The 72,089-nt window shown below is 38.4% G+C and overlaps 2 long non-coding RNA genes across 3 annotated transcripts; both read right to left on the reverse strand.

The window, feature by feature from the left end:
• Nucleotides 1-9,300: 9,300 nt before the first annotated feature.
• On the reverse strand, nt 9,301-31,792 carry LOC135295200 (uncharacterized). Of its 2 annotated transcripts, XR_010357226.1 has the most exons (5): nt 31,718-31,776; nt 18,086-18,190; nt 16,066-16,160; nt 14,080-14,225; nt 9,301-10,955 (listed from the first exon to the last, which is right to left on the reverse strand). It is a non-coding gene; the product is annotated as an uncharacterized LOC135295200 (long non-coding RNA). The 2 variants fall into 2 exon arrangements; XR_010357225.1 differs by lacking the exon at nt 18,086-18,190 and having other exon boundaries at nt 31,718-31,792.
• A 30,869-nt stretch (nt 31,793-62,661) lies between these two features.
• Nucleotides 62,662-63,591, reverse strand: LOC135295201 (uncharacterized). Its single transcript, XR_010357227.1, has 2 exons — nt 63,023-63,591; nt 62,662-62,763 (listed from the first exon to the last, which is right to left on the reverse strand). It is a non-coding gene; the product is annotated as an uncharacterized LOC135295201 (long non-coding RNA).
• Nucleotides 63,592-72,089: the final 8,498 nt, after the last annotated feature.

Here is a 72,089-nt window from a genome sequence, read left to right on the forward strand (position 1 = left end):
AAATATCATCTTCTGTAACTATTGTATTAAAAATTGAAGCAATTCCTAAATTTTTTCAGTAGGGTCAAAAGAATCATGCAGTGAAAATAGAGCCTTGCAGAATCATAATTCTCATTAATATTTTTTCTGTGGTCCTGGCATTTGTATCTCCCTTTTTCCAACAATATCCATTATTTTGCTAATAAATTGAGAAGGATTCCTCATTTATTAATCATAAACTCATAATGAAGGCATCAGTCATGTCTTCTCTCAAAATTAGATGGAAACAAATTAGAACAATTAAAAGAGCAAGTGCATTTCTTAATTAAAAGGCCATTTGCTTATTTGCACCATTTTTATCTAATATGTTAACCACACTTAAGAAGTGGAGCTGTGTTAAAAGGTTCCCTCATTCTTCTTCATTTATTTTACTGTTTTTTGACAAGCTGAGAATAGCATCTGTGTTTGAAACAAAGTGGTGCAAAAGTATTGCTATGAATACTAATTAACCTTTGCCTAAAATTCTGGGGCCAAGGTGCTGGAAAATGGGTGAGTGGGACCATGTATGACTTGCATCTGGTCTCAGAATCTGATAGTGGTACACCTGGAGCTCCACAGCAGCATCACAGGCCTCCTGCTTGTCCTTAGAAATTCACCTGTCTTAAGGAGATGAATATTGTAGCAGTGCATGGAAGTGTTGATTTATAACACTTTTAGAAGTGCACAATTCCTGTTTATATATTAGACCCCTGAAGAACACTGGAGATAGTTTTCTATTCCAAAAACATAGAACTAACCTAGATTCTGAACTGTCTTGATGAATTTTTAATAAATTCATATTGCATTTTGAATTGTCCAATGTTAATGGATGAGCTCATTAAAGGAGACAGGATTGGTGGCCTGGTTGAGTTTGTGATCTCAAGGGCCAAATGCCTGTGAGGCTAAAGGGAATTCCATAGCATATATTTCAGTCCTAAGAATTAGTTCATGTATGATTTTGAATGTGAAAACTGAAAGGATAGCAGCAGAGAATAGAGTCAACCACACTATGCAGTTTTATGCCTGAAAGATAATAAGCTTTATCTTGTTTCATAATTCAGCAGAACATACCTTAAAAAGCAGCTGTAGACCCACCACTCCTTGCTTGGGGAAAAAAAAAAAAATACTTGTCACTCTTCTTGTTTTCTTAGATTTTCCTGGATCTCTTGATGGCTTTTCATATGTAGAAATCTGAACATATTTATGAACATCATCAGAAAAGTACCTGTACAAACCTAGCATTTCATTACTTAACTTCACTCTGTGTAAACTAAAAAAACAAACAAAACAAAACACACAAAAAGCAAAGCCCCTCACTTGGACTAATCTATCTGTAGCTGCTGCACTGTCAGTGCCATCAGACACAGCGACTCTGCATATGAAAGGAAAGAGTTGTCACCTGGGCTTTAGCTGCTCATTTACTCTTGTTGATCAGGAAGGTAGTGGTAGTAAGCTTAGAAATATTGTCCTTTGCTTTCAAATCTCTTGTTCTTTGTTCATTCTGCTGCTCAGGAAGCTCATCTTCCTCCTTCTGCACTTCTGGCTACCAGATTGCAGTATGTTAGATCCTCAGTGAATAAATACTGAGGTGACTGAGAGAAAGAATTTATTCCATAGCTCCAGTTGTTTAAAACACATCTTTTTCAAGTCACAGCAAGCTCAATATTACCATACCTTTCAAGAGAAAATTGTGAGGAGCCCTGTCCCTTGACTCACAAAGTTTTTTAGATACCCACATTGATGTATAGATAGCAGATATCTAGAGAAGTGTGTTCTAAAAAAAATTCAACATACAATAACCTTCAAACCAGCAGATTTACCTCTCCTGGTGAAGCCACAGTGTCTTTGCATTTATGTCAAGCTACAAGTTATGGCCAGCAGGACGTGAAGCAAAGCACAGGAAATCTACCAGCCACAGAAGTTTTGCAGGCACTTTGTCCTCAACAGGAACCTCTGACTGTGTTCAACTGCTTAAACTATTATGCATGTAGAGGTAAACTGGCTTAGAGCTCAGCCAATTTAGCACTTCAGCACTTCAAATTTTATATGCAGAAGAAGGTTTAAAGGCTGTAGCAGAGCTGTAAGTCACTTTGCCTCTGCAACCGTGAAACCTTAAGAAGCTCAAGAGGGCAAAGCCCTATCACTCCTTGCTAGCTTAAGCCTTCTAGCAGAGAGGACCCAGGAAAAGTTTCTCTGGGCTTAAGGCAGCCAGGATTCCCCTCATACCACTGAATTCTTCAAATACAGAAGCAGAGTTGGTGGAAACAGTTGCTCCATTAAATGCTGGTGTACTTTTAACCACACCATCATTTTCACAAGTGCCAAGTGCTGCACTGTAAGATGCATGAAAATGCTTCTCTCCCACACATTTCCTAAAGGGCAATAAAATGCAATGCCTCTAGAATCTGGCTGACCACTTCAGATTTCCATTTCCATCTTATCATGTTTTCTATGAAAATTAATACAAAATTCACTTTTCCTCTGGCTGGCACACATGAGTTTTCTAAACCATATTCTCAGTGATTGTTAGTGATTGAAATGCATTTTTATGCATTTCATATTCCCTCTATGCATAAAAATCTCATTTCTATGTCCAGAATTAAATCTGCCATCTTTACAAATTTCATTTCATCAAAAGTGTTTGATGTCAGCATGGCCTAACGTGTTTATAACAGTGTAAGTGGAAGAAGGTTACAAGCAAGCCACCACACACACAGCTCATCCACCCCTCTGCCCAGACACTTGGGTAAGATTGTAATCCAAAAAGTGCAAGCTTTTACCAGGGACAAACAAGAACTGGCACTCAGGCCAGCTCATCTAAGCATCCCCTGGCACAGTCCCTCCACTGCCTCCAGCTCTGTCTACAAACCTTTCCCAAATAGGGAATATAATCCTCTGATATAAATTATCCTAATCATATATAAAAGCACTTTTGATGGCTGAAGTCACTTTATTGTATGATTACTTTGATGTGTTTTGACTCATAGGCAACACTATAGCCATAACTACCAGGCCTTATTCTGTATACGATTCCACTGATTAATCCAGCAACAGCTATTTATTCTGGTCTTGTTTTGATCTCATTGACTGCCACCAGAGCATGGTTGCAGTTCCTAATGGTTGTAAGTGATACAGCTGTGGTACCTCAATGCAAAGTGAACCCTCATTCCAGCAGCGTTTGTAAAGCCTCCTTTCCCTCCTCACACAAATATTAAAAATCTATCAGAACTATTTAACACTAGGTTATTTGCAGTTAAGCAGCTATGTAGTAGCAAATTACATTGTTTAGAAGTCCCATGAATAGCATGAAAGAGGGATGTCCTCTGGAGGAAGCAGCCAGCAGAGTGCCTTGCAGATAGGCAGCAGCATCAGCTCCAGGACTGAGCATGGGCGCAGCTGAGGAGCTCACAGAGGGTGAGCACAGCCACACAAGCATTCCAGACTGAGGATAATATATACTCATCCTTCTCAGAGTTCTGCCTAGAAGGCACTCTTCTCAAGCACATTATAAGGGATGAAGAATACATTGCTGCAGCCTGTCTTGAAGATTTATTCTCTGTACACACAGTTGTGCACATCTGGTGCATTGTGCGTGGGCTTTTCTTTTCCTCCTGGCATGCTGCATCATGAGACACGCTGCTGGAAAAATCCAAGTATTGCCTATATTAGCCTTTTTTCCTTGTGCAAACTGAAATTATTACAGAGCTAGAATGCATTCATTGTCTCCAAAAATCTCATCACTTTCTATATTATTCCAAAGGTATTCATTTTGCAGTGCACATACCATTGAAAGTCTGAACTGTTAAACTGAAGATAAGAATAAAATGTCTCCAAAGACCTTTGTAATGAGGTAAAAGACTCTTCCAGATTTTTATCAACATTTCCAGCTCAAAGCAGCTCAACCCTCTGTTTTTCTGTACTAAAACAAATTGTGTACAATTAAAGTGAAAGATCTGGCAAAGAACCATGTTTTAGAGCAAAACACTGGTATCCAAACTGTTGTACAGCCAAATAATGTAGAGTATGGCCCAAACCCATAAAGCAATAGTCCATCACAGAAAGAAAGCAAGGAAATGGCTTCCTGCAGATGCAGCATGGGGAAGGCATGCCAGGTGTCTGATACATGCTTGAAGCCTCCAGAGAATTGTGCATGTCATCTTGTGGTACCAGCACATGCCACCTCGGTATCAAGCCCTTTGCTTGCAATAGCTGCTATCTCAGAGCAGGCTGCCAGTGACAATGATCATTTTGGCTTATTTTAGCAGGCTAGTTGCAATTACTGGCATCAGAGGTATCAGACTATTTCCAGCAAAGGTGTTTGGCTTCTGCGCTCTAATTTAGTTCCTGTCACTGAGACTAGAAAATACATTTTTTGTTTCCCACAGCTTCTGGTGTGTATCAGACCCTAGCTTCAGTCAGGTATTTTAGGAATTCTAGGAGTTGTGTAGAACTGCACATTTAATCACAGCCTCCTGCTATGACTTTGGTGAATGATTTGTCCAAACATTAAAAAGAGGATTATAGCTTATTGAATCAGAAGAGGACCCTCAGCAAAAGAAGCTGGCCAGCTATTTACACACCGAAATGCTCCAAATAGCAGTACTGGCCAAGTACCATCTGGTTTAGGGTTTTGGATGAAACATTAATTTTCAACTGGATTTCCAAACATCAGGCCTTTGAGGGTTCATTTATAAAGCACATGTGAAACAAGCTGTCAGCAGACAATGAGCTGTCCTGGGTGAGTGTGCAGCAGCAAACTCCCACTGCCACCAGAGTCTGCTCCCTCTTCTAGGACAATTTGTTTCAGAGCTGACACAGAGACATTTAAAGACCATCAAGCTAGAAAAGGCACAGAGCTTAAGCACATCTCATTTTAGTCAACCTGTTAGAGATCATCTTGTATTACCATCTATTGCTCCTTTTCTTCCTTCTAGTTTATTCCTTAACTGTTTTATTATCAATACTAATGTCTGGGTGATCAATCTCGTCACATTTCCAGACAGTATTCCTAATGTGAAAGACAAGAAGGAATGTCCTACTATCCTGAGGAGGCTCCACCCTTTATTTCAGAGGGTCAAGAACTATGTGAAAAAAAATATTAAAGAAAATCCAGGGTCAACACAGTATCCAGCTGAAGTGAGTTTTGCTACCTCCCAAATGAATGTGTACTGGTTTAAATCAATGACCTCAGATTCTCCAACATCCTGCATAGGTTTAACTTCATGAAATTTGAGCATTCCCATTGTATTACACAATGTTAACTACTTATTTAACATTTTTCAGATCACTTCCATGTATAAATACACCATTATAGGCTGCATAAATTAGCTCTGTTGAGAATTCTAATCCAAGAAATTTCTGCAAACATTAGAAGCAAAGAAACAAGAATTTTGTTGCAACTAAGCATGTTTCCAGGTAATATAGACAGATATTCATCATGGGAAAAGTGCAGCAGCTCAGACCCTAAGAAGAGCAGATGATGGGTCAGATGTATACAGGAACTAGAAAAGCGATCAAGCAGGATGGCACAGACAAAATCTAAGTATGGAATACAGGGGGAAGGAGAGGGGAGTGGAGGGAGGTATCAAGCATCACATGCATGTGGTGGGTATAGTAATGAAATTTAAGCATCTCATTCTTCCACAACAGATTTTGGGGATTTTTGGTTTAAAAAATTAAGCCGAAGGCTGTTATTTTCTGTTATTTCTATATTTATTTTATGGATGAGGAAATCAAGGCACAGTGGGATGCTCAGGAATATTCAAAGTGGCAGCCAAAGTGCACTACCCCTACACCATGTCTGAAATTGATCCGCTCATGTTTAAAATCAAACTACGTTGTATTTTGTGATGCTAATCTAAGACATCTAGGAGGCTAAGCACTAGCATCCTCCAATAGGAGTAAATCATGAGGAGGAAAAAGAAACATCCTTGGGGTTGAATAGAAGAAATCCAATAGACTGCAACAAAGGAAGAACTAGGTCTAAAATTCTGGGAAAATGATCTTTACAAAACATTCTGTCATTTCTCATTAAAAGTGATAATAAATATAACACCTTCTGTGAGGAATATAATTTCAGGCAAAGTCTACATAATGCAGACATATTATGTAATATCTACTTCTTATGCTTAATGCTTATGAGTCATTCATTTCTAAAAAGATCCCCAGCCCTAATTCCTGTCCAACCTGGAGGAAGTTCTCAATCTGCTTTCTTCCTTCTGTGCTTGCATTTATTTTCCATGACCTTTTGAGCCTAGTAAAAAGCATTTTGTTAAAATTACATAATCAGTTATTCCACCTTTAAAAGCTGATGGTCAGGAATGGGTTTTATGATTCCAGTGATTGTAAAACACCACAGCCTCTTTCATCCCTAGCCTGTCACACATTACCATTTCCATCATGGCACTGGAAAGCAAGGAGCATCTAGGGATCATCACCAAGGTCATCCAGGAAACAAAAGACAGAAGTATGTCCAGGGTCAATTATGTAAAACATTGTTTAAATTATCTTACATAATGTAAAATGCTGTAAAAGACTTTTGTTCTGCTTCCAGAAGCTCAGATAAGGTTTGAGACAGTTAACACTGCTTCCATACTCATATGCTTGGACACTCAGCCCAGATTGTGTGACAGATTTTAGCAGGGACTCACACAGTGCAGGAGCTGGGGGAACTCTGTTCCAGCCTTTGGTTAAATCTTTCATGATCCAAGCTATGCATGATAAGCTATGGATTGTTTACTAAGTTTCTTTTTTTAGTTATTTCTTCATAACTTGTCTTTGTTACTCATCAGGGAACCATTTCGCACAGGCTAAACCTCACTCTGTACTATAATGAATCCTAAATAGTTCAGGGATGGGGGGGTCTTCAATAAAAAAGTAGCATGATATATATTCAATCATAGCGAAGAACTACAATTTATATATATATATATATATATATACACACACATAACTTTAGTGGTGGCTTCTGCTCTTATGCTTCCAGGAGGAATAAATGACTGACTATATTTTTGCCACAGAGAGAGGAACATTAGTCAGTCCTAATTGGAAAATATGAGCTGATGCTTGAGGGTTCCACACTATGGAAACCTGGGGCTTGTGCAGTACAGCCTTTGTAGTGCATTTGGCTCCACTGCAGTACTACCTTTTATCCTAATCATCATTCAGCACTCCAAGGCAAAAGCCAGAGATCCCTCTCAAATGAGCATATAAATTTTCCACTGAAGCTAATTTATAATTAGTTTTTAACGGGAGTAATTTTTTTCAGCTACATTCTTTCTAATTTCTACTATAAATGGAAGTACTTTCCCATGTAAATTAACTTAACCTACCCAGAAATACCCTTCTATTGACACTGTGCCATAGACTTTCCTTCTTAAATTGTTTGGAAAATTTAAAACAAAAAAATGTTTAAATCAACAAACAACAGATAAATGAGCAAATTAAGAGCATCTAAAACATGGAACTAACTCCTCAGCCAACTTTTTTGCTCAATTTTCCTGACTCATTCCCTTGTTTTCATCCTTCATAGGCTTATTCCACAAGCCTAATTGCTTAGCTCTTACTTTCACACCCAAAAGAGGAGAAATGGCAATAAATGTGCCTTGGAAAGAGCATAGCACTGCCTAAAACCATGCAAACTGATCCTTCCTAATAATCAAAATATGGACCAGCATTAAACTATTCTTGTTCAGATAGTGTAACATTTATTTACTAAATATTCCTGAACTGAGTTATTTATTGAAGCAATTCTCAAACAAGCAGAAAATCCAAGCTGGCTTCCTTCTGCATCCTGCTTATTGTCATATAAATTCCTCTCACAGGAGGGAGATGATCTGCATGTCTATTTTGCTCTCCTAAATAACCTAAATACCATGATAAAGATTTCAAATGTTCAGATGCTTCAGGTACTTATACACACCAATTCTTCAAGGAGAGAAAAACTACAAGCTAGTACAGAATTCATAGTAGGTCTACATATGTTCATTTATAACCTCTTCAAAAAAACAAATCATTTCATAATTAGACATTAGCAGTACACTAAATACCAAGACTGTGTTTCTGTGCAGTCCAATCTGCATGTGATAGCCTGGCAAACTACTGTCCCAGACCATTACATGGAAATATCAAAATAATCTCCTTATGCCTATTAATAACTATTTTTGTGTTTCACTCATATTTTAATACAACACAGAATATCTGCATGGTATTCACTTTAAAAGAAACAAAATGAAAATGGTGTTGTTTACCAAAATTACACCTCTTCAGAAGCTTATGATTTTGGTCAAGGCATGTAAGGGGCCTCTGAGAAGGTCACACTCTGTCTTCACTACAGTATAAAGCAGCAAATCAGTAAAAAAAGCCCAGTAAATGCATAAACATTTCATATTCTTATTGTGTACATAGGGTGGAACTGTTACTGTGGTCTTTTAGGGCTAATAAAAATTCTCTAGTATGACACTCATTTATGAATAATTAGCCTCTCTACTATTGTTTTTTTGCTTGGTTTCCAGGACACAGCATTCAGTAGGAAATGGATGACTAGCTGCAAATATTGCAAATGTGTGCTGGGGGAATATTTGAACATTTGTTCAAATTTGTTTGAAGATTTTTATGCTGCTACCCCTCTCCATACTGTCTGAGCACAAAATTCTCTAAAGAGAATTTTCATTTTACTGTGTTCTCAATTCTTCCCAAGTTTGTTTTCCATACAGATGAGCCACTTTAATTTCATTAATGCAAAAACTTGCAAAAAGTCAGTATTTAGCTTAAGCTAGCTAAAAACTACGTCAACTGCAAACTTTTAATTTTATATTAGTTACTAACTCTGCAGTCAGCACAGAGCTGAGTATTTGTAGTTCATACAGTAGTGTCATGATTCCCAAACAGCCAGCACAGTGGAACCTGAATATTAGTCTAAATCATGTTTATTGTTTATGCTTTTTAAAAATTATATATTTGTGAGATAGGTTATTAGGAACTAATCAATAGAACCATTTACATAGCTGACAAACCAGTAATTTATAACAAACCACCAATGATACCTTGTCTAGTTTTTGAGTCCTGATTGGATAATTCCTTCTTTAACCAACACCTCAAAATTGTATGTCACTTCTGGGTTACAGTGCATTTAATAATGTTCAATCTCAAATTATTAAGCAGGGAAAATATTAATATAAGAGGTCAGTTACAAGGCACACGTAACAGTTTCCAGTTATAAAGCAATAAACTGAATGCCCATATTGAACCACTCAGGAAAAATCAATAGCTTTTGGGAATATGTAAAAGTAACTTCAAATTAGAATTTTAAAGTCAGCTAAAATGGGTTTCAGCTGGCTCAGCACAAACCTCCAGTGCCATTCTGGATCCTCTCAGGTATCTGAGGCATCCATGAATGTTGGCAGATATAACCTGGGACCCAAAGGAACTTGCATCCTTTTGATAGAGGCCAGTGGGAACACCCCTTGAAGGTCTAAATTAGTAAAAATGGTCTGTGTTAAGGAAACTGAAGTCTATTCATTATCTTAGATAACAAGCAGCAGCAAAAAAAGTCAGTTTTTCAAATCATTAATGAGAAACAAAAACAATCTTTACCATAATAAAAATTCTTTTGGCAAATTCTAAATACAAAGTCTTGACACAGTCAAAAATGCATCACTATGAGGAGAGTGTTACCTCTATTAATTTTTTTCTTCCTTTCATTGCCACCTGAAATAGAATCATACCTGAATTGCTCAGACTACAAGTTGAGAGGGTATAATGTGTTGAGTAGTCACATTTTTAGAAACCAGTTTTGAAAATGTGTATGCACATTAAATGACTGAAGAACATCTTTCTTAACACTTCAATATATGCAAATATCTGAAATTATTCTTCACAAGATCCTTTCAGGTTGGTACATTAGATCATGTCTTTTCTTTATGCAAATTAGTTATCACATCTGAAGTGCATTTTCAAATAATTTGAAAGTTGACAGAGCAACTGCACAGAGGAGCAGCTCCAGGATGTGATACCACAAGAAACCACCGACCTAAGCAAATGCTCTGTGATGCAAAGATCGGTGTATTAAATATGTCCTTCCATTGGTGTGTAAAGGAAAGTGAAAGGAAATAGAGATGAGTTCTGGGAGACCTTTCAGAAATCTGGAGCTGTTTAAAGCATAAGCGTTCAGGAGGGGAATTGCTACAGTAAGCCACTGTCTACAAAATGTACCAAATGTTATTGAGTAGCGTATATCACAAACAGTATAAATGTGAGACATACCCTGATGTGTGTAGGGGAATCTTTTCCAACCAATTCAAAGCCAAAGTCAATTATTTATTTATTTAGACTTGTTGGTTTAATGTGTCTACTAAACCAAGACAGTACCCAGAGCTGGATTGGAACTCACCTCCCAAAAAACTCAGTGCACAAAGAGCTTAAGGTTGCTCAAGTTCATTCATCCCTAAATGAAGAGAAATACCTCAGCGTTAATTTATAAAGGGAAAAGATCTCCTGCTCATTTACACAAGGGCTCTATTGCATTGACTAACTGTCACAGTAATTAAATTGCTACAGTACATAAAAACTGCCCCTCTGAAGATGGTGAGTTATATTCCCACTCCCTGGTTATTTTCAGGAGTAAAGCACCTTTGCCAGCATCCTTTTGTTACAGCCTGAGTTAAATAGACCTGCAGAAGGGGTCCCATAAGAAAGGCTGTGGAGGGGAAGCAAGTCTTACAGAGGTCCTAATCATGGGCGCTCCAAGTCAGGGGTGGATGCTGCTCCATTTTGCCTCCTTCTGCTGCCCTGCCCTTTGACCATCGGGAACAGAGGGATTTCCTGCCTCTGAAGTAACATGCAGTGCATCCTCTTCTGCAGCTTTCCTTGGATCTACTCTCCTGACAAATGATAGGTCTCTTTTTCCAGTCAACTCCTGCTATTGGCTCTGCAACATCCTGTGGGAAGAAGTGAAGTATTTTTAACAAACTTGCACAACAGCTACAAAGGACAGCCAGGAAACAGAAAATTATAATTTGCTCTTGTAAGGAATTGTAAGCACTTTGATGATCTTGCTGCCCTGATTTAAGCTCATTGCCACAAAGACAGAATCCTGCCAGCTATAAAGGGCTTTAATTTCATTTTTTTCATGCACTTATCATGACCTCATTTTGTAAAGTGCCAAGTGGATTTGTTCATTCATAACCCATCTTGATGCAGTGGATGGCAGCAGGAGGTGGTTTTGGGGTGGAGGGGTTAGTTTTAGTACATTTGATTAGTATAATAGGACATAATGTTCCATTCTATCCTTTTCTACTTTCAATATTTTAATTCATTCTATGAGAAAAAATTCAATGGCAATCTGTCAAGGACTGCAATTATGTTTTAAATCAGGATGAAAAAAGTGTGTGTGTATTTGTGAGCAAGGGGAATCATTTACATAATAATCATGTAATAATAACCCTCAGATATAGTCTTTATACCCCATACTCTATCCCTTGGTTTTAATTTTAAGATGGCTGCTTCTTTCAGTGCAGTACACCTAAAAATATAGAAATTTTAGTCCTGCATTTTTGGGCAGTTATCAGACAGCAAATGCTGGTACCAGTTTGTGCTTAAAAATTTGCACTGCTATCAGCTGCCATCTGGCAAGGTCTCCCAAACAGAGGGTGGTTGAAATCCTCCAGAGAAAACCCATGCTTATGACTAATGGTGGTATTTCTAGGCTTATGTTGTCTTCATCAATTGGAACCATTGGTCTGTGGTGGATTCTGATAGTGAACACAAAAATTTGAGTGTTTGGGGGTTTTTTTCTACCTACTAATAATCTTATCCAAGTATTAAACTTTTAAAGGCATAAATAAAAAATGCATTTTAATATGAAAAATGCAAATGTTTCAAAATCATTTTAATATGAAAAATCCAAATGTTTCAAAATCATATGTTTTACTTTAATAAGACAAAAATATTTTATTTGTAAACCAAAATATGTTTTAAACTAGATTTTCTCTTTTTAGATTTGGCAATTGTATCAGGTGTCAAATGAGAAAAATGAAAGAGAAATTAAGAATAATTTTTAAAATTTAAAGAAATGTAAAAAATAGTGCATCAAGATCAACAAGTTCTAGCTGCAACTGAAAATGAAAGTTTTTTATAGTTTTCCATTTTTTGAAAGATCCACTTAAAAGCATTTTTTGGGCCTACCTTAAAAACAATTTATCTCACAAAGTTAAAATGTTTTTTTTCCTCCTTTTTAGTGCATCATATCTGTTTTGACAGGAGGAAAATAAGAAATTAGATGTCATTCATTCCTTTGCCTTTCCAAATACTCAAGACACGATGGTCCTTAGTAGCCCTTTCAATGGTACGAATGCATCCACGTGGGAAAAAAAGGGAAAGTATAATGTTAGTGATTTATGCAAATGCTTTCCTTAAAATGAGGATGCCTTTTATTTCATAAAAATCACCACAAATACTTTTTTGTGTGCCTCAAAATTTCATCCTATTTTCCGAGTCCACCTATTCAGGGTCCACCACATCCATCATCCTTCACCTTCATGCAAGGTTGGACTCCATGAGCTCACAGGTCTCTTCCAACACGAAGGATTCTATGGTTCTGTGATCCAAAGGATCATGTCTGGCTCACTCTGAACATGAGTGAAGAGAAAATTTTCCCTATGCAGTGGCTCGGAATCAGAGGATGTCAAATATGGTAGTTATAAAGCCCATTTGACCTGGAATAGCTGTTGTCTTTAAAGAAAAGACAACTAGAAATTATGGTCTTAGTGACGTAGAAATTTTTCTTTTTCAGCTGGGCAGACTATTTGCCTCTCTAGGATAAATTGGACTCTAGACTTCAGCTTGGATTTTGACAGGTAGTGTTATTTTATGGGACTTTCCACAGCTCTACTGAAAAGGCTGCTCAATATTCTGAATAACCAACCCTGCCTTCTGACAGCTCAAAAATTCACCACTTCAGTTTACTTTAAAATAATTTTTGCAATGGTAATCATGAGCACTGAGGAAAATTAGTTTTATCATTAAATAATCACACCCTTGAGAGGCTGTGGGCACACAGCTGGCGCTCAGCTGGCTTCAAATACCTGAAATGTAACTCTTGCAGAGAAACCATACCTCTTGTCTTTGAGAATAAATTAAAACTAAAATAATAACAATTTATTTTCAAATTTGTTTTTTTATATGTGCAAAGCTACATGCTCATACTAACTAAACATGGAAGAAATTACTATATCCCTGTATTGATACATCATGCCAATAACACAAGAACAGATATGTCATAAAAATGTTTTGGGGTTTGCTTTTCTCTGTTTAGCGAGAAGAGAGAAGAACTGATGTCTGCAATATTCTTACAAAAAAAAAAAAAACCACAACAACAACAAAAAAAAAAAACCAAACAAACAAAAAAAAAAAAAACACATGTCTTTTGTATCAGGATTAAATGTTCAGCAGAGCACCACAGGTGACACCCCGAGCTTTGCACAGCAGTGAGAGCTGTACCTGCTGGCATCTGTACCTGAGACAGCTCAGCAGTCCCAGTGCTCAGTCAAAGGGAGACTTCCCAGAGCATCTCCCTCTAGCCAGGATGGGGAGTGAGAAATGGCTGTGCCATAGAAGCTGTGCTGCCCCTCTGAAGCTCCATCACAGCCCTGGGGGAAGCAGGCACATTTCTCTGAACACTCCTGTGTCCTGCAAGAAACCTCCTCCTGTCTCTGTCCCCTGCAAGATTTCTCCATTCAACAGGATCTTCCCAGCTACAGGGTCAGGTGTCCAACAGGAGCAGAGGGCTCTGGAGATTTGTCAGGCTAAAAATGTCTGTTCTGCCTCCTCAGGTGTAGGTACTGGGGCAGTCTCTTTCCCCTGGAATCTGTACCCTACACAGGGCACTCTTTGCTTCATGGACCTCCTGGTTTGTCCTGGGGAGCCCAATTTACTACTGTGTTTAAAGAGAGACCAGTGTGGGCCACCAGGGGTGGGTAATGATGAGGAGAAGGTGACTATTCTTAGCTTCATAGTAATTTTAGTTTCTTAAACTTAACTAAATTTTCAGGAGGGTTTACGCACCAGAATATACATTGAAGATGAACACTGGAAGTTCACATTCCAGAAGCAAATAGGCAATGAGAAAGTCCTGGTTACCAGTCCAAATGATCCATGGGATTAATGCAGCTCTGCTGGTGGTCCTGTTCAGCCTGTTGAAGTCTATTTTTCTAATATAGAACAAGACAGCATTGTTAATAATATGCCTGTTTTGAAGTTGCAATAAGACCGCTGAGGGGAATCCGATTTATCAAGAGATAATAATCTGGAGAGGAATAAAGACACCTGTCTGCCCTCTGCTGTCAAAATTTAATATAATCATTAACAGTATTCTCCCCCCACCTGACATAATGCTTACTTAGTAATTTAATTACCCAGATAAGCTTCACACAGAGTTTATGTTTTTACCTCTAACTGGATGCCTAATAGAGCTTGCACCACTGTTTTTCATAAACACCCCAAAGCAGCACTGTAAAGTTCCTGCAGAAGCACAGTGCCATGTTTTGTTTAACTGTGGAAGCAGCTATCTGACCCCAAAAGGGCTTTGTTCAAGAAGTACTGCCTAGCTATTCATTTGAGTTGTGTTCAGCAAGATATTTAGACTCATGCCCAGTGTCCAAGCCTTTGAAAAGTCCTACAGATCCTCCCCTAGTGGGTTAATAAAGATTAACTCAGTGCTTCAAAGATACACTCGGAGCTCTCTGCTGCTGAATTAGGACTTTTTTTTCTTAAGGTTCTGCCTTTAGGATGAGTAACATTACATGTTGTTGTTGGGTGAGGGTGTTCCTCTGGCTATGCATCGGTGAAATGAGGACCTGCAGATGTTTCTTGAGCTAGGCATATACATCTTAATATTTTGTCATTGAAAATAATGAAAACAAATAATCAACTGCAGCATTGAGACCTTGATCTTCTTATACTCTCAATTCTGCCAGTCTGTCAAAATCTGACCTTTCAAGAGGAACAAATGCCTTAACAGGAAACAGCGTTTGACTGATGAACAAAGAAATTGTATTCAAAAATTTCCCAAATCAACATAAAGATTGCTTACAAACTGATAATTTTTCCAGTCACATTTCTGGAACAGCAAGATTTTACAGTGTAAATTGCTTATTTGCTTCCTCTGCTACATTAGAACATAAGCTTCTCTTTTTTTGCAGTGTTGTGGCCATTACCTTCAGACAAAAGACTGCTTTTGCACAATATCAATTTGTATGCTAATAATATTGCTTGCAATTGTACCTATGCTAACACACAAGACCAGGTTATAGCCAATTCCCATTTCTTCTCTTCTAAGGTACTTGAAGAGTGATAGTTTTAAAGATTATGGACTCTCTTCTCATTTCCTCTTCTCAGCATTACCAAAGTCTATTACCTAGCTGCTTCATCTCATATTAGAAACTGTTCAAAAACCTCAGGGACTCCTTGCACATACTCATGACTTTTGCATGAGCAAAAATTGTGTTTGCTTTTAGGCAAACATATGTTTCCTGTTTATTAGTGTAAGCTTTTAGCACATTTGCTTCATCCTGAATGAAATGCTGACACACTTTTTTTTACAGTTCAACACATTAGCAAACCAGTGTTGGGGCTTCTTTCTTTGGTTGTGGCAGAATAGCCCAGACAATACCTTGGATGCTTTCATGGATAAACCATGGGAAGCTGTCCAAACTTTTCTCTGGGTACAATTATCCCAGCACTGTCCTGGAAATTGCAGCACTTTTTCTGTTCTTTACAGGAAAAATCTATTTCAGAAGATGAAGAGCTACTGAAAGGATTTGTTTAAATAGAAACTTGAATTATAATTCATTTGAACATGAGATGTAAAGCTGGAAAGTGTTGTGGAGCTAGAATTAACCTTTGGAGCAGAGTTCCTAGTAGTGCAATACTAGCGAAAATTCACCTGTGGAAGCTTAGAAAACAGTCATAGAGAATACAATTTTCTCAGGAAGGTGAAATGTGGTGACTTTGTACAAGCTTTGAACAGCCTATAAATTAGTAAGAACTCACATTATCCTTTTTCTGGATTATATTCCTCAGTTTCTACAGCACCAGTCTTCCAGGTGGAACTCCTCTGACTCCCTCTCATTCATCTGGCTTCACTTCTGTGGCAAAATCATGCCTGTTAGCCAAATTCCATATTTAAAATATGTCTACTTTCATAATAAAAAGTATTTATACACACATATATATATGTATATAATTGAAGATTTCTCTCTTTCCTATTTCCACCAAGTTGTTGACACAGAGCATTGACTTTGGCTGAATCTTCAGTTGTAAAATGTAAGAAACATCCACAGTAAAAGACACAATGAGGATCCAACATTCATATTACACTTGTTCTGCAACTTCTGCTTCAGAATATCTGTAACCCATGCCCACAGCCTGGATGTGTGTTAGCTGAAGGAGCACACAAGTGCATCACCTGCTCTGCTTTGTCTGAAAGAAACCCATTTCTCTGAACCTGCTCTTAAATATGTGAACAAAACCACACTAAATAAACCTGATCAGATTTGTTTCAAAAGCATACTCCAGATCCAAGTTAATAACATGGATGTAGATTTTGTAACTAAGATGTGGTTGGGTTTGGAGAGCTGGGCAGAATTCAAACGCTGTCCCTCTCATTTTCTAGCCAGCAATCAGTCATACATACTCCATGTCTGCTCCACTTATTTCATTTATCAGCCCTCCACTCAGCACAGTCTGCACACTGAAATGAGTGAAATCTCATTTAATTGCTGAAGGAATTCACCATTTGATTTGGGGGAAAAAAGCATATTAGTACCAATCCATTACTTTAAAAGGAGGAATGTGATACAAAGAAACTAGCAACAGAAAGCACAACTAGGAACATACAGAAAAAATGAAAATGTATAATATTTACGTAGATTCCACTGCTGACCAGACAATCATAAACAATTCTCCTCTTGACAAAACTGACAAAAATTTGGATTAATTTCTTCTAAGTTAAAAAAACTGACTGAAAATACATTTTATCAGGAAACTTTTCATTCTTATCTAACACATCCCTGAAAAGCATAAAAATAAAAATTGTAGCGATCAAAGTCAAGCAAAAATTCTCATCTTTAAAATTCCCCCTAAATCCATTTGTAGTTAGCTGAGAAAAAATGAAAGCAAGAAAAAAAAAAAACTTTTTAAAAAGAGCCTCTGGGGGTTTTGCAGCTGTAATCACATAAAAAACTGTGATTAAGAAATTACATGTTTGAGGCAGAAAATGCAAATGCTTCATATTTGTCTAAATCATAACTTCAAATGACATTGCAGTGTTCTTGCTATTTTATGCAGTACTTATGTTACTGAGTCAGTTTTTCCTGTCTTTTTTCTTTCTCTATTTTTTAACAGCCTTTTATTTCCTGCTCTTGCTTTGTAAGGTAAAACTTTCATTGCTTTCTCCTGAAAGGAGACTGCAAGATGTTCTTAGTAATCAAGTGTAATGGGCCATGTTCTTTGAACACTTAGAGATAGAACTAGCACAAAAAGAAATAAAAAACAATGGCAGCAGAGGCTGCTCAGCCTCTGCCAAACAGTGGCTGAGTCAGCTGTGACTGTGAAATACTCTCCAAAGCCACAACTAGCTATGTCCAAAGGAGGGCACACCAAGAACCAAAGTAAAGGGAGAACCGACTTCCTCGGGTGGTCAAATATATTCAGGTGACTCCTTTCATTTTCAGGAAATTTGAACTACTGTAAAATAACACCGTCAGAATTTTAACTTTTTTCCTCTGCTTTTGTCCCACAGTAGCACAAATACATTCCCCAACTTATAACAGCCACCATGCTTGAAATCTAACCTCTAAGGTTTTTGCCCATGTTTTAAGATTCTTGACTCAGTAGGTCTCAAGATTCTCAGTGTCTGTTTTCTTTGAGGAAAGTGATCCCTGGTCCTAAAATGAAGGTTTGTTTAGGAAACTTACTGTGCAAACATCTGACAAACAGAGTGGAAAAAACAAAAGCAGTAACTGCTAAATGCAGTCCTGCTTTCTGGTGAACAGCAGAGCTCTTCCCTTACTCTTTCTGTGCTTGCCACTCCTTCCGCATGCACTCCAGGTGAGAGCCATGGAGATCTGGTCCTTGAAGTCACCTAGAATTTTGTTGACCCCTTGTTTCTGTCCTCCTGCAACAGAAATCTAACTAGTACTCTTGTTCCACACTTAACGTTTGGATACAAACTCACATTTCTGGGAGGACTCTTTGGTGTGAGATATCTTTTAGGCTCTGAATTCATTTTGATCAGATGTTACAAAGCAATCTCAGTGTTTTGTCAACTGTAGATGGCATAAAACAAGCTCAGTAAAATATTGCTTTACTCAGGCATGATGAAAGATTCTGGTCCTCCACTTTTCCATTTACTGTCACAGACATCACATAAATGAGCAGTTAAAGGACATTCTAATCAAGCCTGTCTTTGGACTTCAGATATCATAAAAGTGACACAGACTTCTTTAAGCATGGCCTTTTTTGCTTAATAACCTTTTCTTTTTCAATTTATAGATAATATAGATGCCAAGTTTTAAAAAACAAGGCTGATAAGAATTTTTATAGTAATATTTATTTATACATACACTCTGCAAACATAGATAAGGAGCACCCTGCAAGCATACCATTAAATTGGTGGGTCTTAGTCTACATTCTGGATCTATTTTAAATGCTGTCATGGAAGTTCGGTGCTTGTGAGCACATTGGCAGGCAAAAGGTTTTGTTGCTTTGGGTTTTTTTTTTAATTCTTATCACCTACAGCACTGATGTCTTTGTTGTGTTACTCAGGGACATAAGTAAGAATTAAAACATGCTTCCTTGTTTTCATGTCAAGTGTGAAATCATAACTCACCTCAGGGCCTGGCAAGGTCACGGAGCAGATTCCCCTGGAAGCCATGCCACGGCACACAAAAATAAAGAGGTGATTGATGACAGCAAACATGGCTTCACTAAGGGCAAATCTTGCCTAAAAAATTTGGTGAGCCTGTATGACATGGTTACAACAGTGGTGGGTGAGGGAAGAGTAACTGACATCATCTACCTGGACTTGTGCAAAGCATTTGACACTGTCCCACACATCATCCTTGTCTCTAAACTGGAGACATGCATCTGATGGAGCACTGGGTGGAGCACTCAGTGGACGAAGAATGGATGGATGATCACACTCAGAGTTGTGACAGCATATTGAGGTCCAGATAGACACCAATGACATGTGGTGTTCCCCAGAGGTCAGCATTAGGACCAGCAATTTTTAACATTTTTGTCGGGGACATGGAGAGTGGGCCAAGGGCACCCTCAGCAAGTTTGCCAAGGACAACAAGCTGTGGGCTTTGGTTGGCATGCTGGAGGGCAGGGATGCCAGCCAGAGTGACCGTGGCAGCCTGGAGAGGTGGCTCTGTGCAAACCCACTGAAGTTCAACAAGGCCAGGTGGGAGATCCTGTGGGAATGGAGGTCAGGGATCAGGCAGTGCAGCACAGCACTGGCTGCACTTGCCTGTCAAGGCAAAAGATGCTCTTTGCAGGGTGCTGTGCTTGGAGTAGAGCTCCTTCCTTGGAGCACATCTCCCTGTGAACACAATGAGTCTTTATTGGGAGCAGCACTGGCTTATGTCCTATCACCTGGAGTGAGTGACCCCCACACCTCTCCAGTTCTCCCAGTCATAGCTGAATTCCTACCATTCTTGCTAGCACAGGTTTCTCTGTGCACACCATCCCACTGGTGACCAGAATTAGAGAGCACATATTCCCTGTAGGGATAGGAAGGTGCACATGATTAGAAGTGCTGAGAACCTCTGTGTCCCATGTCTCCAGCAGAGACAGTGCAGTGAGTGAAAGTTTTTAACAGGCTGGGCCTGAAATATAACAATTTCTAGAATATCAAGCTTAAAACTAGTTTATTCATTGGGGTTAGCATCTGCAGGACCCTTTTACTCTGTCTCTCTCAAGTTCTCTCTTCTAGCCCTGAGCTTTTTGTTGTAATACTGAAGGATCATGATTACAGTCTCTGACACAGCCTTAGCCTCTAATCACCACCTAAAATGCTGTGTGGTTGAAGAGGTGCAGGGTCAGTACAGTAAGCACAGACCTCACTGAAAGAACAAGATGATACAGAAAATATTGCTTTTATTATACCTCTTATTAACTTGACTCAGCCACCTCCAGCTCCATTTCCAAGACAAAATTTCCCATAGTTACAAGTTCCTCAAGTAATGTCAAACGGATGGCAAATTGTGTAAATACATGTTGGTGATTGAAACCTGTGAAAATTGGTCCTTAATATGAAAATTTCACATCATAGGAAAAAAAAAATCCAGTCAAAGAATTCACAGAATCAGAATCTAATAATTTCTTTCACTGAGTTTGTAGCTAATTAAGTGAATATCAGGCATACATGGATCTTTGGTCTGAGGGCTAAAGAAATGTTCAATGCAGACTTTCTCTTTGAAAAATCATTTTAATCACTTTCATATTTAACACTGTCTTTTTGAGGGCCATGTATGCCATGCAGTCAGGCTCAATGATAAAGAATGAAGGTCAAGAAAGTAACTTTCTCACTAAATATCAAAAAGAACTATATTAAAAGAGAAAGGTGGGGGAAAAAAAAGGAGTTTATAACTCTGAAAAGAGAAGAAAAGAAAGAGGCTAAAAGAGCAACAGACTTTTCCCTTTTTTTGCAACCTTTGTGTGTGTGTCTTTGTGTGTGTGCATATCTACCAAAAGACTTGTGAGGAAGCCACTGACACTTTTGAGACCATGGGATGAGTCCAGCGACAGAGGGGACAGAAAGATAAAACACACTAAAAAAATTGCATTGAAACTATCCTAGAGGACTGGGATATAAGCCAGAAACAGACATAAATGACCTGAGAGAATGGATAAATATTGAAGAAAATATGATAATGTAAAAACAGGTTAGCATCAAATTTATTTGAAAAAGTTTCAGAAGTAGAAAGGAGTTATTCCAGACCTCTAAAATCAGTGGAAAAGTGATGGAGGCTCAAAGAAAGAAGAGAAAAGGATTTAGGAATCATTCCATCTCAGGAGATTTTCTCAGGTCATTCTGCTTACTATTTTGTTCTGTCTTACAGGTTAATGGTTTTTGTTGGAGTTTTTCTTTTTCCGAAAGTCTCTGTCCTGTTCTGTTTTCTGTTACTAACTTAGGCAAAGTTGTCTAACAGCAAGGCCATCCCAGTGGACAGCACACACAAGTGCTGTGTGTCTATGAGGGTGCAAGTCTTGTACAGAACTGTGCTGTACTGTCCTTCCTCTGCAGAGACATGCAGGACACAGCACCAAAAGAAAGAGAAAAAGAAAGAGTCAATGCTAACCTTTCTGTCAGAAGTCCTTTGTGTCACCTGCAGTTTTATTAATGAGTGTAACTGGCTGTATTCAAACACAATGCTGTAAAATTTAATTGGGCAAACATAGTGAGCGTTAGCTGGAGCTGTTTCCAGTCATGTATAATTACATGAAGCTCATACTTCAATAATTAGTGTGGCAAAATGAAATTATTTTGCAATTAGAGAAACTCTCATTTCACCTTTCCTGTCATGGATCTTCATTTAATTTAGATTTTTATTTACTGACAGTCCCACTCCATTAGATAAGGCATTCCCTCACCCACCAGGACATTTTAAAATGAGACAATATATCCAAGAAGACCTAAGAAAATGTGGGTTGTCCTGGGAATTTTGGCTCCAGTTTTTCTAATCAGTAGAAGAGCCAAGTGATAGAAGCAGCTGCTATTGGTGAAAAGCAGAATCTTTCTTAAGGCTGTCAAGGCCCACAGCACTCCCTGGCACTCACCAAGCTCCCATCAGAATCTATTGCCTCCTTCTCAGACCACAGCCAGGAACTCCTCACTAATTTCTATCCTATGTCTTCACTTAAACCTTTTTCCAAGGCTTTAAGTGAAGACATAGGATAGAAATTAACACTTCCTCAGACACCAGGAGCAGATACCTGCAGCACCATATTGAAAACCATGGAAAATTTGCTCTCTGCAGCTGCACTGTGTCTCCCATTCGGTGGTCATTGGCTCCCTCTGGCTGAGCAGAAGCACACGGTGACTGTGGCACAGGGAGCACACGGTGACAGCTGCCACCCCACGGGCTCCTCCTCACCCCAGCTCTCAGGAGCATCTTCATCACCAGCATCCCTTCCACTGCCATATGTCATGTCACCAATGGGCCAATGTCACCACATTCAGGGACATTCTCCTGCCTTCCCAGCACTGCCACTGCTCTTCTGCCACACTGGGAACTTCTTTTCCAGCTTTTTCTGACCTTTCCAACCAGTACCTATTTTCCTAACCTATCTCTACAAAGTAACACAAGGCAAATTACTGTTATATTTCATGCCACCTAACATTTAACATTCTTCTTTCCTTCTCCAAGACATTAAACATAGAATTAGCAAGTCCAAATAACACTTGAAATATTTCCCCAGCAGGAGTAGAATTAGAACTTTGGAACTGGGATAAGACTGCGCTCAGAATCTTTGAGAAAATAAAGATACTTAAAATCACATAAACACTAAGTGATTTACTGCTCCATAACTTAAAACCATTCTGGAAACGCAGAAGGATAGTTGGTTATATTTTATTTTATCTGTCCATGTATAAAAGCTTCAGTGGACAAGCCTGGATGACGTCAGCTGTTGACAAGTAAAATCTTCCCTCCAAGCTCACACTACTCAAACCATGGAAATCAGCAACAGAGAAGGCAATATTCCTTCATTCCTCTGATCATAGAGCTTAATTTTAAAAACTCTTGGTAGTGAGTGACCAAATTAAGGACATTTACTCTCCTAGTACTCCCCTCAATCTTTATTGCTAAGGGGAGTGATAAAGCATATAGAGGTGTGGGGCTGGTTTTTTGCTTGTAAAGAGAGTTAAAATCACAAATACATATATTAGTCCCCTCAATTAGACAGACACCAATTTGTTATTTCATTCCTTCATGAACTTTTTGAAATGAGGTTACCACTGCATTGAGGGTGCCTGCAACGGGAGATTTAGGGAAACAGTGCTGCCAGACTTTGCAAAGGCATTTTACTGAAGGAGAGCTCAGTGCAGAAGGAATTATCTCATCACCTCAAATGTCTGTATTGGATGTATTCTCAATGGGTAATATGTGATTAATAGGTATTATTTCCTTATTTCAGACAGTAGTATTTCATGGATAGTGACTGCACATCAATAGAGGTCTATAAAACATGATTATAGACAGTCTATCACCCAGAAGGCATTAGAAACTGATAAAGCACTAATTGAAAGGTCTATTTATTATTAATTTGTACAACACTTACAAATGAAACCTTGAAATAAAGCATGACTTCCATCACAAGATGTTAATCACCATCAGAGTTAAGGCCCAACAGAGATCTTCATGGCTCATAGTGCTTTGGTATTTTTATCTGCTGAAAGTCCTGAGTTTAATTTTAGTCTTGTCACAGAAAAGATACTACCAGTAACTATTGCATGTTCATGGTGAATAAATCACATTATGCCTGGCAGAACTTCTGTAATTTCTTTGTCATAGAGTTTAATACTGAGTATAAAACACAGTTCTGTTGAGCTATCAAGTATGACTTAATAGAACATTACTTCCTTTATTGAAAATTATTTCTTTTTCTAATTGCTTTTCATTAAATTTTTATTATCAGTAAGGGAACATTACACTTTTCTAATAAAACAAAAGAAATCTTATTTTCCTGTCTTGCTTTTTACTATCATTTTGGATGAATTCAAAGAAGTTCCCTTTTCCTCTGACAAAGATAGAGTTGCATCTTCAGAACCAGTTGTGTAATGAGCCAATGAATAAACTGATGCAAGTCATGAGCAGATCAATGAGATTCTGATTCACAATAAATGCCAAGTTAAAATCAGGAAGATTTTTTTTTAAAGAAGAAAAAATCTTCCCAATATGATGTACAAGTTTGCTGCAGCAGTTCTGAAGTCAGCAAGCAATTGGCAATCAGCAGGCCAAGAACAGTTTTCAAAAATTGCTGCGCTCCAGAAACAATACTTCATTTCCTCCTATATTGGTCATGTCTCTGTTCCTGGTATTAGAAGATGGATTTTTTCATTTCAGTGCTTCATACAAGGAAGCACTTGGTGTATGGCTATACTAAAGGGCACTGAACAGAAAACTAACTGGCATCATTAGAAAGCAGGGCTAGCAGAAAATGTTTAGACTTAAATTACATTTGCAATTTGTCCAGTGTACCCTTGAATCTTCAGAACTGCATATATTGTTGTGAATTGAGAGAAAGTGACAGGCTACAGAAATGGGATTCAGCCAGCCAGCTTTAAGACATGGGGTTTAGATGTTCTCAGCTACAGAAGTATGAGGAGAGGTAACACACTAGCCGATCCACAGAAGACATGCATTCCCAGTGAGGTAAGTCATGGCTGGGGCAAGTCATGGCCAGAAGAGTGGATCTCACTTATATCAAGAAGTGATGAGAACTGGGATCTTCAGACTTGCTGCCTGGAGTATGTAGGCTTTTTTGTGACACTAACTGTGGGAAATAGGCAAGGACAGCCTTTTTTGTGGGACCACACTTGGGTATCCTTCCTCTGAGCAACAGATAACCTCCTTTAACTTTTTCTTCTCTCATTTTCAGCTTATGTAAAGGCCTAATTCCAGCTGCTAGATGGAGAGCTGGTTTTACTCCCACTGCTCTTCACCTGACTCTTCAGGACATACGCATGTATTTTGGCAGAATTGAACTCCAGTTCACTTGTCCTCAGAAGGAAAAATGTCAATTTACACCATTCCACCTTCTGAGATTCAATTGCAAAAAAAGTCCATATGTCAGGAATGCTCTTCCCCAGCATGGGCATTTCTGCATGTGCATTGGCTACCCATGATTGCCAACCAAAGTTTTCAAGAGAAACTCTCTGTGCCTGAAGGGAAGACAGAAAAGACAAGTTTCTCTGGAACTTCTGTGTGTTTTAAATGTGTAAATCCCAATCTAGCAGGCTGAAATAATTTAGCAAATTTGTGAATGATCATGGTACTGTTGTGGTTTTTCTCTGAATCTGTCTGTGATTTACTCCAAAACTGAAGTCTCTGAATTCCTTGGACTTTGCTCTAAGCCAGCCTTCATTAATTAAGCAGCAGATGTGGTTGTGCTGCATGCTAAAGGTAGACAAGAGAAGTGTATTTTAACAATTAGACTTGTCTGCTCTTCAAACAGAATTATCTCTGAAGGGGATTTACCAGTGAATTTGATTGCTTTCTATGTAAAATCAATAACCACAATCTAGTCCCTAATAGGCTTTCTGAAGTCTCTACTACTTCTCTCTTTGAGGGTACAAGCATGGGGATTTTTCCCCTGTAATTGTATGGTAGTAGCTTGCTAACTCCACAGTCCAGTTATTTTTTTGCAATTTCTAATTCATTTGACTCAAATTGGAGATGGAGATGTCATTAAGGTTGAGTGAAGGTTTCTTAAGAACTACATAAACAATTGCAGACTGATGAATAATTTCTGAGAAAAGTAAATAAAGTGTGTTGTGAGAAAGAGATTGTTTCTTTCATTTCTATTCACGTTAACAATTTAAAGTTTGCAAGTGATTAATGTTCCAGGAGATTAGTGAAAGCTCAGTAGTGTTCAGCAGTCTGTGGGTAAGGGCATTTTGATTTCTTCTGTGGTAGAAAGAAATCAAATGTGAGAATGTGAGAACATTCAACAGTTCATTGTCCATTTATATACTTACTACTGTTCTCACCAACTGTGCTCATAGCTCTTATTCTCTTTGTCATTTGGGTTTATGGCTCCTTTTTTACCATTTCCTCTTTTATGGTGTTTTAGATGTGGTTTCTCAGGTGCATAAATATCTTAAAAGTAAATAGTAAAAATGTGCCTTAATATGTAATATGTAACAATTGCCTTGAACTTTCAGAGCAATTACACTTTAATGTGCTTTACATCTGTGGGTTTTTAACAACAAACTTAGTTGAATACATTATCAATGAAAAGTCTGCTAGCATGTTTTAAACTGTTCTCTTTTATGGTTTCTATTATAGCTCAGTGTACTCTAACTAGACTAACCATTCAGGTGGATGTTGCTAGTTTGAATGTGAATTTTCCTAATACTTCATAATTATAGAACCACTAAACAATGTTTTGATCACCCACTGTGAAAATAATATACAGTATTCCTGATTTCTTGTTTCTTACACATTTAGTCACAATATATAATTAGATTGAAAAAAATAGAGACACATCTATTTCTGTTTATTATATTTTAACTGAAAACTTGTGAGAGGACTATGTTTGAACGCTGCATGCAATGGCATATCTAAAGTAAGGCAACTTTTTCTAATAGCAGTGGTAGTAAGATGGTATTAAACCATAAGCAATGTTAAGAGAAGGAAAAGACAGCTGGATCAAAAGTTAATGAAATTTTTTGCATTATTCTAGCAGTATCCCGGTTTCCAAGATTTTCACATGCACAATACCCTGTTTCAGAACATTTATCTTCAGTGTTGTGTCCCTTGAACAAAAATGCATTATTTATTAAAACCACTTTTCCCAATAATATATCCCACAGGGTTAATATCACTAACAGGTTGTAATTCTAGATGATTTTCCTACAGAGTTCCATTTCAGAAAACCAGTCACCCTTATCATGTGACTAATTTTGAGCAAAATGTGCCCTACTGAATCCTCATTCCTGTGGTTTGAATCATTCTCCAAGGTGAACAAATTTAGTATTCTATATCACAAAAGCCTGATACAATCCCTTTTTTAACTTCTGAAAACTTCTATAGAGGACATTTGAATTGATTCCTTTTTATTTTTTAATTAACTACTGTAACACCAGGCCTCCTGAATGTTACACACAGCTGTGCCAACTTGATTTCTTTATCTGTTTTATTGTCTGTTTTTCCTACATCAACATGAAAGTCCATTTATATATTTAAATGGATATAAATCAGTGTATTTATTAGAATCAAATTACAGTGTTTATTTATTTCCTTGTCCTTATCTATGTCAAGAATATATTTCCATTCACATTTTTAGTATCCTGTATTTGAATGTAACAAATTCATTCCTTCTCAAAACTTTTTTAAATGGAGAAAACAACCTTGTTTGATCACTTAGTCATTTTCTCCATGCTTTATATAGCTTTGTTCTTCATAAAGAATTTCAAAATCCTATGCTGCACCATGGAGCAGATTTTATGTGCTTCTTGTTTTCCATTTTAAACAATTACTTTCTTATCTAATCAGCACTTATTCTCATAGAAAATGTTCTTTCATAGAAGAAAAGCCATCAAATTTGAACAATTACTGGGATTATTTTTCTTTCTAGGGAGATGTGTATAAATGTACAAATATACATATATATATATGTATTCATGTTTATCTGTGTGTGTGTGTGTGTATGTATGCATATGCACATAAAATAACTCAATAACTCAATCAGTTTCTAATGTTTTCTTTATTTAAGATATTTTGTTTCAGGAGTATTCAGGTAAATATCACAGAATCACAGAATAAATTGAGTTGAAAAGGACCCATCAGGATCATCAAGTCCAAATCCCAGCCATGCACAAGACCATCCCCAAGAGTCACTCCATGTGCCCAAGAGCATTGTCCAAACACTTCTTGACCTCTGTCAGGCTTGGAGCTGTGACCACTCTCCTGGGGAGCCTGTTCCAGTGCCCAACCACCCTCTGTATTTCTAACTTTGGGACAGAAAGTTTAGATCACAAATGAACTCTTGTCCCAACACAGAAATTCCATGAGGGAGTCTGGAGAGGCCTATGGCCACAGAGAAAAGCAGAATCTCTGCATATATGGTGAGTGGTAATGTTGTGTGATGAATTTGCACATTATTCCATTTAGCTGAAATCATGAGGAAACAACATCCTTTTGGCATAAACAAAGACTCCTTGAAGAGATTGCCAAGCCTCCAGTGCTTCAACTGAGACCCAAGTAAAGATTCTTTAACTGAAGCAACAGCAGTAATTTTTTTAAGGTAGCTGAGAAGCCAGAGGTAGGAGTCTGCAGCTCTAAAAATATGTTTTACAGCTCTTGAAATATTCTTTAAAAGTATATTTAACTATAACTTTATATATAAATATGTGTGAGTCTCTTACTGACAAATATTATTTCTGAAGTCAAAATTTTTTTTCATGAAGACGTGAAGTGGGTTTGCTTCATCTGCGCTTGTCATAGGAGAGATTGGACTACCAGAATGTCAAATGGAAAAACAGGAAGACCTGTTGAGAGCTAATTTAAAATACATACAATTAAATGGAAATCAAGAAGGCTTGAAGAGATGTAGAGATGAGTTAAACCTGACCTTGAGAACCAAGCAATAATAGCTATTAAGACAGCATTGGTGGCCAGAAGCAGCAAAGTCAGCAGATAAAATATGTGAAGTTAAACATTTGGTCTGATATTTTTTAAGTAAAAAGTAACCAGAACTTTCCTTATTTTGTGTATAAAAATAGTTGTCCTCTATTTTTTTCTTTTAATTGATTTTCTAAGAGTTTAATCTGCAAGACTTCAAACTGAATCAAAGAAAATATATATTGATATTAATATGGATAAAGATACAGATAATGTGGCAGATACAGATGATGTGTTAGAAAAACAGAGAGAGGTTTAGGGATAGATAAAGGTAAAATCCGAATATAAAATGTCATCACCAGCAGAGGCAAAGAAATCCTTATCCCACCCTAATGATCAGATCACTGCCTTAATACCATGTTCAGTTTTGGTCCTTGCTGCACAAAAAAGATGTGGACACAGCAGAGAGATTCCAGTGAAAGGCCACAAAGACAATCAAAGGACAAGCAATTTTGTATGAGCTGGGTTGAGAGACCAGGGTTTGCTCAGCCCTGAGAAAAGAAGGCCTAGGGGAAACCTTGTCACCATGCTCTCGTACTCACAGGGTGGCCACAAAGCTGGAAACTTCCTCTTTTTCATGGAATTCCAGGGAAAAGGCAAAGGGTAATGGGTACCAGTCATTCCTGGGGTGATTTCTACTGGACATAAGAAAAAAAAATTTCCCAGTGAAAAAAATCAGCCATTGGAATAACCTCCCCAAGGAAGTGGCAGATTCCACAACAATCCTCCCAAGGTGGAGGATTCTTTTACAGTTCAGCTAGATAGGGTGCTTACCCATCTTTCTAAACCATTCTTTTGATGAGAAATGTTGGACCAGAGGATCCTTGAGGTATCTTCCAGCTTGGTACTCTGATTCCATGATCCTATGACACATTTGTCCCAAGAAGCACTAAGGTCAAGAGAGGGAAGCCCAGCATGGTGCCACACAAAAGCATAAGACTGGATTAATTAATGCTTCCACCATGGGAAAGCCCAAATTCTGCTTCCCAAATGAAATTGCTTCCTGATAGCGCTATAGGTCAGACTGTGAGCCAGTTCCTGTTTTTTACTTATGGGGAACTGAAAAGGAATAAGTATTTCATTATTTACTGCATTACAGTGAATGTTTTTCTTTTCCCTACTTTTTGAATGATTCTCATTGGAGTGAACAAGGGAGACCCACACGTTTTGAACTGTAAATAAAAAGTGGCACTGTCTTTTGTGCAATTAATGATTGAAGACAAGGAAGGAAAAAAAAAAAAAAAAGAAAAGAAAGAGAAAAAAGAATTGAAAGAAATTCAGGTATAGAGTGCCCTCTTTTGGGCAAAAGGGGGCAAGGACGCGAAAGAAACCAAAGATGTTTTCTTAAATATTGCAGTCACAATTTCACAGAACCTTGAAGGCAAATTCATGCTTTATTCATCTAAAAGCTAAAATGCTGACTAGGATGAGCACCCCAGTTAGTTAGAGATCAGCCACTCACCAAATATCATCTTGTAAATTCAAACACAGTCATGCTACAGTACAGGAGGGGAATTATAAAAACAAGACCTGAGCAAGCACTGCAAAAATGAGAGATAGGAAGGTCAGCAAAAGCAGCAGCAAAGAAACTGCCCTCAGCAGAGAATGGAGTAACAGTGTCTTAAAGGTGTTAAAGAATTTCGTACTTAGATATATGCCACTATAACCTGTAAACAGTTTTTCAAAGGTTTTAGACTTCAACATTACCGATTAGTTTGAGCTCTCCAGGATCTTGTCAAGCTTAAAGATAGGAGTTATGTTTCATTGTGAAGACTGTCAAGGAAAGATTAAGCACTATGATCAAGATATTTGTCAAGGCAGCTGTCACATGTCCAATTTTTCTGCTGTCAGGATTAATTGAGAAAAGGCAGCCATTCCTCCCCATGGAGAGCTGAGCAAAAGTTGTGGAGATTCACAGCTGTCATGAACTTATTTCCATGTACTCTGTTCCTGGTCAGTGGCTCATGAGATAAGAAAAAGTTTCAATTTCTTGATACCACATGGGTCTATCCCAGCATCCATGTGCTCCAGCAGGATGGGCTTTAAATAATTACTTCTAATGGCATGGTTTCAGAAAGAGATATGTGTTTCTAAAATACAGCACTAGCACTACTGTAAGACATTTGCTGCACTTGAAAGCTGTCCTTTTAACACTGGGCTTTTAACATGACTGATGAGCGAGGAAACAAACAGTTGAATAAACATAATACAGAATGAATTTGTTAGAGTAAAATATATCAAGTTGGATTCAGAACACTGACAGGGATAAGGCTGCTCCATGTCCCATGGCTCAATTTAAAGTGAGGCTAAAGATGTATTACCAGCAGGGACATGCACACACTGAACACACACACACCACATACACTACATGCACAGTTATATGCACATAAATATATACATATACACCTGTGTGTTTCTGTGTGTCAGTGGCTGGTCTTAGACAGCCTGACAAGTAGCTATCCCTCAATCTCAGCTTCCTCAGCTGCTGGAACCTGGATATATGAAACCCCAAAGCTGTGATCCCACTGCACTTCCTAGTGCAAATCACCATGCACACATGTACAAACACATATATAAACAAACACACAGAGCAGCACTTCCCAGGTCCCAGTTGCCATCCTCCTGTGCCCTAAGCCTCAGCTTTTAGAGGTACAGAGGTGCTCTTGCACCCATAGTTGCCCTTAGAGACCTCCTTGCTCCCAGGCCTCTCCACCTGCTCAGCAGCTTGCTCGTCACTACTGATGCCCCACCACGCTTGTACAGCCATGGCACCAGGGACACAGAGCTGCTCCAGCCCCTGGTGTGTCTGCAGCTGCTGCACTCACACCCCCGTGCATGAACAAATGCATGCACACATGTATGTACACAGAACAAAGGGTCACTGACCCAGGAAACAGTTAGGAAGGAATTTAATAACACAGGACAAACTGCTGAGCAGGCATGGGGTGTGGCCAGACATACAGGCCAACTATAATTCACATATAACAAGCCCTTTTGTGTTGCATGCACCTCAAATTTCCCAATCTTGTTCCTCCCTGAATCATCTAAACATTTCCTTTTTCACACCTTTGATTCCTCCCCGCAGGTGTTCTGAGATGCCAAATTGCCTCTCCCCTGCACCACACAAGTGATCTTGTCCCTAGGCAGTCACCCTCTTAGTCCAAAAGGTGATTCAGAGTGCTGCTCCATGGTAACAGACTTCACACCTGGACACTGGGGCTGAGCTTTGCTGGGAGAGGGCCAGACAGGTGGTGGTTCCTAAGGAATCCTCAGCTCAGGTCCACTCCTACCTGCCATTGTGCCCCTGTGCTCCTCTGGGTTTGTGCAAGTGGGCCTGAGGTGGGCTGATGGCTCCTGGGCTGAGCCTGGCAGCAGCTGAGGAGGATGCTATTTGGGCTTCCCACACTGATTTTCTCTCTAAACCTTTATCACATCCCTGACAGCACACAGACATGCTGCTCTTCAGAAACTGCAGTTGCTATTTTAGCTAGCACTAGCACTGAAGCCAGTGAAGTATTTGAGTGTGGACAGTTCCTTATGTGAATCCTGGCAGGGACCCAAAATATCCTCTTACTGCTCCCAAATTCAGAATGTGAATAGACACAGTAAAAGCCAGTTAACAAGAAGGCAGAGACCTGTCTGAGTCCTTGCTATATCCTCAGAAATCTCTGTCTTGTCCTCTACAGCTCTCTGTCCCTCTCCCACTCCTCCACAGAGATGTCACCAAATATTGACAGTGTACAAAGTCACCAGTTTGCCAGGTGCCTGGGGCACACTGGTTCACCATCACCCAGTACAGAGCACCAACTGTGCTGTGCACCAGATTCAGAGCACCATGCTAAAACAGCTCCAGTTTTGCCCCAGTGAAGTAAACAAGAAAGGCTGAGTAGCCTGGTTTAGCCTGCACTTAGCACCATTCATGTCTTGATTTACTCATGTGAGATATATGGGATGAAATGGGAAAATGCATCTGACAAAAAAGGGGCTGTTTCTCTTGCTCCACTCTGACTGACAGCCTGATCACTCCTCATTCAAAAAGGTGGCACTGAAACATTAAAATGCCACCTGCAGTATAACAAATGTATTTATGTGATCTCCTCTGACAAGCAAGTTTGTGCAGAGTCTCATGCACACCGAGCCAGCTCCTTCACTCTCTAAAGTGATTAGGAGTCGATAGATTTTAAATGCTCATTCCTGGTAGTAGCTGTTCTGCATAATAATCTACTGCAGAAGAAAAAAATTAGGGACTGTTTGTAGCTTTCGAATGTTATTTACTAACAAAACAGTCATATTTTCTATAACAACTGCCACTTCATTGGGTGCATATGTTCTTGATTCAAAACTATGAAGCAGATTTAACTCAACACCATATGGTGCTATGTGAACTTATGTGGTTTTTTACCATTTTAAAACAGCAGTTATATTGCAGAGAGTGGGTTTTATTCTCTGATGTGTCTTCTGTTCAGAGAACATTCCACCCAACAGTTTTGAATCCCCTTCTTTCTCTTAGTTTGACTTCCAGATATAAACTTATGCCTTTGCTGTGCCAGGCAAACCCTGTCAGAGGAATACTATTTGGAGGAGGAAAGAAGGGTACGGTTACCAAAACAACTGGTATGCACAGAACTGGAGCAGCTTGTTTTGTAGACATTCCTTTCCTGGTTTGTGCCCACAGCAAAGTGACATCTGCACAAATGTACTAAGCAGTCCCGATTTTCAGGATGTGCTAAACTAATAATTCAGTCCTAATGAATATGTCATTGGAATCTAGCAGCCTATTTAGATTGCTGCTTCCGCTATTACAGAGGAATTGAAAGCAGAAGTGATAAGACTTTAATTTGCAATGAATAAATATCATGTTAAGGGCATGGAAATGGCACTGGGTTGGGGAGTATAGTGTGAATGTATAGATTTCCTCTGTTCTCTGAGAGCTCTGAAAACACAGACATAAATATCCTTTCTTCATTTATCATAAGGTTTATACTTAGTGTTGGCAAAAAAATTAAATGTATTTTTAACATTTTCAATTAATGCTATGCTAGATTAATCTTGAGTATTATGCAGTGTGCCTGAAAAACTGCTGCTTTTGAAAGAATGAGCAAGCCAAGCAAACTGGAATAGCCAGAATGAAAATTAGTTGAGACTGGGAATCAGTACCTGCAGTCTTCATTCACCGCATCTGCACTAATGGCAGAATGTATCACACTCCAATGTGGTAATAAGGAGCAAGCCATTGTTTGCTCTCTTCATTTTTTGTAGATAGTCATGCACCCTTTATGTTTCAAATTCTAGCTGTTATTGAAAACACAGTTTAATTAACCCAGAAAACAATTTCCACAGCTTTGCAATCCCCTAGTCATTCTCAGACCACAATTTGGATTTTTTTTTAATCATTTATGATTAACTAAATAGTAAAGAGAAGAATAAGACAAATCTCTGGAGATCTGTGACTTAGGCACAGAAGTACATTTCCTGAGTAAATACAATGTAAATATACATAAATATGAGACATATTTATGGGACATATGAGACATAACCTCTCCCCAGGAGAGACTCCCTTCCCCTTCACACAGGCAATGAGTGTGGTGGTACAAAATAACCTGCATGTCTTGGCCATGCCCCTCTCTCTCCCCAAAAATTAACTCTCTCCCTATCCTGTCAGAACCAGGACACTGGCTTAGTCTATCCTATGGCCCCCAGACAAAAAATTACAGTTATTCAGAAATATTTATTCCATGGACACATGTTCTTGGTCACTTCTGTTATGCCCAGTCCAAGCACATTTTGGTCATAACTACAATGTTGGAATACAGTCTTTGTTGCTTTTACTGTGAGTATGAAAGGCTGAGGTACTGGAAAAAAGAGAAATTAACTTAGATCTGTAAAGAAATTAACTTATATCTATTAAAAAATGTCCCATGTTGAAATGTCACAGAATTATGGCACTAAAGTCACTCATAAACAGAACAGAGAGTGTCATCCATCAGCACAAGGCATTTAAGGTGCTTTATTTTTACTTCACTGCCCAAGCATCAAATCCAGGGTTTGTTCAGTCATTTCTAACAAGAATTTTACAAGATCTTATAGCTTTAGCAAACATTGCCAATAAATACCAAACTCATTTATGCAGAATTCATATTTTCAATGTTTTTTAATTTTTAAAAGGTCTCTTAACAAATTTCATTCTAAATTAAATTTCTGTAAAGCCATATATGAAAGATTATCTTCATGGGCATTTGTGCTAGAGAAGCAAAATGTAAGTACAGCACAGGCATCTGTCATTCAGACAGGGGTTACTTTCAGCTTGCCTCTGATCTAACCTCACATTGTTTTTAATGTTCAACTGTCACATCATAAAGGACTTGTATATAAGAGAGGGATTAGAAAGAAAGGGCAAGTAGGACACAGGTAATTGACCAGATGTGAGAAGCTTGTCTGCTGAATTTAAAAAACTAAGAATAAAACATCACTGTTCTTCAGTGGAAATCTGGAAGGGGAGAAGCAATAGACTGTGGTTTGAACAAAACAATCAGATTCCAGTGAAGGACACAGGACTACTTTTTACTGATAAACCTTAAGGGGATTTGTAAGACAATAGGCCTGACTGTGCCCTGTGTTTAAGAAAAAAAAACCCAAAAAACTACAGGTATTCAAAATCAAGGGAGTTAAACCAAGGTATATTTCTAGTTAGTATGCTGTTGCACTACTTATGATAGCATATAGTAATAGTAGTAGTACTGATAGGACAAATACTGGCTGAAATTAAGAATAATTTTGCACACTATGGAAAGAATAAATAGATTTCCTAATTAATTTCCTAAGGAAATTTTTTAACTATTTTGGAATTTCAAAATTCCTTTGAAATAATTTGCTACCCAGGATTTTTCTCATCACTTTGAGCTTTTTTTTTTTACTGGTTGCTCATTTCTTAATTTTGGTTGCGATTTTTGACTGCATCAATATCTGCCTCACATACAGCTATAGCTGAATGTGATGGAAGCTCTGTATGCAGAACTTTGGTATAAGCAAGCATGAAAACTTCCCTTGAGGGCCAGTAAGCCTTATCCCTTACTGGTTTTAGCACCATCATATATCTGCATTGACTCCTAACTCAGGCAGAAAATAGGTCTTACAGTCACTGACCAAAATTTATCTGCTTTTTTGAGTATTTTGGTATTTTGAGAGACAAGGTCCTGCTTCACATATAGAACCATAGCTCACAGGTAAAGCTGTAATTATCTTGGAGACTGAGAGATGCTTCAGTAACCAGGGACATATCTGCAGAGATGTTACACTTTTATTTCTGAAATGTCATTCTGTGGGTGGTTGACTGAGTGGGGAGGCCTTGATTTAGAAGCAAATTTAAAAATGTCAATCAAGTAGGCACTAGGTCTTTATAAAATGCCAGGCCCTCAGCTACTGAGATAAAGACCAAGTTCTATTTGCTGGGCTGTGTAAGTAGAAAAGGAATAAACAAGCAGGAGAGGGGTCTTTACCTCTGGAGGCAAATGCACACACAGTGCTGTACAGCTGAGCATGTTCTGGCTTTGGAATATCTGTATTGTTGCCAAGACCTGTGCCAATGCCTTTCCATGAAACAGGTCCCTGCATATGGAGATCTTTAAAGCTACATGTAAATACAAGACATCAGTCAAACCGGAAATTTCAACTACTGTGACAATAAATGGGAAGTGTTGTGTTTCCACTAAGCCTCTGCTACAGCAAAAGTAATTAGCAAAGCTGATTCCAATTTCTTTTCCCTCAGTACCATACCTGGACAGTTGAAGGAAACCACAAAGGAAATTAAGGCATGATTCACATCCCAAGCACAGATTGCTAATGCCATTTGAGATGTTCTAGGATATTCTGGCTGGCCTTCAGCTGCTCAACCAGCAGTACATCTAGTTCCCTTCTTCCTTGAGTAATCTGTCAGCCCTGTTCAGATGTCAGGGATGCTCTCTGGCATCTCAGATGAAACTAAATGCCAATGTTTTGGCAACTCAGCTGAGTCCTTCAGATTAAAATTTGGCAGCCATGATGCATTTCAAAAGATCACATATTTCCTCAAAGAAGAGAAACAAGAAGAAACCAACATAAACACTTATTCATGAAGAGAAACAGCTCACACTAAAAATAGTGTTCCTAAAGCACTCAGTGCCAATCCAGCTCTCTTATAATGAAATTGAACAGGTTTTCAATGGTCGTACCCACTTCTGAAAATCCCATATTATATATATTCAAAACACCTCCCACAAAAATTTTACATGTATAAGCTGAAAAGTCATGCCAATCCCAAAAAAAGTTTAATCCAGTCAGCCATGATCATAATCATGTCATCATGCCACATTTTTCACTATTTCACTATGAACATTCCTGTGCTGCTGAGAGCAACTGAGCGTCTTGGAGTCAGATTAATTTCACTGACTATTTTTCACCATAGACTATAAAGGAATTCAAGATCTAAAGTTTATCTGAAGAAACAAAATAGCTGCTCCTTTGCTGAGAATATTCATGTGTTTGTTCAGTATAATCACATCTGAAATCACTCAAAAACAGAAAAGCAAAGAAAAATATCATCAGCTGAGTTAAAGCTATGCTGCTTTTCATAATCGTTTTCAGAGAATGATTTTATCAGTAACAAAAAATTGAATCAAGGGATTGGTACCATAAAACCTGTCAAATAATTGTAAAAAGGACATAAACCCCCAAAATAGCTTTCACATAAAATCTCACCAGAAGATAAAATACAGCTTTTGGGCAAAAGGAGAGTCATATCTCCAGCAACTTCCATAAATAATTCACTGCTAGCTTGTAAACAATAGAAAAGCACAGTATGAATGCCAAAGAGGGTCTTTATATGTCATAAAGCCACTCAAAAGTGCACTTGCTGCAGCAAGTCTGACTGTGAGCTTTGATGTGCTGGAAAAGAAACTGCTATGCTGAGGTCATCAGTTAGTAGAAAACAATTTCCCTCATACAGAGAAGCAGACTTACTGCTGTGCTTCTGACACAGACAGATTGGATTCAAAAAAAACCCAGGACTGCATAATGTGGGCTTGCAGGGTGACGGAAATCTTCTATATACCTTCTAAATGACCAAAGCTGAAAGAAAACATGTCATCTTCCTTTAATGGCTATCCAAGTTAACGTGATAGTGTGGTGAGGTTTACAAACTGGTGCAGTCACACTTAAATATGCAACTAGTTTGATTTGTGTCCTCTTTCTTAAGTAAACTGCTTCCACGGATAACTTAAGCTGCTCTGTTATGTGTCAGGCTAAATTATTCAAGTGGCACAAACCTGGAGTTCATTTCTTATCAAGGGTATGTTTTAAAAAGTAACTCTGTTTTCCATTTGAAAAATCTTAACACAAGAAGAAAGCCAATGCCCCTGTAATAATACTCTTTTCATTTCTAGACTGATACAGAAAGTGAATGAATAAATTCAGTATCCTGCTAAAAGGCTATATAAATATTGAATGTATGTACCCACACTTTTAAGACCAGCCCTCTGAAGGGATCAGCACAGCTGGCACAATAACAATTGCAGTAAAAATATCAGAGGAGAGAGCATGGGCACTAAGTGCCCATGAAATGTAAGCTTTAAAATTCTAGTGAAGAAGACAACAATGTGAGGACATATAGCAATTCAAGGAGCATTTGATTCAAGGAGCACAATTATGTGACAGGAAAGGAATAGGTAGAAGATTATTTCTATGTTATAACTCCTGACTTCTTTCAAAGTCCTCTGCAATTCTTTGAATTTCATCTGCAATTGCTCTGACCTATTCCACCCCTCAAAATCTTGTGACTTGTACTTTTTTGATATGGAAAGTCCTTCCAAAGTGAGTTTGGGGCGGAGGGGGGTTCTGTGTGTAACTTTTAAATGTATTCAGAGCTAGTGGAGATTTTTGTTTGTCCATAATTGAGAAACATTCTTTGGCAAAGGAATTACCTTTACAAAGGAAAGAAAGAAAGAAATATTCCAATTTTGAGCAGTACAGGCAAATGTGTGGGCCTCAGAGGAAGAGACACAAACAAAATTTGCTTAGTGTCCTTTGGATCAATCACCCAGTTGATGTTTTGATAGACTGATTGCAGGCATAGCTGCAAACTCAAGGACCTTTTAAAAGGATGTATCGTATGAATGGATTTTAATAATGAACACTCTTCCAAGGGTCTCTTGTTTAAGTCATTTATTGCAACCCAGAAAAAAAATATGAAAGTAAATTTTTGATGCTGTCACAGGACTGAATGTGACTAGGAAAGATCTCAGTCCAGAACTACCACCATTTTAAATTCAAATCAAACTACACCTAAATCTTTCTAGAATCTCAAACTTTTCTGTTGTCAGCTTGCATACCTTATTTCTGACATGAAAAGTAATTAAGCCATAAAGAAAATGCAAAAATAACAAAAACCACAACAAAGTTTTACAGTTCTTATTTGAGCCAAGCAAAATGTGAAAATCTCTTGTCAAAACATACAACCAGTACTGAGTTGCCCACCTATAATCACTGCATTTTGTGTTTATAGCTTGTAGTCCCCTCATTAATCTGATCCATCTCCAACTATAATACCTCCCTCATAAAAAAATTTGTGTTCATTTGAAAAGGAAAGGTTCTTTGTTGCAGACAAGACATAGACAGAGCTGGCTGTCTGGTCTCTTAGTTTCCCTTGGATTCCCAAACTAGGTGGATCTACTTTTCCCAGCTCAGACCTTGCAAGGAAAAAGAATGTGCCAATTGACAGGAGGGTGTTTGCTCAGCTGTGATGTCAACAGGACCACAAAAAATAAATAAGGAAACTTTTACATTTTAAGAGAAGCCACATTAAGCCAGTTTCTGGAAAGTCCCATTCCCTATGTATCATTCTTCTGTAGCTGCACATCTGAGGTCAGTGATGCTGCATGTGAACTGGTGAGCACTGGAAGGGAACCTGGGGCTCATTCCTTCTGGATTCTGTTGCTCACTAGCTGGTGTGCTCAGTCTCACTTTTGCCTTACACTGAAGAGAACAAGGAAGCCAAAACTGTCAGACTTCCTGTGGTCACAAGGAAAAACCTGTGTCTTTTGTTCTGAAGTCTCTGCTCCGAGATCTGGTATGTCATCTACAAGGGAACCATGACATATGATATTCTCCAAAATTTTCTCTTTCCCAGTCCCCCTCCAAAAATTACATGCCTAAATGGCAGTAAATTTCTTTTAAAGAGCACTGTTTATTGTGTTCATTGTTTGCTGCCACTGAAGCAGCCTGCACTGTAGCACTTGATGGCAAGAGGTCCCTCCTGACAGTCTTCAGATAGGAAAGGTTTTAGCTGCCCTTGCCAATGGGACATCTAAGCTCCACCTCTGCTTTACAGATATCCTTCAGGCTATCCATATCTACCCAGGCCTATCCATAGGACAGATCCCAAACACATTCCTGTGAGATTAATGCCTGTAAGGTACTGCAGCCTCTTCTGAGATAACAGAAATTCCTTGGACTTCTCTGTGCCAGTGTGAATAGACTTGCAGCCCAATAGAGCTGTAGTGTCAATCTTTCTAGCAAAAAGGGTTTAACATTCACACAGTCTAGTTCAGCTTGGTTCCTGGAATTTATTCACTGAGATATTTCCTTCTAGAGTTCAATTAGTAGAAAGCAGGGTCTCAAGAAGACTTGAAGAAGACTCATAGAAGATTTCACCCTGTTTGGTGAAATGTAAGAGGAAAAATAGGTAACAATCCACACTTTTAACAGCATCCCCTCTAATTTATTCAGTTCCATCCCAATTTAAAGGGAGCCCTGCCTCTCTGCATATCCACTCACACCTACCACATCTCACACCACATTCCCATCTGCAGAGCCCAAAACCAACTAGTCCAGCAAAAGTTAACAGCCCCCAGGAACAGGCCTGGCTCCACCCCTCAGTGCAAGATAGGAAGCCAAACACAGCTAAAAACAGACTGGAAATAAGTTATTTCATGGCTGAAGGGTCAATTAAGGAAAGTGATCGAGTTTGCATTTCTCTGAGAAAGTGCCTCTTCTGGAGCATGCAGTGTGGGTAAACCTATGAATTCCCTCTCTTGCACCTTCTCTACCTTCCACTCATTATTTTCTTGGTGCCTCACCGTAACTCAAAGAGCAAAGCTCCAGATTTTTAACTTACAGAGGTCAGCCAGTCAGTTATAATCAGTGTAAGCTTTGCTACAAAGTGTTGTCTGCAACTAGTCCCATCTGTGTCTGGCATCAAAGGACAAAAAAAAAAACAGAACAGCTGAATTAACTCTTTATTAAATCTAGCCTCTTAAAAATCCATTACCTCCTCAATATTGCAAATTTACTAACATTTGCATTTGCTGATTGAATCGGTCGTAACATTACTACTTCTGTAACATAGGCAAGAAAAAAGGCAAAAGTGATCCTCTGATGAGGTTCAGGTGAATACTTCAGCAACAGGGCTCTGCCTTGGCTTCATTTGCAATACTGTGAATCTTAATACTCAAAGATGAACACAGGCTTCAAATTGCTATGAAGTTATTTGGGGGAAATAAAACCCTACTTTATTAGATGAGAATTTGAAAAAAAAAATGTGGTGTTTTAGTCAATTTTATAAAGTTTGGAAGTATATTTGTTTTGTGCTTTTTAAGTACATGATTTAAGGTGAACCATAAGTGGAACTCTTTAAAACAAAGGTCACCGTAGGTGCATGAATTAATGAGTATAAATTGACATTTATCCAACTCCATGCAGATAAGGGTCTATTCTTCAGCCAAGTGAGACAATTTCTTGAAGAATAATGAGTTTCAGCAAAACTGGAGTTTTCACCTGGGGAATGATGACGTGGAGGAAAGATGTTACCTAGTGTGGCTACCTGCAGTGATAAAATTCTGAACTCTGAGACACAGGAGGCCGTTTCCCACCATAACTCACTTCTTTCTCTGGATAATCAACCACTTCCAAAATATTAACAGGCATTGGGGGTGAACTTACAGGGGTGCCTACAGGGTGGCTAGCAATATCAGAGAAGCTCTGTATTACTGATGGCTTCATATAAACCATGAGTAATTATCACCTTTAACTGAGAGAAAAACAATAAGCCATTATTTTGCTTGACAAATATCTCTTTAACACAGCTCTATATTCTCATTCAGAGTCAAAGATGCCAGTAAAATAGGTATATATATATCCTCATCCTAAAATGAATGCTTTATGTGACCTAGTTTTAGGAAAAATAAATCAAAGGCTTTTACTGATATATGTTGAATGCTGTGTGCCTTACTATATACAAGGCATATACATAAATTCAAATGTGTAGTAGGAAATGCCACCTCGTGAAAATTTCAGTTTGCACTGGGGAGTAATGCAGTTTAGAGGCAAGATATAGTGGCTTAATATCTGGAACAGATCTATATAAGAAAGCTTCATAATAAGGATTTATTTTTGCATTTATTCATCAGACAGATAATAGGTGGATTCCTTTTCCCCTGTCAAATGTACTAGGTGCAGAAAAGGAGAAGACATTCTAGTAGTTTGTTTTACATTCATTTTGATAATGTAGTTTAAATAAAGATGTAAAACTCTAAATAACCCTGGCAGCAGGCAGCCCTTCTCAATGGTTACCCCATATACTGTAATAGTTTCAAGGGCATGTTCCTCCAACACTTTGAGAACTTCCACCATATGATTTCTGAAGAAGCTTCCTCCTCCTTGCATGTCTGCTCTGTGCATCACTGAAACCTCTCCTCAGTAGCACCATCAGAAGTAAATGTTTCGGGATAAGGACCTGCTGTGGGCAAAGCAGTTTCAGCTTGGGAAATTGTACTTAATGTAATTTATTGCCAATTAACATCAAATTTTAATTACTGTTTCAAGTATTAAGAAAAACAATTAAACAAACACTGAGGAAAAAATCTCTCATTCCCTTCTCTGCTTTCAGTTTCATTCCAATGGCTCTTTTCCTGCCTTCCCTGTTCTCACCCATAGTGCTGGCCCCGTTGATGCCTTTGGAGAGACAGTGGGTTGTCCAGGAAACTGCTGTCCCTACACAGACATTTCCTGCTGCTCCTTCCTCCTCTTTCCTCCTAGAATCATTGTAGAATCACAGAATGGTTTGGGTCGGAGGGGACCTTAAAGATCACCTAGCTCCAACCTCCCTGTCGTGAGCTGGAAGAGCTTCCACTGGATCAGGGTGCTCAGAGCCCCACCCAACCTGGCCTTGAACATCCAGGGATGGGACATCCACAAGTGCTCTGGGCAACCTGTTCCAGTGTCTCACCACGCTCACATTAAAGAATTTCTTCCCAATATCTAATCTAAACCCGCCTTCTTTCAGTTTAAAACATTTCTCCTTGTCCCATCCCTACTTACCCTTGTAAAAATTCCCTCTCCATCATTTTTGTAACCCTCTTCAGCTACTGAAAGGCCTCACTAAAGTCTCCCCTGAGTTTTTTCTTCTCCAGGCTGAACAACCCCAAATCCCCTGCTCTGGTTTCTCACTGCCCTTCTGCTCCAGCACGGGTCCCATTGGGCTGCAGTCCCTCAGGGATGTCCCTGACCCTGTGTGCTCACAGCCACATCCCCCAGAGTGTCCCAGCTCCAGCGAGGGTTTCTCGGGGGACTCTCCTCCTTCCAGAGATGTCTCCAGCCATGTTCCCAGAACTAGTCCCTCCACCCACCTGCCCCATTTGTCCTTCCCAACTCATGCCTGTCTGTCACTCCCAGACATGATCCTGTGGGCTCTTTGGCAGGCACAGACCACCCCCACCCCAACACTCCTCTGCTTAGGGATGCTCTGTCTCACACAGCTGGCTCTGAGAATGAGGTTCTAAAAGTGCCTTACTCAAAGTTTTGGTTTTCCACTCAACAGGCTAAGCATACTTTTGAAATAGTTTTGCCCAGCTCAGAATCTTCAGGCAAGAAGTGTTTTGATAATCCTGCTCTTCTTTTCATCATTCCATTTGCTATTCTTTGCATATGGCCTTCAGCAAAGTACATACATTTCCTAGCTATTCCTCAGAACTGTTCTTCTGTATTCCAGTTCATAAAATTTGATAGGTTGAGATGTTTTGTTTTGCATTTTTTATAGGTAGTCTAGATACCATTTTATAAACAGATGTTTCAATGACAATGAGAAATATCTGCAAACACACCAAGAATGCAATCAAAGAAATTGCATCCTTGTTGCATTCCAGTGTGTTACAACAGGTTAAATATCATCACATTAATTTTGACTCTTTCAGATGATAAATTCTTGCTTCAGCCATGTCTTTACATATTGTTTATTCCCTGGTATATTTGCTTAATTTATATAGTGAACTGGGAATGTGTAAAACCTCATACTGACATATAATGTGAGGAAAGGTCACTTGTGTGCTTAGGGGACAGGGGGCTTGTGTTGTCACCTGTCATTTCTTCACACAGCAAGGAGCAAAACCAGCACAACTAGATTCAGATTACAGAGAGGAATCTGTACACAACTTGCAGCCTGAAAGTTATTTTGTAAAGACTGTTAAATAAATAATTGACATTCACAGAAATAGAGATCAATCCACTAACTCAATTTTCAACTGAATATTTTTCAGGGTTTTTTCACAGCAAACAATTTTAAAATGCACCTACTGGAATTTAATAAGGAATAGTGAATGTAGCTTTCAGAAATGTTTCCTAATTTTAAATTTTTTGAGTAACTTGTAGAAGAGATGCTAACATTTTTAAATCTTGGTCTCTGTTACAGAGGCTATCTCAAGGAGGACATACTTACTTTTCCTCTATTGTTGCCAGCCACTAAAACCTGGTAATTTTCTTACATGATATGACACAAAAAGACAGCAACAGAAAATGTTTAGATTTTATCTTTTTATGGCTTGATTTTTTTCAATCTGGGATGTAAGTCTTTCCAAAAAATACAATTGCCCTTTAATTTCTCCTCTGCCTAAATGACCAGGAACTGTGCTTGATGATTTTGGTGAAAGACAGCTCCAGCAGTGCTAACACTACAACATTTCTAGTACTCATAAAGAGAAAATAGTTTACCACAAAACATTCAAAATTAACTAAGGAAATAATGTGCATATGTTCCTTTTCTTTGTGCCTCAATTGCTTTTCTGCAGAAGCCTTGAAAGGATTATCATTTCATTCACCTCTCTGCAGAGCAGAAAGCTCAGTTCTACACTGCACAACAATTGTGTTTGCACAAAGGTAAGAAGGGTGTCTCCTTTATTCTGAATAGCTGCTTATGTTTCCTTACAGTGATAAATAAGTTTCATGCTGCCACTACAATATAGCAGGGAGTGGTGAGAAGGACAAGCGGTGGAGGATTTAATTTATTTCTAATTTTGTTCATTGTGTAGGCACATTAGCTGGCCTCTTTAAACTTGAGAAATGATCATATCAAAATTTTAAGATCCATACAAATAACAGACAAGGATGGAACAAATTGCACGTAAAAATATGATTTATGCCAGGAAAGGAGCATCATGCTTCTATGTATGCATAAAAATAAGTGCTATTAAAATCATACTTGAATAATAGCATAACTCATGAAATAATGTTATATTAATGTAATACAATTAATACAACATATTTTATTTAGATACATATTTTAAATTTATGTCATTCAGAACTCCTGCAAAAAGTGTCAGTTTCACATTTTCATTGTTACTAACAATTATTCTGTGTGAAAAGAGGTATCTGTGCTTCAAGTTTAATGCTTAAAAGAAATTGTGGTTTCAGACTCTAGTATGGGAATAACTCACCCTTTCCTGAGCAGTTGTGCCCTTCAGTGGATTCTCAAACAAGGGAAGAGTTGTTTTGCTGAGTTGGGGTTAATGAAGAGGGTCCCTATTTACAGTTTGATTGACTTGCAGTGAAGAGAATCTCTGACTTTTTTCTGCAACTTCATTTTTTTGAAAGACAAAAGCCTGTTCAGCTAAAACTTCAGTAGATGTGCTTAGAGCAGTAAAATTAACTCTTACAAGGCCATTTACAGGGATCAGTCTAAGAACCAGACCTGGGACTAATTCCAGAAGAGTCCAGAGTTTTCTTTGCCTTAACTCTCTCAAACCTGCCACCTTGCCAACAAAGCCAGACCAAGGAGGTTGCCCTTGGAGCTCAGCAATCCCTGTTGATTCTGCTGATGGGCTGCCAGCAGAACTGCTTCAAATCACAGCAGAGCATATAAGAAACTGTGTGAGCCTGCAGAGTTTTGCAGCCAAAACTCAAAAGTGACATTAGCAAAAAAAAAAATTGAGGAATGACAAAGAATGTGAGACAACTGTTTCAGAGAGCACCATTCACCTCTGGAGCGTGGGATTTGTCACAACCCCTTATTGTCCATTGAGTGAATATGGGTTGGATTACAGACAGCTCTTTTATGATCTTTTTTGAGTTCTTTGGCTGCTCTCCTACATTTCTTAGTGTGTTTCAATATACACTTCTTTAATTTTCCATAACCCATCACAAATGGGTAAAATGTCATCCTCCAACTACTATTTTACACATGTATCATCATATTAGTAGCTGGCTTCTGACTTTTCAACTTGGTTACTGTAATACTTCATAGTTACAAATCAAAACTCGGCCCTAAGTTATAACTGATTTGAAATCAAGTAGTGCTTTTCTGAGCATGAAAATAGATGAGCTGTTGAATCCTGAACCAGGACCAAAACTTGAGTCCATTCTTTATGAGCATTAATCAGTGCAACAAAGACATCTCTTACAGTAGGATCCCTCACAACATGAATGGACAACAGGAAAAGTTCACTCCTTAGATCTCAACCTGGTTTTCAGCCCACAGTCAAGAAGCCTCTCCTCAAGGAGACTCCACACTGAAGCAAGAGAAGAGTATGAGGAGTCTTCTTCCTGAGGAGGAAGCAGCAGCACAAACAACAGTAATAAACTGACCACAGTCCCCATTCCCCATCCCCAATTCCTCTCGGAAGGAGGAGGTACACAAAAAAGAAGTGAAGTCTGGGAAGAAGTGAAGAGGTGAGAGAAGGTGTCTTTAGGATTTGGTTTTAGTTCTCATTATCCTACTCTTACTGAATTGACAGTAAATTAAATTAATTTCCCCAAGTCAAGTCTGTTCTGCCCATGACAGTAACTGGTGACTGATCTCTCCCCATCCTTATTTCAATCCACAAGCCTTGCATTATATTTTCTGTCATGTGTCCTCCTGAGGAAGGGAGTGAAAGAGCAGCTTTGGCAGCAACCTGCCACCCCTCCAAGGGCAACACTCCATATTCAGGAACCAAAAGAAGTAAAATATGGTTTGTGATTGGAATTACTGTAATTTCATGAAGGGCTTCTGTCAGGATTTTTTTTGGGAAGAGAATAATTTGGCTTCAAAACCTGCCTCGGGAGTGTTTCAACATACTGTTGATCTGCATCATTAATTTCAGGGGAACTGTATATGCAATCATATTATACACATCAATTGTTTAATAAAATGGCATACTGTGCTATCTGCTCCCTTCAGTCAAGTTCTCCTGGCCTGTTTTGGATCACTGAGGTTCAAGGGGCAAAGGTACCATGCAGCGGTTGCTGAATCACTCAAAGGCAACCAAATGGAGAGGAGAGAAAGAAAGACTGTGGCAGCATGGAATGACTGAACACTCTGCTCCCATAGCATCTGGACAAAGGTAAAAATGATAGGAGACAGCAGGGGTGAGAAAGAACCTCACAGTGTGTGTGCTACAGAAAAAGGAAAAAGGCAAGAAGAAAAGGGAAAAAAAAAATAAGTTAGACTGGTTTTGACAATGGCATATTCAAGGAAAGGGACTAGAAAGGAGATAAAGACAGGAAAAAAAATTTATGTTGTTCCATCATGAGAAACATCTTCAGGAAATTTCAAGACTATAACACTATCCTAGAAAAGCCTTAGAAACTGTAGAAAGGAAAAGGTCAAAAATTCACACAGTTTGTTTATTGAAGAAAGTGTGGGATATTACAAGATCCCAACCATGCTGTGCTGAGTAGAAGAAAAAAGGAATGTAAAAGAGACTGAAGATACATTTTTAACAGCACAGCCTGCCTACTGAATGATGTAAAATTAAAACGCTGATATTAATGAAATAATTTCTCTAAGAGCTGAAGTGCCATCAAACACAGTACAGAGATTAAATGACTGGAAATCATGATTCTTCTTTTCAGTTTGGAACTAGGTTGGACAGACGAGAACCTGGAAAGGGTTGCCATGCCTGTCACGTCCATTTTGGACATGTGGCTACCTCAACAGCATCAGAACTATATTCCCACTAGTGTACACTTATAAGTTTTCCAAGACCCCCACCCTCAGACAGCCTATGAAAAGCCTTAGTTCATTTGTCTACACTTATTCCAGTTAAGGGAAAATGCTTTCCATTTCATTTAATTAATAATCAATCTTTAATTTGATTAAAAGCTTAAGGATTCAATTATGTTTATTAAATAATTCTTTATTTTGGTCAGTTTTGTTGTCTTTAATGAGGTAATATTCTATAATTAAATCACTTAATGCAGAAAGCTGCCATTTAATTAATAAGACCACGGTCCTAAATGACTCAGAATAATGAATCCAAGCAAGGCCCAGATAATTAAAAACGCTCATGACTAAAATCTGTGACATATTTCCTAACCACGTTTGGAGGACAAGGATGATCTTTCCAGCTACACACTGCAACAGGCTCTCTGTGTGACCTTGGGCAAGGTGTAGAATCTTGCTGAGACAAACTTCCTTATCTTTTTTTTAACGAGGTCTTCAAGTCAGCACTTAGGGGCAAGGAGAAGCACTCACTCTTTACATGCATAGTGCTTAGTAAGGACGGATTTTCTTGGTACTGTTAGAAGATAAATAATAAGAGTTAGGGCACAAAAGAAGTAAACTACACCTTCCTCACTATCCTTCAAGGATGGCTGGTTAAGGAAGTATGAAAAGACCAGGCAAGGACTGTGTGGTCTTTCTGCCTCTGTCTCACCCCAACAAAGAGCAGTTGATGGAATTCATGAGATGCATCCTGGTGTTTAATAGCTCACATTCTCAGTGGGTTTTGAACCCAACTTTACGTGTGATCATCACAACTTCCCCTGCAAGGACTGCTGCAATTTAATTACACACAGTGTAAAAAGGTACTTCCATTTGCTTATTTTCTGTCTCTAGCTGCTATTTTTTATTCATGTGCATCATATGAAGGCAAAGTATGCAGTTTGAACTATGAAGGCAAAGAAATAAACTTGCTCCATTCTTGTACATTACATTTATTATTTAACATATATATATATATATATATATATATATATATATATATATATATATATATTTCATTACTCATCCTGAGTCATCTCCTTCTCAACATGTTTAAGTTTTTCCTGGAAAGAAACCATTCCACCATAGTGATTAAATTCCCTTGACCTTTTTTATTACACTTTCCTTTTTTCAAGAACATAAACACAAACTATACACAGTGCTTAAGATATGGTACACCATGCATTTATCAAATGACTTAATCATATTTTATATTTTGTTCTCATTTCATTTTCTAACCATTCTAATCAAACTTTATGCTCCTTTGACCACTGTTGAAAATATAACTGATGTTTTAATAGCACCAGCTACAGTAATTTCAATATCTCTCTCCTGAGAGGCAATAGCTAATTTAGAAACCATCATTCTGTATGTACAATTAAAGATGTGTTTCTCCATGTGCATCTCTTTGCATATATTGACCTTGAATTTCATCTGCTGTTTTACTGTCCAGTCATTCAGTATCATGAAATCCTCCTGTAATTCTTTGCAGTCAATTTGAGAGTTGAATGCCTTAAGTAATATCTCATCAGCAGCAAATTTTTTCACCCTGTATTTACTTTCTTTTCTAGGTCACTTATGAATATATGGAACAGCTAAACTTCCTGAAATGCAGCATCCATTGTAATTCCCCTCCTTATCTGTACCTTTTGTTTCCCTTGACGTAATCATATAACCACATTTTCCCATCTCTGCTTTTTCTATCAATTTTGCTTTTATTAAGCCAGAAGAGAAAATTATCTTTAATCTCAAGACAGCTTAGTTTTCTTAAACCTTTTTGATGAAGGATCATGTCAAAAGCTATTTGGAAATCCAAGCAGACCAGCCTGGTAATTATATTCATATATCACTGACTCCTTCAAAGAGCTCTGGGTTATTTGTGAGGCATTTCTCCCCTGTATGAAACTTTGCTAATTCTTTGCCATGTGTCATATTCTTGTATCTATTCAAGAAAGGCTACATTCTTGAATTCTATTTACTCAAGTCAGATGTTTATTATGGTTTTTATATCAAAGTCTAGTCTGTAGTCCTCTGCATTGCCTTTGTCATTTGCTACTTTACAGCCCTTTAAAGTAGGAAATTATTTAGTCAAATATACTACTGTTGTCTATTATTGTGATTGATTCTCTATTTAATTTCAAATTTCTGTTCAAATGCTTGAAAGAATATCATCTGGGTTTTTTTATTTATTCCTGATCATTTTACCAATTTGTCTAAGACCTTTTCAGTTTGAGAAATTCAACTTGACACTTCATTTTGAGCAGGTTTCTCCTACTCTTTCTTTGCAAGAAATTCCCTGTGTATTCTTGCAGTAAACATAAAGGCAAAAAAGTAATTTGGCTTTTTTGCTATAGGCTGACCATTTATGCCCTGAGGATCTGTCTGTCCTACAAGTGCTCTGATAAGTTTCATTTTGATCAATTTGAAGAGGGGGGGAAAAAATAACTGTATATTTTACCCTGGGCATCACATTCAAAATTTTCTTCTTTATTCCACTTTTGCTTTTTTTGCTTTTGCTTTTAATCTGGTCTAATTCCTGCTGTTTTCTAGCCACCTCTGCTGTTCAACTGTATTTGGGGAGTTTTTGGCCTTTCAAATACTTTTTGATACACACATAATACAGTTGGTATCTCTGATTTTCTTTTAGAAGTCACCATACCAACTGCAAGTATTTTAACCTTTTGCCTGTGGCTTTTCATCTCCTCTTAACAGGCTATTTCCATTTGCAGTAATATTCATTATTATATAAATTATAATTCCTCTCATTCCTCAGCGGGTGTTGAAAATTGAGAAATTATTGTGAGTACCTTATTTTGACTTGCTGAATCTGGAAGAGGCCCAACAGGGTGGGGTGGAGAGGAGTATCTCAGCCATGCAGTGACACCTCTCCTGAACAAGTGCTACTGGCCAGGCTGCCATGCAAGATGCCTGGAAGGAGATGGCAGAAGTGACCCAGTAGTTAAGGAGAGCAGTGCTTTTCTGAATGAGCAGCTGCAGGCCTGGCAAGATATATCAGATCATATCAAACTCTGTCTAAGTACCCAAATCTCACAACCTGGGATTCATCTCCTTGGAAATTACTTGGCAGTCTGAAAGATCTAAGTGCCTAAGAGGCATTTGACAATACCTGGTTTTCCTGTCTACCTGGCAATGACACAACAAGATGCAACAGTTGGAAATTAAAGCAAACAATACATTATGGGAAAATTTCTGAGCTGTACTCAGAAATATAGTGTTGCAGTGAATATGTTGGCTTTGGACAATTTTAAGGCTAAGTGGGATTGTTACAGGCTATTGCCCTCAGATCCACAGCCCTGCTTTTGTCCCTGACAGACCCTGCACCACCTCCAGAGGGGCACCAGTGTCCCACTGTCCCAGGCTCTCAGTGAGCTGCTGCTCACATCATGAAGCCTTGAGCACTGTGGCAAGTCAGGAAAGTTCTTGGCTGTCTGGGATAGTCAATACCTCTTACAGCTCATCCCAAATTGCCCAAAAGTGAGGGTGATTGCCCAAAAATGAGGCCTATCATCAGGCTGAGCATACACTACTTGCAAGGAAGAGTCCTCCCTTCAGTGTAGTCTGAGGGCAGTGTGATGTGCCCTGGATCATCTGTTAAGATCTGATAGTTACTGAGTCTATCAATATTATGTATTGAAGCTATGGCAGTGGACAATTCTTATTAAATTATCTCTTTAGTAGTCTGAAAAAACATCTTTCTAATACTTTGTTGCACAGGTCACTAAGGAAATAACCGCTATCAAGATGATCACAATTAAAGCAATAAAATTACTGATGAGACAAAGAAACCATGGCAGTTATTTTTATATGGCATATAAAAATATCAGCTGCTACAGAATTTTCTGTAGTGCTGACAAACTGATTCTTACCTTCTGTGGTGCGAGAGCATCAGCACATTTTATTTCTATCTTTGAGGTCATTCTCCCTTCCAGAGGAGCTATTTATTGGCAGCAGTTATTCAAAATATTTTTCTCACACCATTTATGTTGGAGTTTTACTTTTGTATGACTTTCTAGATGCCCAGAATGTGTTAGATAATGCCCACAGAGTGCTGTATTGTGGGCAGTCATAGGCTAAAAGCTTCTTTAAAAACTTCTCATTACTCTAGTTGAATGAGTGTTTAGTGTACTAGATAATTTCTGATGATTTCTAAATAATCTCTGATGCCAGAACTCACTGAAAATTCCTTGTCTCAAACTAAAAGTTTGAGAGAAGGTTTCTTCAAGGAAAAGAGAAATCCAAGGAAAGGACCCAGAAAGTTTTTAGAAAATGAGACTTTGGGCTGCTATAGGAAAAAGAAGTGGATGCCCAAGTACTGGCTTGAAGTCAAAGACTCTTTGCTTCATAGTGAGAAAGTGGAATTTCAGATGACACAAATTTACATTAGTGCTTGGGTTGTATGAGCATTTCAGTCCCATCTCTATCAGGTTAAAATTTCTAATTTTTTTTAAATCTAGAGATAAAGAATAAATGAGCAAACCACTGCACGAGCTTTACATTTCAGTCATTTTGAAGATCATTTGAACTGTAGGATTGAGGCCATGACAGATGGTGGGTTTGTCTGTGTGTTACAAAGACTCTTAGTATTTTGAGAAGGAGGAGATTATTTTCTCTCTTAACAAAAACAAAATTAAAATACATCTCTGCAGACTGTTGCACTTGCAGGGGAGGTATGTGCTTTGAAGTGCCATACTTTTGCATAGTCTTGATAATCAGTAATGAAGAGAGTGCAGAAGATTACAAAACAACATAATCAAGTGATATTAATGAATATTTCAACCAACAGACATTTCAAAGTTTTAATTAAAATTAGTAGTTATTGGTATTGTACTATGTTCAAGAACATACAGGCAAGTAATCACAGACCTCCCAAATGGGCTACATTACACATGCAATTAATTATGGAAGATGTTGATGCTCAAACCACCCCAGGATCTCTGAGATTTAAAGCAAGTGCTCAAGCATTTCAGTACAGAAGGCAGCTCCACTAACACAGCCAGCATATTAACTATAATACTTTAACCAGATGCTGCATTGCTGTGATATGGCTCAGATCTGTTCCGCTAGCAACAATTTTTACTCATCTTTTTAATAGCACAAATACTTCTTCTTTTGCCTAAAGTAAAAGCTGGTATTTTTAAACACAGGCTGTGAGAGCTTGCAGGACAAGAAAAAAACCACCTACAGAGATGTTCTTTTCACAATATGCCCTCCACACTGCAGGGGAAGAAAAGTTTAATCAAAGTACAATGCTCGTTCTTACTTTTCTTTCTCTTTGACACTGCCTCCACCCAGTGCTCCCACTCTGATGTCCTTTCATGATTCTTCAGGGTTTCTGAAGTTAATTTTTTCACTAGGGAGCAGATCTGAAGGCTTCTCTACCTTAATATGAGGGTTTGTAACAGTACCTCCTATTCACAGTAAAATGGTTTAATTTAAACCATGGAGGGATTGTTTAGAAACTGCCCTGAGTACACTTTGACCTACTGCTACCTGTGAGACTAAATGCACATTTCAAAAGATCTTCCACGTCCCTCAGTGAAATTAAATCATTAATCTGAGAACTGAATCTCATACTGAGCTATTCTAAATAAACCTCTCTGTCAATTCCAGTCACCCAAAGCTTACTGTTAGGAAAAGTGAGATTCTAAGAGCATTCAATCTTGTTTATAGATTTGAGGCTTCATGCACAGCAGGATCAAATATACTTAAAAATAAATGGGAGTGGGGAGGAAGAATGGAGCTTTGCTGTGACCTTTTCAAACTCTTTTCCAGAAGGCAAGTGCTCCACTCTTAACTTGGCAGGTGCCTATCTCCAAATGGGCCCCTAAACAGTTTCCAGATTCCTTGCTGGATAAAAAAATTCAAAGTGATTTCTAAGCCTATTGCTATTGATAGGAGTTCTGCTGCAGTAAGGGAAGGGGAACATTAGACCTAAGACCTTTCCTCTACTCACAGACTGAAAATGCTACTCATGTAAACCTGATAGTGCTGGGGGGTTGTTATTTCCTCAGCCCCATAAGAAATGGAATGGATATAGGTGTGACTTTGCAAAAAGCAGCAATATCCCATAAGCCTATCCAGGTTAATTTTCTGCTACAGGATTGTGGCCACCACTGATCTCAGCAACTGTTTTGCAGGACAAGGTAACTTTTCTATGAGTGTCATGAAGGAAGCAATAACCCAGTTTAGAACATTTATCAAGGCTGTTAATATGGTATTAAAACTGAATTGTAAGACATTTAAAGTCTTGTTCAAGTAGATGTCTGAGCTATTAGCTGTTGCAAATAATGGGATAAAAATCCAAAGAGCCAATACAGTAAAAAGAGATGTGACCTACTAAAAATAATGTTCCACTTCTTTGCCAGCTTGAGAAACATACAAAATTTGAGGTGAAGCAGTGTAAGACATACAGTATACCAGCACTTTTTATTCTGTGCACTCCTTTGGGGTGAGATGCTGCAGTTATGCTTTGCAGAAAATCTGGGTTTTAGCTCAGATTTTTCTTCCAAAAATGCAAGATACCTCTAAGCAAGAGAGAGAGGCAAATTCTCCAGTGTTCTGAACCCTGAATCATAAGCCCGCTGTTTTTTCCTCTAACTCCTGAGAATACAAAAGTTAACATTATCCGCAAAAATATATGTCAGACTCATCCTATTGAGACTCAGACCGCCTGTGAATTCTGGGTTGCTTAAGGAAATACCACGGAGGGAAATGGCAGAGTGCCACTGCAACTGAGCTTCTGCTGTCTGCAGCAGAGTAGAGCTGTCCATACTTTGAAGTGCAGGCTGAAGGCAATAGTGCTCTGAACAGAGCTGCATGGACCATGGGGGACACTGTTCAAAAATTGATGGCCAAGCTTCTGCTCCTAAGCATGTTTGTTTTCCTAAATAAACAAATTGATATTTCCATAAAAGCTTTTTATTTCTCAAGAATGGTTGACATTGTCAGTGACTCTGCACTTGTGAAAACCACATGTTCTCTTTCAGTTTGTGTTTCTCACTCCCCCTTTACTTTCAGATTTTTATCCTGCAATTGACTCAATAGAGGTACAAAAATATGAGTATTTGCAGTCACTTGCAGTTTCAGGAACTATATTTTTTTATACACACTGATATTCACTCTTTTTGCAGCTCACTGCACCACCTCCTTCCTATCTCACTTTCAAAAGACAAAGATAAGATTCCAGCTACAGGGTTATGAGGCCAAATAGGAAAAAGTAATTTCAGCTTTGGTCTAAAGTTCAGCTGGAACAATTTTTATCCTTTTTTTTTTTCATAATTACTACTATTACACCATGTATTAATGAAGAAACATATAAAGTGCACAATTACCCTTCATCTCATGTAAGAAATTGAAATTTAAATGAAAAATAGGCACAAAAATAGACACCCAGGCAGTATCTGGCTTACTTGCTCCCTCTTAAACACAATGGACTAGTGGTTCTATGAAGACAGACTTGATATTAATGGAAAGGCCAAATTCTGTGCAGGAATTTGTCACTGAAAAAGCTCTGAGATCACTGAGTAGTACAAGAGAAGCAAGAGAACAGTCAGGGACCAGCATCCTTGGAGTATTTAGGGAGAATAACTCAGAAGGAACACAGTCAACATGTACTTGACATTGCCTTCCTTGAAGAGCAAGATGTAATAACATTCTTTCAATCATACTAACTTCTGAAACTCGTGGGAGCTATTTTAGGGAAGATTTGAGATACACTAGGCTGAGGTAGTTAAAAGGCATAATTTAAGGGAGATTGTCTGTGCCATACAAGTTTTTCAGCTTCAGCCAGAGTTCAGTGGAAAGAATTCAGATGAAAGCATGAAAAGGGGGGGGAACAAGATAAGCTGCTACAGAGTGCTTACTAATAACTTTTTTTTTTACATAGTAAATGGTCCTTAACAATATTTACTTTACAGTATTTCTGCTCAAATGAGAGTTTTCCATGTTCATTTAACACACAATATCTCAATGCTGAGTGCATTGTTACTAGAATAAATTCAAGGCAAACTGGGGGATTCAAGTAAAGGATGCCATTATTAAAGGTCAAGCTTTTAATTTTTGAAAAACTGAAGAACCACACTCGTAAAAGATGCAAAGTATTTCCCCTACTGATATGGAGAATTATCATTTTTCAGACAGTTTTCTTAAAAGGGCAGGCACCTAACATTTATCATTAAAAACTAAGTAGCAGTGCATTGGGGAATAAACATTGTCTGAGCCTTTCTACATCTCTGCTTCTATCACCTGATGCTGTCAAAAAAATCTGTTGGGAATAAAACACAAAAGGAGAGTGATTCACACTGAAAGCAAGAGATGTAACCATGTGTGTTTGTTCATCAGGTAAAACAAAAACAAAAACAAAACAAGACAAAACAAAAAAAAAACACCACCAAAAAAGTTTTTTAAAAAAGTAACTTGGGATTAATTTTGTAATATACAGATCATCAAAAAATCATGACCTGTTTTGTGAGCATGTATTTCAGCTGACAGCCTATACCAGTGAAACCAATGGCAAAAGACAGTGGAAGCAATCCCCATGGACCTTCCCTTTAGGAGATGCAGGTGGAGTCTTGAAATCCTCAGGGAAAAGAGGGTGAGCCTCTCCTGCCCTGCCTGAGCATCCCATCACCAGCTGGAGGGAAATGCCACTACTGTTTCTGGAATGATGCTTAAGTGATGATGCTCCAAACAGGATTTAAGCATTTTGCATTTCTAAGATAACAGAGTCTGTTAACCATGGTATTTCACAGCCATGGACTGACAGTTCAATTGACAATTCGTGGCAACACGGCATTCAATAATGCCACTCTAAAAACAACTTTGGAAAGGAGCTGCAGTTTTCAGGGCCAGACATAGCATGCAATACTACTGAAATGTCCTTTTTCTCCAACACTCATGAGTCATTCAGGAATCAGAAGTGTTGAATGTCCCTCATTTTATGTTGAGGGATTTTTATAACCCTCACAAGCTAAAAAAAAATTATACAAATGTCTTGTCCATGTTTTAATGGCTATCATTACCCAAAAAACTTTCTATCAGAATGACAAACAGAAATAATCCTTGCAGACTCTCATCATCAGCGTTGGTATCACCAAGCTTGTAAAAAAGCATAAAATGGCTGGCAGAATAGGAAAAAAACATTATCATATATTAACTAGTTCCATATTTTTAAAAGTTCACCAGCCACCTTGCCACATGGATTTTCTGACTGGTTTGAATAACTAAAATTTCACTGCTCCTTTACATTCTTTATTAATTTTACTGAATTCTGGTAGCATTCCTTTTTCAGCAGTGGAAAGCAATTTCCTCCATCTCTCTTTGTCCTTGTCCTGTGGCAGCCAATACTGACAATGACTTGTGTCTGTAGGTCACAACACATGGCAAAGTGGACACCAGTAACCTTCTCTAAAGAGAAAGTTAAGGGAGAAAAAGCTGTCATAAATAGAGTGTGTGGCTCTGAAGTCTGTGGGTGACAGATGAGAGAATGAAGTGTTTGACAGGAGCCAGCACGTGGATCCATAACATCCCTGAATCTTCAATATAAGTAAAAAATATTGGGCTATCAACATTAGGGTATTAATATATTAAAATATTGGGCTATTAACTTTGGCACTGAACAGAAGGGATATTTTAATCTCTTTTCAGTAGAGGAAATATGCTCATATGTTCACTTAATTATGTGTCTAAAAGCTTAGGTTAGGCCAGACTTTATAAATTAGCTAAATAAAGTTAGCTTAAATTTCTAGGAGATTCACAGCTTTATCTTCTTCAGCGTCTCCTTATTGCATGTACTTGCCCTTTTTATTTAATACAACATGTACATGAAGCTGCTTAACAAGACTTGGTGCTAATCCTCTGCAGTTCTTACTGCATCTGATATCTGTGGTGTGAAAGACACACTAAGATTCTTGTGAGGCTTTTCTCCCCTCATTTACCTTTTAATGATGGACAGTGGCAAAAACAGGCACCCTAAGGTCATGTTCTCAAAACTGACCAGTGTTTACAAGTGCCTTCTGTCAAGATCACAGCTTCAGAGTTTACCTGAAACTGCTAGGACAGCACCTGACATTATTCATTCTGGAGCAAATATTTCATCTTCTTTATCCACATAGGGCTTTTTATTCTGGAAATACCACAAAAACAGCAAAAACAAGACAAAAAAATACTATGCCAAACAGTTCTCCATGTCCAGCTTCTTTTGCTGCAAAGGCCTTTCAGAAAAATCACTGAGCATTGCAGAAGGATTAATTTTCTAAAAAGAAAAGCTGCAGATCTAAAGCACTAACTCAACCCAATAAAGCAAAGTCTAGTCAACAGTCCTTTACTTTCAAGAGAGCTGGACCTGTGAAAGCTATACCAAAACAGAAACAGAGAGAAAAGAAAGCCCAGAAATTACTGAGCCCCCTTCCTTCTCTAGTCTAGTCGAGAAAATGTTAAATGACAGTGAATTGGACTATCACATTCACAAGCTTAAGACATTGTCTAGAATGAGCAATGAGGGGTCCAGAAACAGCAGGGTAAATGCCCACCAGAAATAGGACATACAGCCCCTGACTTTCTTATGCTTCACCGGTTTGGATCCAGTGTGATAAGTCCTACTAACAGATACTGACTTATGGCAGAGCAATTGGAAGCTGGATCAGCCTCAAACTGGGGCTCAGCACAGACAATGTTACTTTGCACTATTCACACTGGCCAAAGACACAGGCCTTGTATTGAAGGAAAATATTAACAGGTGAAAGAGCTGATGGGACTACAGGAGCAGGAAGAGACTCTTAATTTAATCAATATTGGATTAATGTCCAGATGTCCCAAATGAATCCTTAGGGCATTGCATTACACCACCCAAAAGTTCTGCTTTCAGAGAGCTAACACTTTTGAGAGGGAGAGGAGGAAGAGCAACAAGCTTTTCTGTGAATTTTGAACATTCTAGCTTTAAAACTGGAGACACCTGGCTTGCTGCTGAATTAACTCACCTTTATAATGTCTCAGTTTATTGCCTTGTATAATGTTTATATAGTTTAATCAAGCAACAAACAGACTAGAAACTGAATCTCCTGTAGTCAAAAACATACAAGCCCTCTTTTCTACTGCAACTTTTTAGGGCATTTTCCCTTCCTTCTGTGACCTAGGATGCAGATCTAACAAGCCAAGTCTTCTGGAAGGAAACACCAATTGTACCTTGAAGTCTGTAATTCTGTCAGGTATTGGCAACAGCTGCATTTGCTGTCAGAAACACCAAGGTCTCTAAGGTCCATCTGTTGCTCTGTTCACTCTCCATGGACACTGACTTGCTAAGATGAAGCTCATAAAGTGATTAATTTTCAGGGCATTTAGTACTGGCTCATTATTTCATGCTCCCTGCTGTTTCCACTAACTCAGAGAGAAGGGTTTGACCCTGCTCAGTGTATCCATCAGAGTTTGATCTCACAGAAAAGTACTGTGGTCTAAAGGAAATGTGGCTCTGCAGTGCTGCTGATGCATACGCTGATTGTCTGTACCACTGGTACTGACAAATCTGATTCAAAAAGTGAATGCTTCATAGCATGAAATAACCCAGGGACCTTTTTGAATCTCAGGCATCTTTACAGCTATTATATAGCTCAACTCACTCTTGCTAAGCACACACAGAGAATGGCAGTGTAAGTACTGTGCTAGAAGCAAAGCTAACAGTATCCATGGGGATTTTTAACAGCTGCATTCAAGGGAATAGTCTATGAATTCACATCTGAGACTTTCCCTGGCTTTTATTTAACTCCTACACAGTCAAACTTCAGCTGAAAATAACATGACAAATCTAATCAGTGCAAATCTGTCCCAGCTGAAGAGATTTTCTCCTTTGACAGGTCAGAAGATATTGAGGAGGCTTAAAAGTTTGCCCTGCAAAATAAACCCAACCCATGACATAGTTTGTTTCTTCAAATAACACACACACACATACACACACCCCCACACCCACACCCACACCCACCCCAACCAACACCCAAAAAAACAGGAATCTGCAGAATGCTTATCTAGCAAGATAGTCTTCTAACAGGAAAACCATATTGTTGCATGAGTAATTGGTAATTGGTCTGAAATAATACGAATCAATGGCAGTGCAAGATGAGCATTGAAGAACTGGCTACAGGACAGTAACTGTGGGTAATGACAAGAAGAATAATCGAGGAAGAATTTACAACTCACTGGAGAACATGGATATTTTCCCTTTTTCAATGTTATTTTTTCAACAGCAAACATGATTAAGTAGGCAAAAGCATGTAAAATCAAGGCAGGGAGAAACACTTAGGAATTACCTGTATCTGCATTGGCATTTCACATTTTACAGGGTTATTTTAGTGCTGTGGTTTTTTCGCCCTGTTTACATCAAATATAATAGGCCCTCTGAGTTGGGTGCTTCTTTGCATTCACTACTTAATGCAATAAATTAGAGTCTGCTCAGCAGGGAATTTACAGTCTAGAAATCTCACTCAATTTCAAGAGAAAGGCATGCATTTTAAAATGAAATAGGATAAATTCAGAACAGATATAATAAGAAAGTTTTTTTTGTTTTGGGGGTGTTTTTTTCTGTTTTTTTGGTTTTTTGGTTTTTTTTTTATTATGAGGTCCCGGAAAAGGTTTCCCAGAGAAGCTGTGGTTACCCCATCCCTGGAAGTGTTCAAGGCCACATTAGATGGGACTCTGAGCAACCTGGTCTGTTTGAAGATGCCCCTGCTCATTGCAGGAAGGTTGAGGATCTTTTAAAGATCCTTTCTGAAGCAAACCACTCTGTGATTCTATGAATTTCACCCATTCCCGATTGCAGTGTCCCCAAAAAAGGAAGGGCTAAGACACAAAGAGATCTACAGAGTCCAATTTTCTTGATCCACATGTAATGCCTTATCCAGTACACCAACCCATCCATTCTCTCAAATTATGAAATAAATATGTTCATATGCACTGTTCACAGTAATTAAATAATATGACATAATAAATGACAGCTTGAAAAATTAAAGCTCCACACTTAAATGTTTCATATGTAGAAGCTGTAAATTCAAAAGCTCTCTACAGACTTGTCAACTCAAGAGTTTTCGAAGTAGGCAGTTCAGCTGCTTAGATGACACTAGGGCAGGGCAGGACTTCTCTCTGCTTCCTCAGTTTGTTAGCTGGTATCTAGACACCTAAATGTACAGTATCTACACAACTTCCTGGGCATTTCTGCATGACAGAGAAACATTCCAAACAGCTCATGAAACATGCTTAACAATGGAAATGGAAAAGAAATAATTTGAAAGAAATAATAGTATTTTTGTAATAATTTCATTGACTAAGACATCACAATGCCATTGTGCAGATTGAAAGAAACTTTAAATAATTTATCCTAAACATTAAATAAGTATCTAATTGAGTTAGGAGACTGCATCCAAAAGTGTGAGCCTGCTAGGCATTTTGATCTTTGCATCTTGTAATAGCATCTACACATACTCAAGTCAAAGGCACAAGTATTCCCCAACAGATCCAACTCAAAGAAGCGTGAAACCAGAAGATAACAGAAAATATTAACTGTGGTCACTGAGATTTTTTTTGCTTCCCTGAGGAGACAACTCCTCACTCCAGAATCCCCAGTAAGTTACCTGAGAAAATCCACATAACAGTCTGCAAATAGAAATACTTTGGTCGGGCCAGTGTGGCTCCACTAATTGATTATACCTTTATTTATAGATGCCTCTAGTTTATCCAGTGTTTAAGAGAGATTATACAAGGGGGGTTCTGTTCTTATCACAAACAGTTGACATTATAAATCAACAGATTTTATACAGCACTGGCAGAAATTAATTCCTACTCAGGTATTTCCTCTGCACATTTGATTCCACCCTCCGCTTCTAGCTCTGTGATAGATAACTGCTGAAGGCAAGGAATGGAACCAAATATTTTAAGAAAAAGAATTCAGACCTACCCTCAATGTCACCGATGTTTTCAAGATTTTGTCTCTTAGTAAAAGATACTGCTTTCTTTAAATAGCTCTTTCCACAGAATGCATAGTGACACAGCTTTTCTGAGCAGAAAAGATACATTTTGTGGAAGATTACTAAACTGCAAAGGAAATTTGGATATACAATCCCCTCTTATTTTTGAAGGAATGATTGCATCTCAGTTCAGTATGTCTTGCATACTCATAAGAAACACTGTTTTGAGTGTTCTTGGCTGCTAGGCCCCAACAATATGCCCAGGGTCTTACAAGAACTAAAACATATAAGCCCAGGACGCTTTATTCTTTAGGTACAGGAATTTAAAAAAAAAAAATTTAAGTCTGATTTTTAAGCAAAGTACAGTTGCAAAATTTGCTTCTGTCACCTCAGAAAAAGAGTGATGGGTGCTGTACACTGCAAGTTACAGCTGTAGGAAAATGCCAGTGGGACAGACATTCACTGCATTTCAGGGCACTCAGCTAGAAGTGCAAGTCTTGGCTCGTTGTTTCTACTTAACAGCTCCATCACTAGAAAGTCACAGAATTAATAATGCAGGAGGAATGGTTTGAGCAGTGAGTTGTCAGCACCCTAACCCCTCTGTGCTTTCAATCTTATCTGGCCTGACTGGATAACACATCAATGCACATCTGGACTATAAACTGAAAAATTTAAAAATAATTCATTGGTGTCAGTAGAACTTACTAGGACCGAATAATATCTCTATTAAAGTTTAATATATTGAAAATTCAAGAGAAAAGATGGCATGCAGTACTTGCATGTACTGAAATATGAAATATAACCAGGGCATTGTTGAACTCATTTCAGTGTAATTCCTGAAGAATTGTCCCATTAGCCTCCTGCAATTTGTGAGCAGCAAAAAAAGAACAATATGAACTGAAGTGGAAATAATATCACCAAACAGTCTACAAAGGACAATAAAATAAGAAAAATGGTGTGAAAACAAGGTCAGCACTGGACAACAAACATCTAATATATATGGCTGCAATATGGTTGGTCACATTTAAATATTTATTCGTTTTAGGGATAATTCAGTGCAATAACATTATAACTCTTCTGCAGACCTTCATATTTGAGACATCCTTCATCCCTGTATGTAAATCCAAGAGAATATATAAAGTTGATAAATAGCTTCTGGATCAGCTGAAATTCCCTGTGGAGAGTCTTTGCTTGGTGCTTCACAGATTTCATAGGTCACCAAGCTGAGTCACATAATGACATGGGGGAAAACTGCTCATGCTGATGATAGACTACTCTACCCTAGCCCCCTGTTCATAGATCAGGATAAGGGGGCTGTGAAAAACATTGTAAATCTTATTTATTTTGAAATTTATTTTAAAAATACAAACCTGAACAGTTCTTCAGAAGCTATTTCCTGCCCTGATCTTGTAACAGCCCCTGAAAACCCTGCAGGTCCTGAGATCACACACAGGGTTGCACTCTGCCAGCACTTTATAAAGTGTCATTATCTCTTGCTGCTCTGGTTCAAGAAAATGCTGCAGGGTAGTGTTTTACCCAGGAACAGCAGTGTCAGTATCAGGTAAAACAGGAGAAGGGGAAGTGAAGTGGTGGAGGGGATTTGGGACAGGAAAAAAACACTACATATTCCTTTGCCACCATTTGCATAGTCCACCGAGGGATGAAAGAGCAGAACGATATCCATGGCTGTTGCATCTCTGCTAATTGTTCCTAAAATGCCATCTTTGATCAACTGCAAATTTCAGGCCTGTTTTGCAAGGGTCACAGTAGCATTCAGCAGCGTTTTAAACCCAGTGGCTTTCTGAGCATCCTGTGCAGCACAGCTTGTAATGGCACAGTCAGGCACTGTTTGTCACCACTCTGCTGTGACGAACTTCTCTGGCTCTTTCTGTCTCCATGGGCACGTCATAACTGACCAGTGTGACAGCCTCAAGCATCTGGGAGCTAAAAGGACCTTAAAAAAAATTATCATGAACTTTCAACCTTTTGACAGTTGAAAATGCTGATGCCAACAGGAATTTTTTCCCTGATGAACACTTGGTCCAAGGGGTGTGGTTTTGTCAGCTCTGGCTCAGAGAGCTCAGAATCTCTGTTCCATATGACATTCTTTCCCCCTTTCATTCCCCCCCTGCACACAATGCATGTTTGTATCTGTTACAGAGTGTATTTTCTAGTTCTTGTCCTGTGCAGAAGTCACTGTTAGCTCTCAGTGAAGACCACTAATCATCTGCAGTGTTTGTATTTATTATTTGCTTTTTCTCATTCTGTGAATGTACAGTGTTTTGATGTTTGTTAACTGGAAAAAAAAAAAAAATGAAAGCAGCCAAAATCTGGGCCCTTTCTTTCACCCCACTGTGGCATTAGTTACCTAAACAATGAAAACAACAACAAAATACCTCATTAAAAAGTCATCAAATTCTTGCTGCAAGCAATTCATTTAAAGAGAAAAGGAAAAGTAGGTCTCCCTTGACATTCAAGAGAACTGCATTTCTAAATAATGTATTGTGGTGGTCAAATGCCAACACAGAGGCAGATCACTTAACCAGTCCTTCTGGGTGGCAATATTAAAATGACTTTACCAGTAGTTCAAGCCAGTGACTTTAGGGAATTATGGGTCCAGTATCTCATTTATGAAAAAAGGGCAAACACTGCTGTCTGTATGAGGGGGAATCACATCTGTGAGGAAGTGCAATAAAGGAAATGTGTATGTAACTAGGGAAATCATGAAGAAAACTGTAACCAAACTACAAAGAAATAAAATGAAATAAAATTTAAAATAAATAACACCACCCTAATATTTTGTACGAACAAACAAAATTAAATCACAAAGGACTAAAAAGGTATAGTAGGAAATAAGACACCCCAGTCTACTTTAGGGTTTAAGGCAGTGATGAATAAATAATAAGGATGGCTAGGTGGCTGTGCAGTATTAAAGGCATCGCCTCAGTAATATTTGAACCTTCTGACTCCTAAGTGAGAGCTGCAAGGTATTTGTAAGACTTGGACTGTGTCTTAGAGGCTTAAAGGAATAGAGTTTTTCTTTTTCACAAGAATTAGTAGCCTAACCTCTTAAGGTTATTCTTGCTGAATTCCGCAGGCACTGCAGGTGCTCTAAAGCAGGTCACTGATACTGAAGTGCCTGTGTATGTGCTGAGCTACTGTTCCACTGGCACTCTGAATTGCTCAGCTTTTGAAGGGTGTTGGTGCCCAAATGTAGGACCTGCAGCCAGGTCCAGCTGTGACAGTCAGTGCCACAGCTGTACCTGCAGCAGGGGCAGAGGATGCAGCTGCTGCTGGATAAGGAGGGAGCGTCCCGACGTACTGCACATTCCAGATGTGAGAGCTTCAGAGCTCACTGGGTGCCAGCAGCTGGGAACCACACCTTTGTCAAACAAAACAGCAACTTCTTGGCCCACTTTACTGTGATCAGAGCTGATGCTTCATGAATAAGGAGCTGAAGTTAACTCTTCTGAAGGTTTAATAAATTTATCCCGTTTTTAAACCACTCGAGTCATTAAGTTTATGCCAAGTTTTACAAGCTATTTGTTTCAATGTCCATTGATTTTGATATATATTAAACTGTGTGAACCAGCATGTATAATCAGCATGTGAATGTTAAGTCTTGTAAATTACTCCTTTTGCAAGAAAGTGAATGAAAATGCCCTGTAAACCTCATCTGGATGTATTGTTGAAAGTAACAGTTCAATGGCAACTTCAAATCTGGCTTTTATTCCTGTTGCCCAGTGCTAAGATATCCCAATACAGCACAGGATACAGGATCAACTTCTCCCTTTTTCTAGCCAGCTGAAACTGTGTGTTGCCTAGAAAATGCACCCTCAGCTTTTAGAATTGATAATTGTATGAACTTTCAGGGAAGTCAGGATGTAATTCTGGCAATCTGGAATATTCAAAAAGTGTGCATCAAGATCAAAAAGAGATAAAATAAAATATTCCTTTTGCTTGTAAACTTGCAAGTGAAAAAGAAGCAGAAGAATTTTTAATTTTTTTTCTCTTCATTCCATTTGTTCGTTTAGTTTCTGAGGTTTTTTTGTTAGTTAGAGACCACAAATTCCCTTTTCTTCTTTCTTTTAAATTATTGTTATTATTGCTGTTGGTAAAAGTTAGATTTCTCTACAAAATCAAACTAATCTTTTGACTGGAGCTTCAAGAAACCTCCAGGATAATAAGGCCTGTTAAGGAGCTGAAAACAATGGGAAATTCATACAGAAAGTGAAAATTAGATTTAAACAATTATATTTAGGAGTTTTAATTAATGTGTGACATAGAAGTATCTCTTTCTTTTTTTTTTTTTCCTCTTTCTGTTTTAAACTCAGAAATAGAAGTCCACACCTTGTAGTAAAAATGTTTAGAGATACAAGAGGCACCTGAAGTTACTGGTCATCTGAAAGACTAGATAAAGGAGGGATAGGTGTACCAGAAAACAAATCCATTGCTTCCTGTAGCAATTTACTACTTACTGTAGCAGAAAAACAGGATGCAATGAGTAAAAAAAATTACAAAACTATACATTTCTTATGTAAGGTATGCTTACTCTACAAGTGACAAGAACTACAGAGGCTTCTCATGACATGCAGGTGTATCTGTATGGGTAATAAAGATTTATATTTCTTCTTACTGGTAAAGGCATATCATTGTTGGTCAACAGCCAGATGACAGAGAACATCAAGTCAGGGTAGCAATTTAGAAATATTCCTGTTACTCTAAATAAACAATTTCTTGTAGAAGAAATACTATTTACTACAGAGATATTGCCCTTTACATTCATAGTGTCTCCTGACCTGAGGTCACTACCTCATACATGAGGAGAGCCATCACCTCTCCAAGTAAATATCGAATAACAGTGGGTGACCTATATTTACAATATGTGTGTTGGCATAATCTAATGTGCAGAGAAAACATCTTAATATTTTGACTGAATCTGTGTCGTGCAAGAAAAGTCTTTTATCCCAGCCTTTCTAAGATAGTAAATGTTTGTTTAAATATGTTACCTCATTTTTTTTCTGTTGGCATTTGTCAAACCCATAGCTGTTCAGGTGAAGGGAAGCAGATTTCCAACCACAATGAAAATGAACATTGATAAGGCAGGGCAGAGCACTAGCTAAATCCTAGCTGGAAAAGAGAGGCTGAAGGGCACAAGTGCATACTGATGACCTCCAGGTGGACCTGGCAAATATTTGTGATGTCACACAAGCATGAAACACTGTTTTCTTGATTGGACAGCCAAGAGGATTTATTGAGCCCTTTATCCACCACAGGTGCAGCTGATTCACAAAACACCAATATTTATCTTTCTACCTACACAACGCCTCTCTGACACCAGGGGAAAGAAGCTGCTCAGAAGACATTAATCCTTCCTGTCCCCTCCCTCACTGCTCCACCCCTCTGGGGCATCCATGGGTATAAAGTATTTCAAATTTCAAGCATTCTGGATTAAAAACAAATATTGCTAATCCTTAGTGAATCCTGAGAACACTCTGCTATGATTGCCTCAAAGTAAAGGGTCTAATGCATTCTTACTTGAGGCCAGCCCAATATGAGCATGTCCCCCAGCCTCCCTCCCCCATCAGTAGCTCCAGGCCATGGGAGCTGTGGCTGTCCCTCAGGCTGCAGCTCAGAGCACACACTGCTGCCTGCCCCAGCCTGCACCCACACAGGCACACAGCATGGGCAGGGTGGACACTTTATGCCTCCCAGGTCTTGGTTTGTGGTTTCATAGCAGGGAATGCTCAGGACCTGCTTTCAAGGGAGCTGCTTAATCCTTCCCACTGCAGGGGAATCACAAGCTGGAGCAAGACTTCCCAGCTGAGCAGTGGGGCACTTACCTGGACTGAGGCCGCCAGGTAACCCTGCCTGCATATTTTCTGCAGGTGTTACAGTGCCAAGTGCTGCCCCACACAAGAATCAGCAGGACACATCAGTTTAGCCTCTCTGTTCCAGTCAGGTCTTCCCTCTCTCCTTCCAGAGTCACAGCTTCAGCCATGGCAATGAAATGACACTCAATCCTAAAGGGCCTTCAGTGACACGAGAAATAGGACACAGATGTAGGGCTGAGGAGTAGAAAGTCTTCCTAAAAATCAAGAATATTTTTTTCCTATATCTCAAGCCAAAATAATAAATTACTGTACCCTCCAATCCCTGGCACTGGTTACACCAATGCATAGGAGAGGTGGATCTACCTCAGGCCTCCAGATTCAAATACCACGTGTCAGAGAATACCTACTGATCATTGTGTTAGAGAATTTCCAGGAGAATTCTCATTTCTTTCTGTAAAGAGAATCTTCCATCTTTTATAAAGTAATTAAATATTGATTCCTCCAGAGAAGGAGGCAAAAGTCACTCCAGTCCTGTCAACCTGGTTCTTGCTGAGGAAGGAAGAGAGCTACATCCTTCTAACATCAGAAATCACTTACTCCAAAATTATCTGTGGAACAGGTATCCATCCCAATTGTTGTGACATACCAAATAGACATGTTCTTATTCATATCCAAGACCTGACTTAGTGACTATACTGTATAAAAAAGTGAAATGTTTAAACTGGTATACAGATGTCTCACAGGGTATACTGATATCTCACACCAGCACTGGGAAGATGCCATTTTAATTGTCTGTACACAGGACTCAGATTGCTGAAGGTGCTGCACTGCTGCCACAACCTCAACCTACTTTATTTTTTTTAATTTAATTTTTCTTGATCCTATTATGCACATATGCACCTCTATTTTCAGCAGCTGTCTCTTCCTCTCTTGGGAGTCCATTCTTCATAACTACCTTCTAAATTGACCATATAACACACGTGATATTTCCTTATTTCCCAAAAGGCAAGTGAGCATGGATATTTGTAAATCAGATGCTACCGATAGATCTATTATTCCTTTCATAGAACACAAACAAGCAGGGGACAGGTCTTCTGGGAATTAAGAGCACTATAAGTGATATAAGATATTCCTTTGTCTTTTTTTGGAAATAAAAGTTATTCCTGCCTTCTATTGAACTTGATGTTTTGTTTTGTTGTTTGGTTTTTTTTATTGGAAGAAGAAAACCATTCAAAACAAGTTTACTGATTCAAAAGCTTAACCACCTAGAAAAAACTTCTCAAAGTTCCTTTGGTAATATTCAGACAGCCAATGAGGTAAAAAAAGTTCTAATAACCTCTGGTATTATTTCCAATCTTTCCTACCCTATTATTTCATATTATTTCCCTACAGCATCACACTCTTTCTACAATCAGTGCAAGTCATGAACTGTAATTAATTTTAATTACTGACACTTTGAAGGTTAGTTTAACACTCTCTATCCCCAATTTCCTCATCATGTTATTATTTCTTCCAATCATCCTTTAATTTACAGGTGCCTTCAGGACTACTTAATAATTAAAAAGATTTAACAGATACAAATATTAAGTGCTCTTTTACAGCCAGACAAAACCAATTTAAAAGTTTGAAACTTTCTTTTGTATGGAACTTTCCTTCTTTATTGCTTGGGAACCTAGGGCTCAAGAAATCTGAATTCCCAAAATGCTGACAATTTCAGTCAATTGGCAGAAATATCTAGAGACAGGGGAAGAAATTAATTTCTCCTGTTTCAGCCCAAATCTTCATGGTCACATGTTCACACTCTTCCTCAGAATAACTGGATGAAGGAGGAATGCCAGGAATGCCAGGGCTTGTGACCATCAGGGCAGAGCCAGGCAATGGTCCCATCTCTCCAGAGGAGGCATCTGCTCTCACAGCTAGAGCTCAGTACAAATTATTTTCCTTTTACCTTCTTCTCACCCTCCCAAAAAAAAATAGAAGTGATTTTTTTATTATCATTTTATAACCTTCCTTGCATCACAAAATTGATTGCCCATGTGTTGCAAAAAAAAAAAAAAAAAAAAGAAATCCTAGGAAAAAAAAAACTTAGTCAAAGTAGTCAAAGCTGAAATAATACAATTTGAAAATGCAGTTGCAATGCCTCAGTGCAACTTTGATTCAGACTTCTCCAATCTCCATTTTCCCCTACATGCCTGGCTTTCCAACCAGACTGCATCCTCTGTGATGCACAACGTCTCCCAGGAGAGTTCCTGGTCTGCAGGAGAGATGTGGCTTAACTGAGATTTTAAATGCATGGGGAAAAAACAGTACAAGATGAAGCAAAATTAAATCCCACAAGATCCCAGCAAAGTGCATCAACAGAAAGACTTCGTCTTTTCATCTAAAACATTTTAGCTTTGGGACTCTTTTTCTTTTTTACTTTTTTTTTATATAACACATTTCTGAGCTATGCAGATGTTTTTCATACTATTTCTACTTTCATTTATTATTTTTTCCTTTAAAAAACCAAAACTTTAATGGAAAATAGTCCAGTAGCCTTAGCTTGAGCCTCTGTGGGGAAGCCAGAGCCACTTTTGTGTGACTAATGGTGTTTCGATATAGGGGGGAAATCAGGACCAAAAAGGAATTTTCCTTTTTTTTCTCTGAAAGTGTCTGGGCAAACTGTTTGTCTTATTACAGCCATCTGCTCCTAGTGTGTACTCAGTAGTGGTATCTGTTTGCTTTATTGCCTGAAATATACTTTTATTACCTTTACTACTTCTTGTTAGCACTGCAGAGTCCATTATGTTACAGGGGAGTGATAAGGGGTTTAATCCACCTTGCACATCCCAAACAGAATTGCTAAGGCCCAGATAAGTACATTATTGTTAGTAAACTGTGAGCATGAAGGAAACCATCCTCTTGGGAAGATGACTTTCATTCTCAAGCTATGTGTTAAGGCTGGCTGAAAGAAGAGAATGAGACAGTTTTATTTAGGAATTGAGCACATGAGGTTTCTCATTACTGAAAATTATCACAATACTCATGATATCATTTCTGCAATCATTTTTTTAGAGTTGAACTTTAAAATGTAAATGGTTCACTGTCAATAAAGGATGATCTTTTCAATTTGAAAGTGAGACTCAGGGGCTCAAATGTTGAGAAACTGTTTCTGGAAGCTTCCTTCTGCCCAAGGAAGCATGTGAGTTTCCATTATTATTCTCAGGCAAAAAGTACTTCTTTTGTTTTTTTTTCCTGTCATAATTTTTTTTTTTAATTGTTGAATTAACAGAAGTTTTTAGGTTGCCTTCCTATAACTCCTGCTCATGAATAGAAATATATATGTGTGACAATAGCAGTATTGACCACCAGGTTGGCTGGAAACTTGACAGAACTAAATATAGATGGATATTAATTACTTTCACCAGATGTGTACCTGAACATTTATATCACAATTATTGCAGAAAATTACATGTGTGCTTGGGCAGGAATAAAAAGACAAAACTAACAACCTTCCTGCCTGCATTTTTAAGTAAACATAAACTTATAATGTGGCAGTGCATTTGTAGCACCACCTTCCCTCTGGCAGAGCAAGCTGATCAGTAGGCAGTAAAGCTGTCATTATCAAGAAAAGTCTAATTAATCATTTTCAAATGCACCCCTTTATGCACACCAACAAATTCACATATCCATGTAAAACTGGGTGTGATCAGGTCTCCCATAAAACATGCAGCCTCAATACTACTGAGGAATTTTGCTTTGAACAACTTTCTTTGCCTGAATTTATATTCACATTACAACTACATTAAAGATATCAATTGGATCACAGTGACTTTACCTCAGGAAATTGTTTTGGTCAGAACAGCCAGGATTCCCAAGCACTTACCAGCTGTCCCTGGCCATTTGAATACATTTAAGCCCAAAAGGATTTCTGGCCATGTTACATAAACTCCAAGTGCATTCCTTCATCAAAGACAAATCATTTCTATTCACATTTCTTTTTTCTCTTTTTATTTTTTTTTTTGATGGCAAACTTGTCAATCAGCTGGTCTGCTTAGGAATCTGAGTTCATTCTAGGTGCATTCTTCCAATTACAAAAGTTTGATATTATCTGGGGTGTAGATAGGATCCAAGTTTGATGACCACACAGCACAATAATGATGTAAACTGTAATGAATTGGTTTTTTTCCTGTTTTTCCCTTGCTAAAAGTAATTTACAAACATTCACTAGAGTCACCACCTGCAGCCCATAGGTTCCCCCCACCACCACTGTCCCAGCAGGCTGAGTGTTACCTTCTTGTCAGAATCACAAACATGCCATTAGCCTCCAATTTATCCTGTTTCAAGATATTCCCATTCTTTTCTTTTCTTTTCTTTTCTTTTCTTTTCTTTTCTTTTCTTTTCTTTTCTTTTCTTTTCTTTTCTTTTCTTTTCTTTTCTTTTCACCACGAGTCACTGGTAGGAAGAGAAGGTGAGTAATGGGAAGAGATCATGATTCAAACAATTCAATTCTTCTTCTGATTGCTGCTAATAAATCTGAATATTTACCAATTAAATTATTGGTGTCTCTACCTTAGACAAGTAAGTCTCCTTCACTCCATCTGTCAGAGAGAATAAATTAATT

This window comes from Passer domesticus, chromosome 2 (assembly GCF_036417665.1).
Source record: "Passer domesticus isolate bPasDom1 chromosome 2, bPasDom1.hap1, whole genome shotgun sequence".
NCBI classification, from domain to species: Eukaryota; Metazoa; Chordata; class Aves; order Passeriformes; family Passeridae; genus Passer; species Passer domesticus.